Below are 72089 nucleotides of genomic sequence, written 5' to 3'. Positions count from 1 at the left end.
TAATTATAGTAAAAATATATTACGATATGAATTAGGTGAGTGGATTTATGATAGAATGAGAGAGAGAAAAGTAGAATTGATTCACTAAATGTATTGAATTTAAATGGTTGCTAGGAAAGCGTGTTGAACGAAGTAGGAGACAGGCAATTAGGTATAATTATACGCATATACGAATCAATAGCGACGTAGAAATCCCGCTATTGTGAGGTGAGTAACCTTACTATCATTTTAATTATCTAAAGTATGTTTTTATTCGGTTTTGGTGAAATTTTATGAAAAGGAGTTTAAATGGTAAATCTTTGTGTTTTACAAACAAAATGTATTTACATGAAAAGATTTTATAAATTGTCTTGAAATCGAATAATGATTTTGAAAAATAGGGTAATTGGAGACCACTTGTTATATTTTAAATTTATGATTTGAAATCAAATGGTTTATGACAATATTTGCATGAATGGCTGAATTGATATTTGTGTTGAAATGTATGAAATATGTATTTAGCCTTGAAAGGCTGTGAATTACAATAATTGCCATATCATGTTATTGAATTTTATTGTATGGTGGGTTTAGCTTGCTGCAGTGGGCGGATTCTGTGGATCAGCCTATTAGAGAGGCACAGAATTCGGATATATATCTGTACCTTGATCAGAGAGGCATGTAGGGTATCTCCTGAGGTATGGATAGAGTTCACGTCACGCCGAACCACCTCGTGATGATGAACTCAGCCAACGCTAAGGAACGGCTGTGTTTTCTCAAACTAAAAATATGTTTTTCGTGTATACGAAATTTTTAACAGCCTTGGCGGGATCGGTTAGATGCCTCTGATCAAGGTGTCACCGAGTACTATTTGATGGCATGAGCCAAATGTTTATGGAAATCATAAGCCTTAATGAGAAATTAAATGAAATACAATCATTTGCATGGGTTGGGATGAATTTTCAAATTGTGAAATACGTATTGTGATGGGATATTTTAATTGTCTCATTTTACTCGACTTAAGTTGATTTAAATGATGTCTGTTTACTCATTGGAATTTTATAATCTCACCACCCTCCTTTCCACCCATTTCAGGCTCAGAGTAGGCTGTAGATAGCTGATTCCATTGAGGGCTTCTATTGGATTAGCGTCCTCCATACAGTAGGTTCACAATTTTCCTTAATTCTAGTTATATGTGGGCACACTTGATGTTGTAAATTTAAATTAATTTAAATAGTCTGGTTTACTGCGTTACAGCATGAATGAATTTATTTTGGTTTTATGTTACAAAAAGTATTTATGTATAACTCTAAAATTACTGTTTATAAGAAAATAAAATATTTTATTGAATATTTTGTTTTATCTTCTTATTATATTCAAATAATTATAATTTCATTTTAAATAAAGGTTTAGATGCTTAAACTTATTTTTGAATGTGCATTATGCGATTAGTACTTGCTTACTACACTTTTAACTGGTTTCAAAATTTTTAATGAAAAATGACCAAAATGCCCCTGTGAGACGAAAACTTTTATTTTATCTGTTTTAAGTTGGAAATAGCTCAAAATCCTTTAGAACATAATATTTGGCAAATGTTACTCACCGGGGAAAACGAGAAACTGATATTAAGCCTTGCGAGGTTCCGGTTGGCATTCCGAGAGATGAGTGCCCATTGGGGCACCACGGTTGTTATCACAGGCTTTAGGGGAGTTTTGAATCGTGACAGGTTCAGTGTGTTGTAATTGCACAGGATATTGGGAGACAATATGATAATCTAATACAAATATGGTCCATTAGGGATAAATGAAGGAACTTGAAAAAGATAAATTTTTTATTAATAAGGATTGTGAGTATAAATGTAGTGAAAGATGAACTATTTTCGTGGTCTTTGTACTAGAAGTCAATAAACTATTAGAGTTATAAGACAAGCAAGGAGGAATCGTTTAATGCAAAAAGAAGGAAACATTACAAAGCATACTGGTGGTTCAGTTCCATTCCTTGTTCATGCAAAAAAAAAATGGTATGAATTAATATTTATTTGTTATGCTTTACATACTACTACTAAGCATGTTCTAATATGCTTTACATGTTATGTAAAATATACGCGTTATGATTGAGTTTAGTTGTAAATGAATGCAGGTAAATGAGATGAATTAAGATGTTATCTTTGTGGAAGTATTCAACCGCACCCATAGACGTTCGAAGGGTTCATGGTGATTTCATGGACAATAAGTCTAAAACTATTAGTGTACGTAAGAAATTAATTGATTTTTACTCCAAAGTTAACAATAAAATTATATATTAATTCTTTTCACTTTTTTGATTTATAGGAAACATATATTGTTGTATTATCACAAAAGTATAGTGAAGATTCATTCTCACAGCCAGAATTTGATCCTCATACTTGCACTGAAGCAATTAGAGGAATGATGACTACACACACTCATGTGTATAAGTTTGGTTCTCGGAGGCCTGTTACAACTATACTTAATGATGCAACAACATCTGAGTTAGTAGCTAGCCCTTGCACCCATCCTAACATTAAGTTGGAAGAAAAAGTGAAAAATTTATCAAAGGAAATGAGTCAGATGCGTGAGTAAATGACGCAACATTTTGGAGCTATGAATGAATTTATGGCAAGTATGGAAGCAATGATGACAAAGAAGCGTTTGAAAAAAGGCCATATGAGTACATCAAGTTCAAATTTTGACGAGTAAGGTGACATTTTATGGTAATAGCCTATTTTTCGAATTTGACTTAGATACTTCTTTTAATATGGCATACAATAGCACATTTAACTTTACTTTTATATTTGTATATTGTGTGTTTGTAATGATTTTTAATTCTACCAACTCGACTTTGAATTAAGTATTTTAATTGCATGTTAATTGTAAGCTATGTAGATTATTTTTATTAATTTGTAATTATGATTCTTTTAATAAAAAAAATTTACATTTTTGGGAATTCTTATGAAATTTTCCGTTGGTAGAGCGTTTCCAACGAAAAATTTCGTTGAAAATTACCAACAAATTTTCCAACAGAAATTTCTGTTGGTACTTATTTCCATCAATAAATTTCAAAGGAAAATATTGCAAATTCTAATGAAAAATTCCATTAGAAATTCATTAGTAATTTTCAACAGAAAATTTCGAAGGAAAATCCATTCGTAATTTCCAACAAAAAATTCCATTGGAAATCCATCGTTAATTTCCAATGAAAATTTCCGTCGAACATTCAAATGGGAACTTCTTTTGGAATTTTTGCATTTTTTGACGGATTTTGTGAAAAATAATATATTGAAATTTAGCTCTTTTCTTATAGATTTATGTATATTTCCAACGGGAATTTAATCGGAATTCTCCGACGGAGTTCTAACAAATTTTCAACGAAAAGTATTTCCGACAACACATTCAGAGATGAAATTTCCAACGAAAAATTTCATCAGAAATTTGTTGAAAAAAGCATTTCCAATGAAAACTTGACTATTTCCTACGAAAAATTTTGTCGAAAAAAGTTTGTTTTTTCTTTGTAGTGTAATTTAGTTAATTACTTATTTCCTAAAACAATTTTCCATTTCCTTAATTCCATTTGATTACTAAAATTTAATTTCATTAATTTAAATATTTGCTTAATCACTAAACTTACTTAATTACTAGATTACGGGAGTTTGCTTAATTACTAAAAAATAGAATTTAGCTTGATTATTAAACTTTGGTTAAAACAGCCAACATTTCAATTCAACCAACAAACATTTTAATCAAGCAAATTTTGCTTGATTAAAAGTCAACCAGTAAACAATAACAAATTCTAAATATTTTCAACATAAATTCAAAATATTTATCTAAAGAACAACAACATAAACTCAACCAACAACATATAGCTAAATATTTTTCCAAAATCATGCCAACAACACATTAAACCTAATATACAAACCCTAAGCTAACAAAATGCCAGAAACAAATCAACAACCAATATACCTTGAAGCAAGAAATCAGCAATAATGCTAGCAACATTCAAACAAATAATCATGGTTACATTAAATCATAAATAATTTATGAGATCCTGAAGTAAACAACAAAATTCAAGCAAGCCAAATAAAAAAATTTTCAACCCTTAAAAACGAAAACTGTACCAACTAGTATATGGTATGGACGTTGTACTACCCATTGAAGTGGAAATCCTATCATTAAGGGTGTTAATGAAACGGAATTGGAAGAAGCTGAATGGATCCACTCTCGTCATGAATAGTTGAATTTTATTGAGGAAAAATGACTTGCAGCACTTTGCCATGGCCAAATGTACTTGTGAAGAATAATGCGAGCATATAAAAAAAATCCTAACCAAAATGATTTTCATGGAAAAGGGAAACCAAATTGGGAAGGTCCATATATGGTGAAAACGGTTTTTTTCAAGAAAAGCTTTAATTTTAGCTAACATGGATGGAGGAGACTTACCTAATTTGATAAATGCAGATGTGGTAAAGAAGTACTATACTTAAAAAAAGAAGGAAAAAGGAGAGGACTCATGTTGAAAACTTGAAAAGGGCGACTTGAATTCATAGGAGGTGGCTCATGTTGAAAACCCATAAAAGGCAACTTGAGACCAAAAAATGAGAAATCTAGGATGAAAGTTTGAAAGAGTCAATCAAAATGGGATACTGAATAAGCTGAGGAGAATGCACTAAACTGAGACAATTAGTCTCACAAATCAAGGAGAAATCATGAAATCCATAACCTTCAAATTTGCTCAAGGCATCAATAAAGGATGATCTTTGAAGTTAGAAGAACAAATTGACTACTCTAAATGGTCTGAGTGTTCATTATTTGGAAGATTTAGTGATTAGTTTGTAAACCACCCATTTCTCGAATTATTTGCATTTTTGAATATGAAATTCTCTTTCCTTTCTTTTTCAAATTCTTACCTTTCGCTTTATACAATTTCGCATCATGATTGTCATAAAAAAGAATGATGACTAGTAAAGATGATCTAATTAAACAAATGACTATGTTCATCAAAAGATTTAAAGTTGAAATAAAAGATATTCTCAGCATGAGAAAATAATCAAATGCCAAAAAGAAAGACTCTCAGATTCAGCTAAAGGAGATTAAAAATGGATAATGAGGTGGAAAAGGAACTGCCAAAAGACTGAACGAGCAATAAAAAAGAAAGGTCAAGAAACCTTAATGAACCATGAGCATGAAAGCATTTCATTATTCATTACATTACCATGATTGACATTTAGAGAGCATGATACAAACACTCATGAAATTTTCTAAATCGAACTTATTCTGAAATAAGTCGAACCTAGATTAAGTCTAAGAATTTCAAATTTCTAAGTCAAATCTGTTTTGAGATAAGTCAAGCCTAGATTATGTCTATGAATTTCAAATTTTTAAATCAAACCTGTTTTAAGATAGGTCGAGCCTAAATTAAGTCTAAGAATTTTAAAATTTTAAATCAATCCATTTTTCAGATAGGTCGAGAATAGATTAAGTCTAGGAATTTCAAATTTCTAAATCAAACCTGTTTTGAGATAACTCAAACGTAGATTAAGTCTAGAAATTTCAAATTTCTAAATCAAACCTATTTAGAGATAGGTTAAACCTAGATTAAGTTTAGGATTTTCAAATTTTCAAATCAAACCTATTTTGAGATAGGTCGAGCCTAGATTAAGTCTAGAAATTTTAAACTTTTAAGTAAATTCGATTCGAAAATAAATCGAGTATGGTGTCTATGTTTTTGCACGATCATTTATTTACAAGAATGAGCAAAAAAAAGCAACTGTAGGCACCTAAAACAAAAAAAAAGAAGCCAAAATTAAAAAAAATAATGTTTTCCAAGATCCTTGATTCCAAGGCTTATGTTTTCTTAAAAAATAAAAAAAATCAAAAATCAAACAAATAAAGAAAATTAAAAAATATTCTAAAAAAAAGAAAGGAAAAAGAAAAGGTTAACCTTCCTTTTTTGCCAAATCTCTAAAATTTCTCCCCAAAATTGATCCCTAACAAAATAAAATCAAATCAAATAAAACTAATTTGAAGGGATATGCAATTAAATGGAAGATTCTAAATAACACCTATAAAAATTCTAAAAAATGCAGCAATGGAGGAAGGCATTTTTTCTAACCGCTGTTAAAATAAAAACTCTAAGAGTTGAGAAAAACAATAGCAAAAATCTTAGAAAATACTAGGTCTTAGGATTTAATAGCCTCAAAAAACCACAAAATCAAAAAAAATAAAAGAAAATACAGAAACAAAAATAGCAGCTTGTGGTTTGTTTCTTGGTTTTGGTTTTAGGAGGGGTTAGTCGAGTGATTTCACTTAAGAGATTTCGGTTCAGTGTAGGTGATTTTGGGATTAAATAAGAAAAGGTGTCACGACCCGGAACTCCCATCGAGCTAGTGACAACCGTCGCGACGTCTCGATCGACATTCATTACACGGAATGTCAACCGAAACCCCGCAAGGCTTCTCATTTCCCCTATGGGTAACTGTTTCCAAATACCACATTCTAAAAGATTTTAAACTGTTTCCAACTTAAACAAATAAAATAATAATTTTCGTCTCACAGGGGTATTTTAGTCATTTATCCCAAAAATCTCAAAATCATCTGAAAATATAGTATGTAAGTGGAAAACACATATTTCATAATCAAAAATAATTTTGGATGTCTAAAACATTCGTTTAAAATGGAATTATGACTGTTATAATACAATAAAAATATTAAATAAAATATTCAATTTTCACATAAAACGATATTTTAAGAACATTGCATAAATAATTTTTATAGCATAAAAGCAAAATAAATTCTTACATACCGTAATACAGATAACCAAAGTATATAATTTAATTTACAGTGACACGTGGGCCCACGAATAACCAAAAGTATCAAAAAAAATGAACCTACAGTTTTTGGATGTGGCAAGTTCAACTGTAATCCTCGCCGATATCAGTTATCTACAATCTATTCTGAGCCTGAAATGGGAGAAAATGAGAGTGGTGAGATTATAAAATCCCAGTGAGTAAACAAACATCACTCAAAATATCTAAAGTCAAGTAAAAGGAGACTATTAAAATATTTCATCAAATTGTAATTTATCATCTTTCAACTTATTTCAACCAAATGAAATGAATTTATTTAAAGCAAGTAATCAGTATGGCTTATGAAATTCTTAAAAAGCTTGGCTCATGCCAAAAAATATTATCATACTCTGTAAAGCCCGACCTTATAAAATACTATTCATGACATACATGTGATGATAGCATGATTGCATGCTAGGAGAGTCCCGAAAAATTTACAAAAGTCGGTATTGTACCTAGAGGTACAACAAAGTTTATTTAATCCTCGAACTATTTCAAATAGGAATTTTAAGGTGAGATTAAGAGTTTCACAGTTCATGGATGACTTAAAATGGTAATTTGGAGTTTGAGGATCAATTTGGAGTCAAATCGAAATTTTCACTAACTAGGGGTAAAATGGTCATTTACCACTTAGGGACAAAATGGGAATTTTAAAAAAGATATTTTGACCCCATTTGACTTATTGAAGTATAATTTGACCTATTGGAGTATGATTTGAGGTTTAGAAGTGAAAAATTTTAATTTCGGTATAATTTGGAGTAAAAGGGTAAAATGGTAATTTTGCCACCTCAAGGTCAAAATTGTAATTTTCCACCACCAGGATATTTTTCCAGCACATGGTCTTCCTTTATCTTCATCTTTGACCCATGACTAATCATGTGGTGGAGATAAAATGTTTAAATTTTTAAAATTTTGAAAACGGACCAATGACATGATGCCACTTGTCATGCCTTTATTAATTTATTATTTTCCTTTTTAAAAGGCACAAAAATCAGCTCATCTTCCACCCCATGGCCGGCCAAACCAGCAAGAAGAGAGAGAAAATAAAAACAAAACCCTAGAGAGAGAAAATCAAAGAAAAAGTGTGAATTTTCAAGGAAATTAAGTGAAAAATGTGAGATTTTTTCTATTAAGCTTGAGTTTTCTTATTCCCAAGCATTTCTCTTTATTTTTCATGATTAAATTACATGTTTTCATGATGAATTCAATTCTGAAAAAATGGGTTAGGAGAGAGAAAGTTGTTGGATTTATTTGATTTTAATTTATGTTAGTGTTTTTAGTTAGTTTCGCATATTTAGAAACAAAACAACAAGAAAAGAATTTATTTTCTCCCCCAACCATTAATGGCTGAATTTACCATGTAGTGAGTGAGGATGAGTTTGATTTTATTCTAGGAGAATTGATTAAGGAATAATGAATTATGAGCCTAGAAAAATAATGGGAATTTTCGGAGCAAAAATACGAATTTTTACCCACTAGGGGTATTTTTGTAATTTACTATTGAGACTGATAATTTGCACCACACTAAGGGACATTAAGTTAATTTGGGTGCAATTGAGGTATAGAAACTGAAAAGAATTAAATTGGAGTTTAAACGGACGCGTTAGGAATTTAATCGGGTGATAAGACGAATTAGGCCAATACTGAGTTTAGATAGTTACCAGTGCATTTTTGCATTCCATATCATGCATTGGTAGTCGAAATTAGTTTAATTTTGATTTAGTACCAACTTGGTGAAATTCTCGATTTTGTACTGTGTCAAGGTGGTGAGTTCTCCGATAAAGGCAAGGAAATTGTATCCGAGGACTAGTAGACAGAGTGCTTCGAAAGTCTGCATTCTAGACATTGTGAGTAAACTTACTGTCATTTTAATTATCTAGGGTGGTTTTTAGATGCTTCATGAATTCTATGGAAAAAGGAATTTAAAAAGGTAAATTTTCATGTTTTATGAATAAATGAGTTTCAATGAAATTAATTTATAAATTGTTTTGGAATTAATAATGATTTTGAAAAATAGAGTACACGGAGACTGTTAATTGTGACAATTTGATTGTTTAAATTGACTGGCTTATGATAAATCGAGCATGATTGGCTAGTTGGCAATTGTATTGAAATACGAATTGTTTGGTTGCCTTGAAAAACTGCAAATTTCAAAATTGTCATATCATGTTATTGAGTTTTATTATATGGTGGATTATATATTAATTAATCACTGCAGTAGGGGGTTTCTGTGGACCAGCCTTTTAGAGGGGCACGGTAAACCCCATTATATTCTTACCTTGAACGGAGAGGCGCGTAGGGTATCTCCTGGGGTAAAGTTTAGGGTTCACTTCACGCTAAACCATCACGTGAGGGGGAACTCAGCCAACGCCAACGAACGGCTATGTTTTCAAAACAAAAACATGATTTATGTGAAATGTGAATTTTAATAGTCTTGGCGGTCTCGGTAGGATGCATCGGCCAAGGTGTCCTCGAGAATGGATTTATGGCACAAGCCTAAATGTTTATGAGATTCATAAGCATTTTTACGTATTTTGAACGAGATGTGTTCTAATTGTATAACCCAGTTTATGATGATTTACTTTATTGTCTCCATGTACTCAACTCTAGATATTTCTGTTTACTCATTGGGATTTTATAATCTCACCACCCTCCTTTCCACCCATTTCAGGTTTAGTATAGACTGTAGATAGCTGATCTCATCGAGGACTACAATGGGATATGCATTTTCCAAACCGTAGGTTCATAGTCCTCTTTACTTTTATTTATTCGGGGGCCCTCTTATTATTGTAAATTAAATTAAATATTTTGGCTTACTATATTTAAGTATGTATAAATTTATTTAGCTTTTACACTATAAAAATTATTCACGTATAACTCTATAAATATTGTTTTATAAGAAAATAAAATATTTTACTTAATATTTCTTTTATTTTCTTATTATATTCAAATAACCATAATTTCGTTTTCAATGAAGATTTTAGACTTTTAAACTCATTTTGAATATGAATTATCTGTTTTGTACTTGTATACTACGTTTTAGCCAATTTCAAAATCTTTGAGAAAAATGACCAAAATACCCCTGTGAGATGAAAAAAATTAATATTTTATTTGTTTAAAGTTGGAAACAGCTTAAAATCTTTTAGAACACGATATTTGACAATGGTTGCTCACAAGGGAATAGAGAAACTGATAGTAAAGCCTTACGGGGTTTCGGGTTCACATTTCGGGCAATGAGTGTCTACCGGGACACCGCAGCGGTTGTCACGAGCTCGAGGGGAGTACCAGGTCATGACATACTCAGTTATCTGGGATACCTTGGCCGAGGGCTATCCCAACTGAGTCCGCCAAGGCTATTAGAAAGTCGTGTTTTTATTTTGAAAACATAGTCGTTCCTTGGCGTTGGCCGAGTTCCCGTTCACGTGGTGGTTTGGCGTGAAGTGAACTTTAAAGTTATACCTCGGGAGTTACCCTACTCGCCTCTCCAACCAAGGTAAAAATATAACAGGATTCCGTGCCCCTCTAATAGGCTAGTCCACAGAACCCAGCCCACTGCAGCAGGTCAAACCCACCATACAATAAAATTTTGACAGTATGACAGGGCTAATATATTACTATCCAACCTGCAAGGGTAAAATAAAGCAATTCATACAATTAATAAAAAACACAGCCCAGTTAGTCATGCCAATACAATAACATAAGCCATTAATTCAAATTTTAAATTTACAACATGTCAGTGGTCTCTAATTACTCTATTTTCAAAATCGTTATTTCGTTTCAAGACAATTTATAAAATATTTTCATTTAAACTCATTTTGTTTACAAAACATAAAAATTTACCATTTGAACTCATTTTCATAAAATTCACCAAAACCGAATAAAAACATACTTTAGATAATTAAAATGATGGTAAGGTTACTCACCGTGTCTAGAGTGGGAACTTTCGAAATACTCAAACTACTGGTCCTCGGGTGCAATTCCCTTGTCTTTACCGGAGGACTCACCACCTTGACACAGTACAAAATCGAGAACTTCAGCACATTAGTACTAAATTGAAATTAAACTAATTTAGACAACTAATGCTTGATATGGAATGCAAAAATGTCTAAATTTTGGCCTAAATGCGGTGTTAGCCTATTTCGGTCTTTTATCCGATAAATCGATATACGCGTCCGTTTAAACTCCAAATTAATTTTTTTCAGTTTCTATACCTCAATTGCACCCAAATTGACTTAATGTCCTTCAGTGTGGTGCAAATTATCTGTCTCGATAGCAAATTACGAAAATACCCCTAGTGGGTAAAAATTTATATTTTTGCTCCGAAAATTCTCATTATTTTTCTAGACTCATAATTCATCATTATTCATCATAATTCCTCAAATAAACATCAAGATCAGCAGCCAATATTCCCCTAGAAAATTCAGCATAATGGGTTTCAATGGGAGAAAATTATATCTCTAGCTTATTTTTGCTATATTCCAATATAACTTAACTAAAATCACTTAATTCAATTAAAATCAACCAAAAATCAAGCTCAAAACTCATCCATGGAGGTTTGGCCAGCATGGGTGTCCATACCCACTTTCTAATTTTGCATGGAAATGAGAAAAAAATGCATGGGTAGTGAAAATCACAAGGAAAATCAATGAAATTTACCTTTTCAATGCTTGATTTCTTGATTTCTCTTGATTTTCCCCAAATTTTCAGGTAGGGTTCTTATTTGTTTTTTTCCCCCTTTTCTCCCCTGGTTTGGACAGCTGAAGAAGATGAGAACTCTGGAATTTTTACCTTTTTAAAGGCTAAAATAATGTAATATTATTTTATTCATTTTTTTAATGTTTTATTAATTCCTTAAATTCTAGCCATCCATTTGTTTCTAAATTTTCACCATACACTTGTCCCACATATCCATAGATCAGATAAAATTCTCAAACTTATCCAAAGTCTTGGTGGAATAATATTTGAAATTTACACTTTTGCCCCCGTAAAAGTTAAAAATTACATTTTTGCCCCAAAAACTGAAAAATTGCCCATAGATATATTTTTCATCCCTTTTACTCATACCATTCTTCAATTTGTCAAATTTGATCTAAATTCTCTCAAAATCTCAAATTTTATCCGCGAGTGGTAAAATTACGATTTCGCCCCTACACTCTAAAAATCACCGAAATTAAACTTTTTCACTGCCAAACCCTCAAATTATACTCCAATACTAAAATCATACTCCAATAAGTCAAATGGGGCCAAAAAAATTCTTTTCTAAAAATTCCCATTATGTCCTTGGGTGGCAAATGACCATTTTGCCCCTAGATAGTAAAAATTTCGGTTTGACTCCAAATTGATCCTCGAACTCCAAATCATCATATTAAACCATTCTGGGACTTTAATATTCTTAATTTCATTTTGAATTCTCTATTTGATCTAGTTCGAGGCTTAAATTAACTTAATTGTACCATTTGGTACATCGTCGTCTTTTAACGATTTTTCTTTCGGGGCTTTCCAAGTATGCAAGCATATTGTCAATCATATGAATGACATGGAAAGTATTTTATAAGGTCGGGCTTGACAACACTACCCCCCTTAAAATAAAATTTTGACCTCAAAATTTTATGTACTGAACTTAGAGAAAATGTGGGGGTATTGTTTTCTCATCTAATGCTCGACTTCTTATGTCCTCCCCTTTATAGGGAATTTCGATTTGTTCACCTCATTTACCTCCAGTTCAACTCAAGTACTTCGCTTATGTCTATTATTATCCTTTAAAATCATATCAATAATAACCTTCACAATTATGATCTCTTATATCGAGACACCAAGCATGCTTCTGTTACTATCATTAAGTTTGAACCATAACTCCATCTCAATCATACCAATTTCGATCGCATTTTATTCTTATTTAGGTATACCAATCACTATCTTATTACTTCATTCCATATCAAACTTTTCGACTTTCATTCATTCATCCTATCCTCATACACTATTGTGTAGTTTACAATATCATTAACACGCCATACTCATTCCTGTACATATCCTCAACATTCGGGAAAATTAATGGCTTTAATTATTTCCTCATACTTCATATTTACTTTGCATTTAGGAAATTTCAATCTTCTTAATCCTATTAATCCATCTCATATGGCTTAATCGTACTATAGATTATATTCCCTTAACTATTTTTCCAAAATTCCTTAGGTCACCATAAATCGTCTTCTGATAAGATTCTTAATCGTTACATTATCTATACAACTCATCAAATATATTGAGTTCAAATCTCAAACCACTAAAACCATTATTCATTTTAGTTGAGTACATCACTACTCCACACATACATATACATGTACATTCAAATGTCTATATTCCTCATTATGTATACGAGTCTCTGTTTTCAAATGCCTTCAGACTAATTTCTCTTAATTCATTCCCATCCACAATCAAGATTCAATAGAATAATCTTCATAATTCATACAAATTCTCATCATGCCTGTGCATAGTTCCTCATCATTTATATACTTATATTCTCTTTTTATCATTTCCAATTATATGCTTAAGTTTCCTTGTACTGTATATCATTGCATCACAATGTCATCTCCATTGAATTATAATCTATTATGCGTGTATGTTTTATAATCCCATTGGTATCTCAAAAATTTATCTTGACTTGATCATTGCATCTTATGCAATACTACAATTCCTAAAAGTCATCCTTATTCCTCGATTATCCTTCATGTCTCCTATATATTGTATCCTTATTGCATTTCGATATTGATTTATCACTTAAAACTCAGATTCATTTGAATCATGTATGCCTCACGCATTTTTGAATTCCAATTCCCATAATATATTAAGAAAGTTTCATTATCTGACGTCATTATCAGGGTTAATTTCTATCATCCTTTATTCCAGTCTTTCATATGAATATAACATCATTCTTGCTTAACTAATTTACAAATTGTACTTGAAATTACAAGACTTGAAACTAAATTCTCCTCAAGTACTTTTTAATGTTAATACTTATACCACTCTCAGCTTATAGCTTCCTTTTTATAACTACATAACTTAGTGCTTGCTTTCACAAGATCCATGACAGAACTTCTCTTGAGTATTTTCTTAGGGATATTTATTTTAAATTTATGTCTCACAACATATGATCATTTAACCCATAACTTAGCCATTTGGCTCCTTAGCAAGTTTCAAAGTCACGCATCTTATGCTCATCATGTATAACTTATAATTCTTTCTCAAGGGCGTTTAAACATTCTTGAAACACTTAATAACTTATTTACTCTTTTATACACCAAGTATATCATTATTGAAATCTTTATTTACATTTTCCTCACTTGGTATTGACATCTCTTATCAGTATCTCATACATTTATCTAACCTTTCGCTCTCTTCCTTTTTAGTCTTTAACAAGACTTAATCTCTTGTCTTCTTTATTTCTTAAGATTTGACTTCAGTCATCATATTATTCATCTTAACACTCCGCATGTTAATTTATTTTTATGTAGCCATCTCAAAAATTCTCTAACTTTTCTTTCTCTTACATGCCAATATATATAAGGCAATAAAAAAAAACTTTGCAATTTCACTCATCATCTTTATCTTAATACCTCCCAATGCACTTAAGACTCCAAACAACAAAGCTTAGCATGAAAACCAATGACCATTCTTCAACTCGTGAGTTTCATCTTCATGCCACTCTCAATTTGCTCTGCTTTCTAGCCATTAGGGGTTCTTAACGTGACAGCGTTTAATAGTCAGAACTGTGGCGTTGCAACGGTTTGAATTCACTTTATCTTAGCAACTCTTCCACCTTTAAAGCTACTACCTCAATTATTCACAATCGTGTGGCTTCCCTTCGAGTCTATACCACAATTACCAAGACTAACTTTCTATCACAAGTGTGTGATCAAAACATTGATTTAACGTATTTATTTTGCCACTAGCATTCATATATCTTTACCATAACATTTAATACAAGTTTGCTTAAGCAAAAATCTCCAAATTTATTCATAGCTACATGTATCTCAAATTACTCATCACTTATCATCAGTCAATAAATCCCACTCGAAAATACCCTTTCCATATTGTATAGTGATTTCACCATATAGCATCACTGCACGATGTTCCTCCATTCTACTATCACGCATACTCCATAGAAATTAATTAAAAGATTTGCGTACCTTAAGTAATGCTAATTCCATTTAATCATATCTTAAATACTTCAAACTTGTAAATTACAACTCCAAATGTATGTCCATATATTGATAATCTTTATATAATTCATGATCATGAAAACTACAACTTACAAACTAGCTTTCTATCATATGTACTTTATTAGAGCACTAATTTCAACATATTTAATCTACCATTGGTGGTATGTCAAAATCATCCCTGTCTCGGTTGCAATCCAGAGGAATCTCTCCTCTGCTTATCCGTATGAGCTGGTGGAGATGGAGCAGTTACCGTAGCCCATCCTAACTGTGGGCAATCTCTCCTAATGTGACCCAGTTGATCACAATGAAAACATCGTGCAGGCCCTCTGCACAACCCAACATGATAATTCCCACAATTTCTGCATTTATGTGAACTTCTTGAAATAGAGGAGTCTTTGCCCCTTTTTGGTGGCTGACTAGAAGATACACTCAGATTTCTCCATTTTGCTAACTCAGCTCGTAGACTCCTATTTTCATTCGCAAGCTTCTCAGCTCTTAAAGCCATTTGCACCACCTCTTTAGCCACGGTTGCGTCTGACTCACCCATAAAAGAAACACAACTACGTTGCCTAGCCTCTTTAAGCTTCTTAGAATCAGAAACATCCAGCACTGGTGGTGGGACAGGAGGTGGGGGTGGTGGTACTGAAGGAGCAGCTAGAGGAACTGTAGGAAGAGCTTAACCAGCTTGAGCCTGGCCAGCAATAGCAGTAAAGAAGACTGCTAATGCCTGAACTACCTCAAGAGGCATAGCAAGAATACTAGTAAGTGGCAGAGGAGGTGGAGGATGTGGAGGAGTCTCGGTCTGTTCAGTAGCAGGTGCTGCCCGAATGGTGGATGTAGTCGATTCCTCCTCTATTGCACCTAACTGACGAAGTTGGAAATGACCTCTTCCCCTCCCAGCTGATCTAGTGAGAGGTGGTTTTTCGCGTCGAGGAGACATAATAAACTATAAGAGGGAACAAAGTGAGTTTAGGTAACCTAAGGCTCTATATGCTTATGCATATATTTTATTTAACCTAACCTAACTTAACTCGGGACCACACTGACACTGTAAATTTTTAAAACAACTTTAAAATAACTTTAAACCCTAAAACTCTAATCTTTAAAATCAAAAGCTCTGATACCAACTTAATTGTCACGACCCGGAACTCCCATCGAGCCCGTGACAACCACCGCGACATCTCGATCGACATTCATTACCCGAAATGTCAACCGGAACCCCGCAAGGCTTTAATATCAGCTTCTCATTTCCCCTGTGGGTAACTGTTTCCAAATACCACATTCTAAAAGATTTTAAACTGTTTCCAACTTAAACAAATAAAATAATAATTTCTATCTCACAGGGGTATTTTGGTCATTTATCCCAAAAATCTCAAAATCATCTAAAAATATAGTATGTAAGTGGAAAACACATATTTCATAATCAAAAATAATTTTGGATGTCTAAAACATTCGTTTAAAATGGAATTATGACTGTTATAATACAATAAAAATATTAAATAAAATATTCAATTTTCACATAAAACGATATTTTAAGAACATTGCATAAATAATTTTTATAGCGTAAAAGCAAAATAAATTCTTACATACCGTAATACAGATAACCAAAGTATATAATTTAATTTACAGTGACACGTGGGCCCACGAATAACCAAAAGTATCAAAAGAAATGAACCTACAGTTTTTAGATGTGGCAAGTTCAACTGTAATCCTCGCCGATATCAGTTATCTACAATCTATTCTGAGCCTGATATGGGTGGAAATGAGGGTGGTGAGATTATAAAATCCCAATGAGTAAACAAACATCACTCAAAATATCTAAAGTCGAGTAAAAGGAGACTATTAAAACATTTCATCAAATTGTAATTTATCATCTTTCAACTTATTTCAACCAAATGAAATCAATTTATTTAAAGCAAGTAATCAGTATGGCTTATGAATTTCTTAAAAAGCTTGGCTCATGCCAAAAATTATTATCATACTCAGTTATCTGGGATACCTTGGCCGAGGGCTATCCCAACTGAGTCCGCCAAGGCTATTAGAAAGTCGTGTTTTTATTTTGAAAACATAGTCGTTCCTTGGCGTTGGTCGAGTTCCCCTTCACGTGGTGGTTTGGCGTGAAGTGAACTTTAAAGTTATACCTTGGGAGTTACCTTACTCGCCTCTCCAACCGAGGTAAAAATATAACAGGATTTCGTGCCCCTCTAATAGGCTAGTCCACAGAACCCAGCCCACTGCAGCAGCTCAAACCCACCATACAATAAAATTTTAACAGTATGACAGGGCTAATATATTACTACCCAGCCTGCAAGGGTAAAATAAAGCAATTCATACAATTCATAAAAAACACAGCCCAGTTAGTCATGCCAATACAATAACATAAGCCATTAATTCAAATTTTAAATTTACAACATGTCAGTGGTCTCCAATTACTCTATTTTCAAAATCGTTATTTCGTTTCAAGACAATTTATAAAATATTTTCATTTAAACTCATTTTGTTTACAAAACATAAAAATTTACCATTTGAACTCATTTTCATAAAATTCACCAAAACCGAATAAAAACATACTTTAGATAATTAAAATGATGGTAAGGTTACTCACCGTGTCTAGAGTGGGGATTTTTGAAATACTCAGACTACTGGTCCTCGGGTGCAATTCCCTTGTCTTTATCGGAGGACTCACCACCTTGACACAGTACAAAATCGAGAAATTCACCACATTGGTACTAAATTGAAATTAAACTAATTTAGACTACTAATGCTTGATATGGAATGCAAAAATGTCTAAATTTTTGCCTAAATGCGGTGTTAGCCTATTTCGGTCTTTTACCCGATAAATCGATATACGCGTCCGTTTAAACTCCAAATTAATTTTTTTCAGTTTGTATACCTCAATTGCACCCAAATTGACTTAATGTCCCTCAGTGTGGTGCAAATTATCTGTCTCGATAGCAAATTACGAAAATACCCCTAGTGGGTAAAAATTTGTATTTTTGCTCCGAAAATTCTCATTATTTTTCTAGGCTCATAATTCATCATTATTCATCATAATTCCTCAAATAAACATCAAGATCAGCAGCCAATATTCCCCTAGAAAATTCAGCATAATGGGTTTCAATGGGAGAAAATTATATCTCTAGCTTATTTTTGCTATATTCCAATATAACTTAACTAAAATCACTTAATTCAATTAAAATCAACCAAAAATCAAGCTCAAAACTCATCCATGGAGGTTTGGCCAGCATGGGTGTCCATACCCACTTTCTAATTTTGCATGGAAATGAGAAAAAAATGCATGGGTAGTGAAAATCACAAGGAAAATCAATGAAATTTACCTTTTCAATGCTTGATTTCTTGATTTCTCTTGATTTTCCCTAAATTTTCAGGTAGGGTTCTTATTTGTTTTTTTCCCCTTTTCTCCCCTGGTTTGGACAGCTGAAGAAGATGAGAACTCTGGAATTTTTACCTTTTTAAAGGCTAAAATAATATAATATTATTTTATTCATTTTTTTAATGTTTTATTAATTCCTTAAATTCTAGCCATCCATTTGTTTCTAAATTTTCACCATACACTTGTCCCACATATCCATAGCTCAGATAAAATTTTCAAACTTATCCAAAGTCTTGGTGGAATAATATTTGAAATTTACACTTTTGCCCCCGTAAAAGTTAAAAATTACATTTTTGCCTCAAAAACTGAAAAATTGCCCATAGACATATTTTTCATCCCTTTTACTCATACCATTCTTCAATTTGTCAAATTTGATCTAAATTCTCTCAAAATCTCAAATTTTATCCGCGAGTGGTAAAATTACTATTTCGCCCCTACACTCTAAAAATCACCGAAATTAAACTTTTTCACTGCCAAACCCTCAAATTATACTCCAATACTCAAATCATACTCCAATAAGTCAAATCGGGCCAAAAAAATTCTTTTCTAAAAATTCCCATTGTATCCTTGGGTGGTGAATGACCATTTTGCCCATGGATAGTAAAAATTTTGGTTTGACTCCAAATTGATCCTCGAACTCCAAATCATCATATTAAACGATTCTGGGACTTTAATATTCTTAATTTCATTTTAAATTCTCTATTTGATCTAGTTCGAGGCTTAAATTAACTTAATTGTACCATTTGGTACATTGTCGTCTTTTAACGATTTTTCTTTCAAGGCTTTTCAAGTATGCAAGTATATTATCAATCATATGAATGACATGGAAAGTATTTTATAAGGTCGGGCTTGACAAAAGGGATGGTTTGAAGCAAGTAATGCCAGGCAAGAAATAGTAATGAAGCTCTACTACTATGAAAAGAGGGGCATGGAACAACTGTTGAGATAAGGAAAGAAAGAAGGAAATTAAGTAACCCAAAAAAAAACACGGTTTTTATAGTTTAGCTCAAATGACATCACTTTGATTGTAATAGGCTTGGATTTGGCCTGTGGGAAGAAAAAAGGAGACCGACCCTCAACCCAATTCTACCAAGCCCAAGCAGAAGGCATTGGGTCTCATATGAGTTAAGACTTTGCAAGCCCACATAAGTATAATTTCTTATGCCTTTGCTATTGTGGTTTGGATTATACTTTGTCTTATGACTTGGGCTTTGTTGTTTAGGTTATGTGCTTTATAATGTAGTTTGTGTTGGGCCTTATATTCACATAACATGTATTAGTTTTTTAGTTCAGTTAATTTTTTTTTAGGATTTATATTTGATGCACTAACAGTGAATAGAAGTTATACACTATCAGGCCACCAAAATGTGACACCTCATTAATGAGGTAAAACTAAAATTCATTAGAGACTTAAAACTAAATATTAAAAACTTTTTAAGAAATACCTAAAGGATTAAAAAAAATTATTTCCCCAACTTCATCTTAACCGTTTTTATCTTATTCTCTTCTTTTTTATCTCTCTTTTAATCTCTCTCCAACTCTATGTTTTTTTTTTCCTTGCTTTTTCTTTCATTAATATTAGATTTGTTAAAATTGTGCAATTTCAAAAACAATAGGATAATCAAAGCTTTTTACTTTCTATCTGAACTCTGCTCTAATGTTGAAAATTGTTGGAGAGAATATGTTTTTTCACTCATTTTTTCTTTGTATAAATATTTTTTACTTCCTTTTTATATAAAAGAGTTGAGACTAGTATGCTAATCATGAAATCAATCCTCACACATACAGCATTGTCTCTACTTGTTTCTAAAGATCTAGATCTAGGTTAAGGCGATTGCAAGTGCAGTATGTTAATATCCAATACTTAAGTGAGCATTTGGAATTTCAAATGGGCAAGGAACTACTCAAAATGAAAATCTTGTATGTCCCATGTTTAAACGAATCAAGATTGTTAAATCAATCCATGAGTTCTTTCATTATAGAACAGATAAAAAGGCAATACCCATTATGGTCCTAGGTAAGCATATAATTGAATCAATAACAAGAATGTAATGTGAAGACTCTCAATCTTAAATCTCACATTCTAAATTGAAAATTTCACACCCTCAATCTCAAATCTCAATCAATCACATGTGAAGTAAACTTGAACTTGAATGAATTTTGGATTCTTTGAATACCACAAGAGAAGGGTTAGGGGAAAGGGTGTGTCATGCTCGGTACTCCCCTCGAGCCCGTGACAACCGCCGCGGTGTCTCGGTAGACACTTATTGCCCGAAATGTCAACCCCAATGTCAAACCCTGCTTTTTAAAATAATTATAATATCATTCACATGCTCGATAGAATGTTTGTATATTTAGGAAGTTCGAGAAATCGTTAAAAGACGATATTGCCCCTAATGGTATCATTAAGTCGATTAAGCCTCGAACTAGTTCAAATAGGAATTTTAAGGTGAAATTAAGAGTTTCACAGCTCAGGGATGACTCAAAATGGTAATTAGGAGTTCGAGGATCAATTCGGAGTCAAATTAAAATTTTCACTATATAGGGGTAAAATTGTAATTTTTCCATCTGCGGACAAAATTTGAGATTTTGAGAGAATTTAGATCACATTTGACAAATTGGGGAATGATATGAGTATAAGGGATAAAAAATATATCTATGGGCAATTTTTCAGTTTTTGGGGTAAAAATGTAATTTTTGATTTTTACGGGGGCAAAAGTGTAAAAATCAAAAATTACTTCACCAAGACTTTGGATAAGTTTGAGAATTTTATCTAAGTTATGGATATTTTAAGGAATAATGTGTGGTGGAGATTTAAAGCTTAAAAGATAAGAATTTAAAAAATGGACCAATAATGTAGTGACATGTGGCAAGTTTAGATTATTATATTATTTAACTATAAAAATCAGCCCACACCACCATTTTCTCTTCATTATGGCCGGCCATAGCAAGAAAACAAAGGGGAAAAGAAAAACAAAAACCTTGGGGGAGAAATTCAAGGAAAATTTGGTGAAAATTCAAGGAAACAAGTGACCAAAGGTAAAATTTCTTGATTTTGACTTGTGCTTTACCTTTCCCATGCATTTCCCATCATTTTCCATGGTTGAATCATGTGATTTGAGGATGAATTCAATTCTGGAAAAATGGGTTAGGAGAGAGAAACTTGTTAGATTAATTTGATTTTAAGTTATGTTAGTGTTTTAAGTTAGTTTAGCATATTTAGGAACAAAACAACAAGAAAAGAATTTATTTTCCTCCATTACCATTATTGGCTGAATTTTCTAGGGGAATATTGGCTGATGATCTTGATGTTTATTTGAGGAATTATGATGAATTATGAGTCTAGAAAAATAATGGAAATTTTTGGAGCAAAAATATGAATTTTACCCATTAGGGGTATTTTCGTAATTTGCTATCAGGACTGATAATTTGCACCACACCGAGGGACATTAAGTCAATTTGGGTGCAATTGAGGTATAGAAACTGAAAAAAAAAATTAATTTGAGATTAAATTAGACGCGTTAGTAATTTAATCAGGTAATAGGCCGAATTAGGTCAGCACTGCATTTAAGCGGTAGTCGGATAAGTTGCATGTCATATCATGCATATATACCGAGCCTGAATTGATTTTATAATGGTCAAGCATTGATGTGGTGAATTATGTATTGTACATTGTGGATAGGTGGTGAGCAAATTACACTGGTAAAAGTACCAAAATTGTGCTTGAAGACTGGGATTAGGAGTACATCGACTCCTAGAACAGTGAGTGGACAATTTATCGTCTTAAATATCTAGAGTAATTATACTTGTTTGATGCTTTTATTGAATGGTGAATTTAAATTATAAAATATTATGTTTTCCAATTAAAATGTTTTTTAATAAAAATGAGATTTATACTGGTTTTGAAATCAAATATTGTTTTGGGAAAATTGAGTATATGGAGACTGTGTTGAAATTTATGATTTTATATGTTATTGAAATTGGGGCTTATGACACTATGGTAGCATGATGGCTAAATTTTTGGGGTTGGCATGAAATATATGAACAATTTTGGATTGGTCTCGGTAGACTGGATTACATTTTATTCGTCATATTATGCTACTGGAATTTTTATGGGTCTGGTGGTATATTAAACGGTCACTGCAGTGGTGGGGGTTTCCGTGGACTGCCTATGAGAGGGGCACGGTAACTCAATTATATACTTACCTCCGGGGGGAGATGTTGGGTGAAGTATCTCCTGAGGTATGATTTGAGTGCACCTCACGTTCGGGACACCACGTGAGAGTGAGACTCAGCCAACGCCAAGGAACGGCTGTGTGTCAGATGTGAAAATATGTTTATGGGTATGGGTCATTGAACAGCCTTGGCGGTCTCAGTGGGATACCTTGACGAAGGTACCCGCGAGCATGATATTGGCAGGGGCCAAGTTTAAAAAAATTCATAAGTCGGGGAAATTTTGATGAAAAGAAATTATTTGGTATAGATTGAAACGAATTTTATGTTATGAACATTATTGAGATATAACGTTTTTATATTGTCTCCATCTACTCGGCTTTAGATGTTTTTGATGGTAATTGTTTACTCACTGGGATTATTTAATCTCACCCCTCTTCCTATCCATTTTTCAGGCTTAGGACAGTTTGTTGATAGTTGATTAAGACGAGAATTAATCTCGGAGTTGCATCATAGGAAGTAAGGGTTCGTAGCTCTACACTTTCTTGGTTAGTTGGGGGCCCACGTGTCACTGTAAATGAAATTTTATACTTTAATTATCTTTATTACTATATAAATAAATTTATTTTACTCTTACACTACAAAAGTTATTTTAGGAAGACTTTGAAAATATTGTGTTTTAAGAAAATAGAATATTTTATTTAATATTTTTATTATATTCAAATAACTATAATTTTACTTTAAACGAATGTTTTAGACTTCAAAATTTAATTTAAATCATGAAATATGTGTTTCCACTTACATATTACATTTTTTCGGATTTCAAAATTTCAAAAAAAAAAATTGACGAAAATGCCCCAGTGAGCTAGAAAATAATTTTTTTATTGTTTTGAGTTGGAAACAACTTATGATTTCTTGAAATGCGAGATTTAATAACTGTCGCTCACCGGGGAGATGCGGAAGTTGATGCTAAGCCTTGCGGGGTTTCGATCGGCATTCGGGGTAATGAATGCTTATCGGGACATCGCGGCGGTTGTCACGGGCCCGATGGGAGTTTCGGGTCGTGACACCCAAACCCCGCAAGACTTAACTATCAGTTTTTCATTTCCCTTGTGAGCAACCATTGTCAAATATCGTGTTTTAAGAGATTTTAAACTGTTTCCAACTATAAATAAATAAAATATTTTTTTTTCTCACAGGGGTATTTTGGTCATTTTTTCCTCAAAATTTTTGAAGCTAGGTAAAACATAATATACAAGTACAAAACACATAATTCATATTCAAAATGAGTTTAAAAGTCTAAAATCTTTATTTAAAATGAAATTACGATTATTTGAATATGTCAAACCCTGTTCTATAAAATAATTACGACGTCATTTACATGCTCAATAGAATGTTTGCAGATTTAGAAAGTTCGAGGAATCGTTAAAAGATAATATTGCCCCTAATGGTACCATTGAGTCGATTAAGCCTCGAACTAGTTCAAATAGGAATTTTAAGGTGAAATTAAGAGTTTCACAATTCATGGATGACTCAAAATGGTAATTCGGAGTTCGAGGATCAATTTGGAGTCAAACCGGAATTTTCACTATCTAGGGGCAAAATGGTCATTTGCCACTTGGGGACAAAATGGGAATTTTTAGAAAGATTTTTTTGGTCCATTTGACTTATTGGAGTATGATTTGAAGTTTAGAAGTGAAAAATTTTAATTCCGGTATAATTTGGAGTATAAGGGTGAAATAATAATTTTGCCACCCCAGCGGCAAATTGGTAAATTTTCACCCCCGACACTTGTCAAGACCAAGGGATTTTATTCATCATGGAAATAGACAAACATGAGAAATATGTGGTAGAGAATTAAAGAATTAAAAGTCAAATATTTAAAATTTGAGCTAATAAGGAAATGCCATGTGTCATGTTTTTATTATTTTATTATTTCTTTATAAAAAGGCAAAAAATCAGCCAATTTCTCCCATAGTGATCAGCCAAACCAGAAGAGAAGAGAAACCAAGGAAGAACAAACCCTAGGTGGGAAAAATCAAAGAGAAAGTGTTGGAATTCAAGGATTTGATCAAGCAAAGGTAAAATTTCTTTGATTTTGCTAGTGATTTACCTTACCCATGCATTTTTCCTTAATTTTCGTGGTTAAATTACATGTTTTAATGATGAAATTATGATTGGTCAAAATGGGTATGGAGAGAGAAAGATGTTGGGATTGTTTGATTTTGAGTTATGTTGGTGTTTAGAGTTAGTTAAACATGTTTAGAAACAAAACAACAAGAAAAGAATCCATTTTCCCCATGAACCTTCAATGGACGAAAGTTCCAAGAAGAAAAGTGAAGATAAATTTGCCTAATTGTGTATTAATTAGTTGTGCTTGGTGAATTGAGGGATTGGAAAAGAAATGGAGAAAGTTGGAGTGAAATTGGACGCATTGGCCAATTTATTAGATGAAAAATCAACTTAGGTCAATACCGGGTCTAGATGGCTACCTGTGCATTTTTCATTTCATATCATGCATATATATCGAGCCTGAAATAGCTTATGACTGTTAGACACAATTTAATTGAAATATGTGCCATGGATTATGGCTAGGTGGTGAGCCATTAGATACGGGTAAAGAACTGTACCCGCGGACTGAAAATAGGAGTATATCGACTCCTAGAACAGTGAGTAAACTTACTATCGTCTTAATTATTTAGAGTAAATTTATTTAATTGTGTGATTTTATAAAAAAATTGTTTAATTGGAAAATTATTGTGTTTTATGGGAAAATGAGATTTTATAAACTAATTTTATAAAATTTTTGAAAATTTAATAATGATTTCAAAAATAGAGTAATTGGAGAACTATACTATGATTGTGTTGTTTATCCATGATTTTACATTAAATGGCTTATGATAAATGTGGGTATGACTGGTTATTTTTATGATTTAAAGAATATGTGAAATGCTTTGATTTGCCTTGAATGTGTTAAGTGAGCCATGTCATACTATTGTGATTTTATTGGTTGGTGGATTATAAAGTGGGCACTGTAGTGACGGGGGTTCCGTGGGCTAACCTAATTAGAGGGGCACGGTTCCCAATTATTGAGCTTACCTCGATTGGAGAGGCGTGTAGGTAACTCCCGAGGTAGAATTTGAGTACACTTCACGCTGGCCACCACGTGAAACTGAGACTCAGCCAACGCCGAGGAACGGCTGTGTTGTCAGAAGTGAAATGTGTTTGTGTGTGTGACAATAAACAGCCTTGGCGGTCTCGGTAAGATGCCTTTGTGGGGTATCCCCGAGAATGGATTTTTGGCAAGGGCCAAGTTTTTGAAAAGTACATAAGCCATGTTGAGTAATTTGATGAAATCCAATTATTTATATGGGTTGGGATGAATTATTTTAATTGTCTCCTATTACTCGATTTTAGATTATTTTGATGATGTTTGTCTACTCACTGGGATTTTATAATCTCACCCCTTCTTCCTATACATTTTTCAAGCTGAGGACAATTTGTTGATAGTTGATTAAGAAGAGAATTAATCTCGGAGTTGCATCTTAGAAAGTAAGGGTTCGTAGCCCTACATCTTCTTAGTCAGTTGAGGGCCAACGTGTCACTGTAAAAGTAATTCTATTCTTCAGTTATTTAATTTAAAATATGTATGAATATATTTAGCTTTTACACCATGTTTTTGGCGAGTTTCGGTATTTTTGAACAAAAATGACGAAAATATCCCTGTGAGCTAGAAAGTAATATTTTATTGTTTTGATTTAGAAATGACTTATGATTTTTTTTGAAATGTGAGATTTAATAACTGTCGCTCACTGGGGAGATGCAGAAGCTGATGCTAAGCCTTGCGGGGTTTTGATCGGCATTTGGGGTAATGAGTGTCTATCGGGACATCACGGCTGTTGTCACGGGCTCGATGGGAGTTTCGAGTCGTGACAGAATATAATAAGAAAATAAAAAAAATATTAAGTAAAATATTCTATTTTCTTATAAAACAATATTTATAGAGTTATACGTGAATAATTTTTATAGCGTAAAAGCTAAATAAATTTATACATACTGAAATACAGTAAGCCAAAATATTTAATTTAATTTACAATAACAAGAGGGCCCTCGAATAAACAAAAGTAAAGAGGACTGTGAACCTACGGTTTGAAAAATGCAGATCCAACGGTAGTCCTCGATGAGATCAGCTATCTACAGCCTATACTGAACCTGAAATGGGTGGAAAGGGGGGTGGTGAGATTATAAAATCCCAATGAGTAAACAGACATCATCATAAATATCTAGAGTTGAGTACATGGAGACAATAAAATAAATCATCGTAAACTGGGTCACAGCATAAGAATACATTTCATTTAAAATATGTAAAGAGGCTTATGAATCTCATAAAAACTAGGCTTGTGCCATAAATCCGTTCTCAGGGACACACCTTGGCCTAGGCATCCTACCGAGACCGCCAAGGCTATTAATTCTCACATTTCACATAAATCATGTTTTTGTTTTGAAAACATAGCCATTCCTTGACGTTGGTTGAGTTCCCCTCACGTGGTGGTTTGGCGTGAAGTGAACCCTCAGCTTTACCTCAAGAGATACCCTACGCACCTCTCCCGTTTGAGGTAAGAATATAATGGGGTTTACTGTGCCCCTCTAAAAGGCTGGTCCACAGAAACCCCCTACTGCAGTGATTAATTAATATACATAATCCACCATACAATAAAACTCAATAACATGATATGGCACTTTTGTAATTCACAGTCTTTCAAGGTAATCAAACAATTTGCATTTCAATACAATTGCCAACTAGCCAATCATGCCCGATTTATCATAAGCCAATCAATCTAAACAATCAAATTGCCACAATTAACAGTCTCCGTGTACTCTATTTCTCAAAATCACTATTAATTTCAAAACAATTTATAATTTAATTTCATTAAAACACATTTATTCATAAAATATGAAAATTTACCTTTTTAAATTTCTTTTTCCATAGAATTCATGAAATCATCTAAAAACCACCCTTGATAATTAAAATGACAGTAAGTTTACTCACAATGTCTAGAATGCAGACTTTTGACGTACTTTGTCTACTGGTCCTCAGATGCAATTTCCTTGCCTTTATCGGAGGACTCACCACCTTGACACAATACAAAATCGAAAAATTCACTTCATTGGTACTAAATTGAAATTAAACTAATTTAGACTATTGATGCATAATATGGAATGCAAAAATGCACTGGTAACTATCTAAACTCGGTATTGGCCTAATTCATCTTATCACCCGATTAAATTACTAACACGTCCAATTTAATCCCAAATTAATTTTTTTCAGTTTCTATACCTCAATTGCACCCAAATTGACTTAATGTCCCTCAGTGTGGTGCAAATTATCAGTCTTGATAATAAATTACGAAAATACCCCTAATGGGTAAAAATTTGTATTTTTGCTTCGAAAATTCTCATTATTTTTCTAGGCTCATAATTCGTCATTTCTTAACCAATTCTCCTAGAATAAAAATCAAATTCATCCTCACTCATACATGGTAAATTCGGCCATTAATGGTTGTGAGAGAAAATAAATTCTTTTCTTGTTGTTTTGTTTCTAAATATGTTAAACTAACTAAAAACACTAACATAACTTAAAATCAAATTAATCTAACAACTTTCTCTCTCCTAACCCATTTTGATCAGCCAACAATTCATCATAAAAACATGTAATTTAAGCATGGAAAATAAGGAGAAATGCTTAAGGAAAATAGATTTCAAGCTTAAGTTGAAAAATCCTACCTTTTTCACTTGTTTTCCTTGATTTTCCACACTTTTTCTCTTGAAATTCCTCACCTAGGGTTTGTTCTTCCTCTCTTTCACTCTCTTCCTTGCTTGGCTGAATATTTGGAGAGTAATGGGCTGATTTATACTGATTTTTTAGTTAAATAATAAAATATCCTAAGCTTGACACATGGCATTTTTTTATTGGTTTATTTTTAAATTTTTAAAAATTTAAACATTTTATCTCCACCACATGATTAGTCAAGGGTCAAAGATGAAGATAAAGGAAGACCATGTGCTGGAAAAAATGTCCTGATGGTGGAAAATTACAATTTTGCCCTTGGGGTGGCAAAATTACCATTTTACCCTTTTACTCCAAATTATACCGAAATTAAAATTGTTCACTTCTAAACCTCAAATCATACTCCAATAAGTCAAATTATACTCCAATAAGTCAAATGGGGTCAAAAAAATCTTTTCTAAAATTCTCATTTTGTCCCTAGGTGGCAAATGACCATTTTACCCCTAGATAATGAAAATTTCGATTCGACTCGAAATTGATCCTCAAACTCCGAATTACCATTTTGAGTCATCCTTGGGCTGTGACGATCTTAATCTCACCTTAAAATTCCTATTTGATCTAGTTCGAGGATTAAATCAACTTTGTTGTACTTCTAGGTACAATACCAACTTCTGTAAATTTTTCGAGACTCTCCTAGCATACAATCATGTTATCATCACATGTACGTCATGAATAGTATTTTATAAGGTCGGGCTTTACAGGGTGGATTAGAGTTTAGAAAGAAAGTGACTCTTGCCTTTTGCACCTTAAACTCGAAAGAAGAAAGACAACTTTATCGAAAAGAAGAAAAGCAATTTTTTGAGAGAAACATGGAAGATCTGCAAAAATCTCTAAGAGAAGGGTTAAAAGAAATATGGGAGAGAGTTTAGAGAGAAAGTAAAAAAGTTTTTAATGTTTACCTCATTAAAGGTTAAAAACTTTTTAATATTTAGTTTTAAGTTCTTAATAAATTTTAGTTTTACCTCATTAATTTGGTGTCACATTTTAATGGCTGATAGTGTATAGCTTCTCTACATTGTCAATACATCAAATATAAACCTTTTTTTTAAATAAAAATACATATGTAGGAAAATAACATATATAGGTATCTATATGTATATATGACAAAATTTTTAAAAAATAAAATAAAATGCTAGTAGTTTAAAGGATGAAAATATAGAATGAATGAAAAAATAATAAAATATTATATAAGATGGTTGCTTGGATTATGTCGATGATAGAATGTTTACTCATGACATGAGAAGTCGCAATCCCAAGTTAACTTTCTTAAGTGAGGGATTTGATTTAAACTACACCAACATGATGAGAGGATTTTAATCTTAAGTCACAATATTTTAATCTAAATAAATATTTCTTTAAAATATTAAAAAAGGACATGAATAAAATAAAAAAAAGCATAAAATAAAAAAGAAAATAATTTAATAAAAAAATAATAATGAAAATAGGGTATGAATAACGATTAATATTGAAATTTATAGCCTGCCACACACCATCATTGCATTATGTATATGTCATAGCATTTTGGTATATTTTGTATACAAGTCAGGGCTCCAATGATGGGGCTTTTTGAGAAAGCTTAAGAAGATGAGTTCGCTTGGGAAATTTCCTAGGTGAAAGAATATCTCTAAGTGCCACTAGTATGACAGGAGGGCTTGGAGAATGTTCTTGATAAAAGGTCTTTACTCGTACTAGGGTTTACATTCATGAAAATATTGCTTTTACTTATAAATGATTTCCTTGATGATGGGATTTGTTTGATAAGCTTGCAAATGCGAGTTTTCCTGAATAATTCCCTGAGTGAAAGAGAATCCCTGAGTCCAACCAGTATGATGGGTGGATTTGAGAAATGTTCTCAATAAAAAGTTTTCATTTGACATTTATTGAGATTTATGCCTTGCATTCCATAATTGTATCATGTGCACGTCACACCCATAAAATTAAATAATGAACTTTAGGTCGTAAACAAAATAAAAAAAGAGAATAATAAATTATAATTAAGAGAAATAGGATAAAAATAAAAAATTAAGGCTACACAAGGATAATATGTCACGACCCGAAACTTCTTTCGAGCCCGTGACAATCGTCGCGAAGTCCAGATAGACATTCATTGCCCGAAATGCCAACCGGAACCTCGCAAGGCTTTAATATCAGTTTTTGCACCTCCCCTGTGAGCAACAGTTGTTAAGTATCATGTTTTGAGAGATTATAAACTATTTCCAAATCAAAACGATAGAAAAATAATTTTTTTCTCATTGGGGCATTTTGGTCATTTTTCCTCAAAAATCTCGAAACCAGCTAAAATGTAGTATGTGAGTGGAAAACACATATTTCATAATCAAAAATAAGTTTAGATGTCTAAAACATTCATTTAAAGTGAAACTATAACTATTTGAATATAATAAAAATATTTAATAAAATATTATATTTTCTTATAAAACAATATTTATAGAGTTACCGGTAAATAATTTTTAAGCGTAAAAGCTAAATAAATTCATACATACTGTAATACAGATAACCAAAGCATAAGATTTAATTTACAGTGACACGTGGGCCCACGAACGATCAAAAGTATCAAAAGCGATAAACCTACAATTTTTGAAGATGCAAGTCCAACTGTAGCCCTCAACGAAATGAGCTATCTACCGACTATCCTGAGCCTGAAAGGGGTGGAAAAGAGGGTGGTAAGATTATATAATCCCAATGAGTGAACAAATACCATCTAAAATATCTAAAGTTGAGTAAATGGAGACAAATAAAATAGTTTAACATTTTGTGATTCATCACCTTTCAACTCATTTCAACCAAATAAAATCAATTCATATAAATCGAGTAATCAATATGGCTTATGAATTTCTTAAAACTTTGGCTCGTGCCAAAATCATTCTCATACTCAGTTATCAGGGATACCTTGACCGAGGGCTATCCCAACCGAGTCCACCAAGGCTATTTAAAAAGTCATGTACGCATAAATCATGTTTTTATTTTGAAAACATAGTCGTTCCTTGGCGTTGGTTGAGTTCACCCTCACGTGGTGGTTTGGCATGAAGTGAACTCTAAAGGTTGTACCTTAGGAGTTACCCTACGCGCCTCCCCAATCGAGGTAAGAATATAACAGGATTTCGTGCCCCTCTAATAGGCTGGTCCACAGAACCCGTCCACTGCAGCAATCTAAACCCACCATACAATAAAATCTCAACCGCATGACATGGCAATTATATCACAATCCAGCCTCTCAAGGCTAAATACACGGTTCATATATTTCAACACAAATACTAATTCAGCCATTCATGCCAATATTATCATAAGCCATTAAGTTCAAACCATGATTTATAACACAGTAAATAGTCTCCAATTACTCCATTTTCAAAACCATCATTCAATTTCAAGACAATTTATAAAGTTATTTCATTTAATCACATTTTGCTTATAAAACATAAAGATTTACCATTTAAACTCATTTTCCATAAAATCACAAAAATGAATTAAAATTCACTTCAGATAATCAAGATGATGATAAGGTTACTCACTATTTCGAGAGTCGAATTTCGAGTACTCTGATTCTTGATCCTCGGGTACTATCTTTTTACTTTTGCCAGAAAGCTCACCACCTAGATATAATGCACAATAAGCCATCTACTACATTTGTGCTAAACCGTTGTAAAACCAATTCAGGCTTTATACTAATGCATGAAATGGGATGTGAAATACTTGGGTAACTATCTAAATACGGTGTTCTACACAAATTCAATTGGGTACCTAAATAAGACGGTATTGGCCTAATTCGATCTATCACCCGATTAATTGGCCAATACGTCCAATTCAACTCCAAATAATTCCATTTTTCTTCCAATTCTCCAAATCACCAAACACAAGTCAAATAACATAAAATTTAGCAAAACCATCCTTACATTTCTTCTTGAGAATTTCGGCCATGGTGAGTGCATCAACACTATGATTTTTCCTACTTGATTTTCTCACCATAATTCATCATTTCCTAACCAATTCACTTGAAATAAAATCAAATCCACCATCCACACTCTACATGGAAAATTCGGCCAATGATGGGTGATGGGCGAAAATGAATTTTTCTTGTTGGCTTTTCATGCTACACATCACTAACTAACTAAAAACACTAAAATACATTGAAATCTAACCAAAACAACCATCAAAATCTCTCTCTAAGTGTTCAGCCAGCAAGATACCCATCATGATTTCATATGATTCAACCATGAAAAATAAGAAAAAATGCTTAAGAAAGAGAGATATCAAGCTTAATTGAAAAATCTTACCTTTTTTTCACTTGTTTCCTTGAATTTTCACACTTTTCCCTTGAATTTTTCCATCTAGGGTTTTGTTCTTCCTTTTCTTCCTTTGTTCTTGCTTTAGCCGGCCATAAGAATGCGAAATGGGCTGATTTTGTGCTAATTTATAAGGAAACTAATAAAGAAATAAAAGCTTGACACTTGTCACCTTATCATTGGTCCATTTTTAAATTCTTAACTATTAAGCTTTCTTTCTCCACCACATAAAATCCTTCAATTATCCATGATAATATTGGGTAAAATCCATGCGCTGGACAAGTGTTGGGTGTGTAAAATTACAATTTTGCCCCTGGGTGACAAAATGACTATTTTACCCTTATGCTCGAAAAAATGTCGAAATTAAAATTTTTCACTTCTCAAACTCAAATTATACTCTAAATGATCAATCTTGATCAAAAACTTCTTCCAACATTCCAATTTTAACCTCGGGTGGCAAAATGACCATTTTACCCCTAGGTCATGAAAATTCCAATTTGACTCCAAATCTATCCTCAAACTCCGAATCACCATTTTAAGTCATTTTGGGGTTTTAAAATTCTAAATTTCATCTTAAAATCTTGATTTGGTTTAGTTCGAGACTTAATTCAACTTAGTTGTACCATTCAGTACACTACCATCTTTTGACGATTTTTTGGGGCTTTCCAAGTATGCAAGCATATTGTCAATCACATGAATGACATGGCTAATATTTTATAAAGTCGGGCTTGACATAATACATGATTAATTGGTACCATTCTTTGAACAAGTGTTGCAAGAGTGTTAATACCTTCCTCGAGTGTAACCGTATTCCTGAACCTAAACATTGTTCCGTGGACAAGAGTCTATTACGTGAAAATGAACATAGGTTAAGCTTAAGGTAACATTTTAAAGAAATATATTCAAATAGATTGCCAATCGCACCTCAACAACAATGATTGATGGTGACTTTAGTTCACGTTGAGTAGTCGAATTCTTGGACCCGCATGTTATGATAGATTTCCACTAGACAAAAGCAGCTTAAAGTGTGCCAAAAGTCTAATGTTGCAAAGTGTTGGTTCAAAGGGTGGAGTTAACCTTTGGCTCTATTAAAATCTTGTGCGCCCCATAACTTTGGAAAAAAAGTACATAATTCTTTTCAAGAATACGTTTTTGAAATACTACCTCATTGAAAACCTTATCAAGAAAAAACCAATGGGAAAAGCCTTAATGAAGGAAAAGAGTACAGTGTGTATTTTACTCTCCCTAATGACTGCATTATTTAAGATCTTTAAAACGGCGTATTTCGATCTTTTGTACCTATTTTTCAAATTTTGCAGTAAGAAGGATTTTAGTGAACAAATCTGCTAGATTGTCACTTGAACAAATTTGTTAAATACTAATATAATCTTTTTCTTAGAGATCATGAGTGAAACAATTTTGACAAAATATGTTTTGTTCTATCGCGTTTAATGTATCCTTCCTTTAACTGTACTTTGTAAGCAGTATTGTCCTCATATAACGTTGTTGGATTTTCCCTTTTGATTGATAAGCCACACAATCCTCGAATATGTTGAATGACAAATTTTAACCAGACACAATCACGACTTGCCTCATGAATTGCTCCATATGTGAATAAGTAACTTGTTTGAGATCTAGCTTTATGTGGTTCAAATAAATATCTTACATCTGCATAACCAATTAAATCTAATTTGGATCCATTTGAGTAATTCCATTCCAATGTCTTCGAGTTGGAAAATAACTATATCTTGCTAATAAATTCACAACAAATGATAATAACTATATCTTTCTAATAAATTCACACCAAGATAAATAAGTGCTCCAATTGTACTAAGATATGGCACTTCAAGATCAAAAAGTTCTTCATTGTCCTCACAAGGTCAAAAAGGTTCTTTTTCACATCTAGTAACCTTACAACAATTGGTGAACTCATTGGATGTGCTTCACCCATATAGAATCGTTTTAGCATTTTTGCTATATAATTTAATTGATAAACCAAAATTTCATTTTGTCAAGTGTTCAATCTGAAAGCCCAAAACTTTGTTTTTCAAAGGTCTATCATCTCAAATTCTTTCTTTAAATAATTCATAATTTTTAATAACTCTTCAAGAGTTCCAATAATGTTTAGGTCATCAACATAAACATCAATTATCATAAATTCATATTCGAATCTTTTTATAAAAGCATATAGGCATGTAGGATCATTTTTATAACCTTCTTTTAATAAATATTCACTAAGGTGATTATACCACATGTGTTTGGATTGCTTTAATTCATATAAATATTTATTTAATTTCATCGAATAAATTTCTCGAATTGTGTACGTACTTCATGCAATTTAAAATCCTTTAGGGATTTTCATATAAGTATTTATATCAAATGAGTCATATAAATAAGTTGTAGCTACATTCATTAGACGCATTTCAATTTTTTTATTTATTGTCAAACTAGTTAATATTGTAATTGCATCCATTACAAAGAATATATCTCTTCATACTTAGTACAAGTTTTTAGGTAAAATCTTGTGCAACAAGCCATGCTTTATATCTCATAATCTCATTTTTCTCATTTCGTACTCGTACAAATACCAATTTATATCTAATTGGTTTTACGCCATTTGGTGTATGGACTACAGGTCCAAAAATTTCATGTTTTGTAAGCGTATTCCATCTTAATTATGTCTTCCCACATTGGCCAATCATTTCTATGTTTACATTTTTTAATAGATGTAAGTTCAAGATCTTCATTTTTTTTCATAATATTGAGCATTATTGATCCGGGATGGGCCAATCAATCATGCCAAACATTAAAATCATTAGTAAACTTTTGGTTTACTATAGCATGAATTTCGATAATTCTAATATTTGTATAGTACAATTCAAAAAACAAACGAGGTAATTTTTTTTAATACATACTTTTTGCTTGAGATAATAAATATAATATAGAGATATTAATTATCTTAATATGATATCCATTTAGATAAATATATTTAAAACTTAATAAATTTCTTTAAAATATTGAAAATAATACATCTTCTATTATAAACTTTGTTCCTCAAGGTAGTAAAATTTTGGCTTTTTCGAAACCTTCAATTAATCTTGTACTACCAAATATTGTATTGACATTGATTTTTTCCATTGTCAAGTGAGAAAAATATTTCTTGTCTTTAAATATAGTGTGCGTTGTAGCAATGTCTGCTACACATATATTTACTTCATTAATCTTAGATCCAACAAGATGAATGTCCATATTTTTCTTCAATAAAATATATATACATTACAAGTTAACATAAAAGAATATTAATTATAGAATTAAAACACATAATAAGAACATATCATTTAAATATAATGAAAACATATAAAAGCATCTTCATAATATAATTATACTAAAATATATCAACTACTATTAAGAAATTTCATTTTTAGATATTTCCATTACCAATCAAATGATCAATTTCTCTTTCAGGATGAACAAGAAATCAACAATGGATATTTCTATTGCTAGTCATATAATCAATTCCCTTTTCAAGGTGGACAAGAAAATCACAATTTCTCTTTCAGGGTGGACAAGAAAATCAACAATGGATATTTCTATTACTAATCATATAATCAATTCATTTTTTAAGGTGGACAAGAAAATCAACAACATATTGATGCGTTATATGAACTTGGCCATAGTTAGCTTTCAGTGATACTTAATAAAATTCAAGACGTACAATAGATATATGACCAATGGCTTTTCATGCCATATCGATGATAAGATATTTTTCATATTTTTTTATTCTATTTATTTTTGTATTTTCATTATTCATCCACTTATGGTAGGTTAAAAGTATTCATCCACTTCTTGTGGGTTAGTGGGCTAAGGTATCCATCCACTTCTAGTGGGTAAAGTTATCTATCCACTTCTAGTGGATAAAGTTATTATTAGAATTAAAATAATGATTAATGTAAATTATTATGGCAACCTCTTTCATGTTCATGACTATAATTGTTAAATGATGTCACATTTACTTCAAGGAATGGACGAATTCATGATTTTTCATTAATAGTTATATAACAGCAAATCCACTTTCCAATCAAGTAACAAAATATAAAATATAATACATGATAGTAAAATTCATATTAAAGTTGATTTTTAGAGAATGAAAACATTAAAGAGATACGAAGTCGCTTACTTGATTTGCTACAACCAATAATTAAAACCAATCATCGAAGTCCTTTTAAAAGATAGAGATGATGAAAACAAAATAATACCAACACTTACCTAATTTGCTAAAACCAAAAATCAAAACCCAGTCTTTGAAATCATTCTGAAGCTTGAAGATGAAGAAAACAAAATAATACCAAGACTTGAGAGATTAGAGAAATGTGTTGATAACGTGTTATAAATTATAACTAGAAAGAACAACTATAAGAGAAATATAAGAAAAAGTATTTAGAGAGAGTAAGAAGATCTTATTTAAGTATATGTTTACAAATGAAGTAAAGGGGTCTATTTATAGGCTAATAACCTCTTATCTAGATATAATTTACAAAATAAAGATAATATTAAAGGATTAAATGGATCGATTAAATTATAATCTTCATCCAATCTAATCTACATCCAAATCTAGATATACATAACAAAAATGGATATTTACAAAAATATTCATAACAAATAATAGATTGTAATTAAGGGAAATAGAATAAAAATCAAGAATTAAGGCTAAGCAAGGATAATACATGATTAATTGGTACCATTTTTTGAACAAGCGTCGTTGAGAGTGCTAATACCTTCCCCACCTATAACCATACTCTCGAACCCGAACACTGTTCTGTAAACCAGAGCCTATTTCGTGAAAATGTACTTAGGTTAAGTTTAATGTAACATTTTAAAGAAATAGACCTAAATAGGTGACTAATTGCATCTCAACAAAAATGGCTGATGGCAACTTCATTTCACGTCCAGCGATTAGGTTCCTAGACCTGCATGTTATGACAAATTTCCACTAGACAAAAGCAACTCAAAGTGTGCCAAAAGTCTAGAAGCAAACCATCATCCAGTGGAACACCTTAAGAGAAATAGATCCATGGTGTTAAAAAAATCCCAAGGAAACTGTATTTTCATCCTAACCAAACCATCTTCAATGTAGATAGTTATCAAGACAAAAACTTCATCTTCTTTGCATACATGTATGCTACCCACATCCTCCATAATAGAGTAAAAAAAAATCAGAAAACCATATCTACTTGTTCATTAAATAAGGTTGTCAACAATCACAAATTCATCCCATCACAACCAAATGCCTATATCCGCTTCAACTTTCCTTCGAGTGCTTATCAACCTCGTTTCAAAGTCATTTCCCCTACCACTACATCAAGCTTGCAAACTTCTCCATACCAATCTTGTCGCCATGCCAAATTTCCAAATTGACACCATAGTCAAACCAAAACAATCCCAGTTTATTGCTTCTAAGTTGTTTAAGACTATTTAAATAACTTCTTATTTTTTTATTACTGTATACTTTTGTTTTAAACTAACTAAGTTATTATATTTTTATTTTGAAAGAAATAAGTTTTTATCATTAATAGTTTACTTAATGCTTGTTTGACCTAACTTTTTTTTAACTTATTTACATCTTAAAAGCAAAAACTAGGCCAAACACGATTTTTGAAAAGCTCTTAAAAACAGTAGCATTTTTTTAAAGAACAAATTTAAAAAAAAAAAATCTTAAAGAAAAACTCCAAAGATGAGCTTTCTCTTCTTGTCTTTTAAAAACACTTCATCTTTTCAAAACATACATTTTTCCCCATCGATCTCCTTCTCCTTTCCCTCCCTTTACAAATCACCCTTTTCTATTGCAAAATTACGATCTCCCTCTCCTCTGTCTCTCTCTACAAACACTACTAGAAAAAAAAATAAAAGATTAGCAAAATCTAAGATTTTTTTATTCTTACAAAGATTAAAAGAAAAGGAAACCCAAAATTTAAAGCTGCATTCAAGTACTATTTAAAGATTTCCTCTTTTCTTCACCAAAAAATCTAGTACTGTTACTACTATTGAGAGTTGTTCCGTATCTTTATGGATTTCTTTGATTTTTTAACATCTGAAATCGTTTATAAACTAAAAACAGACTTGTTCTTCTTTGATTTATCAAGTGATTGGGGATTATATGAATACCCGTTATGGTAATTTTAATCAAAATTAAAGCTTATATAATTTATTTTGCCAAACAACTTACTAAACAATTTTAGCTTAATTTTAAAAGTTATTATTTTTCATAATAACTTTTAAGCTAAAAAAAAAAAGTTAAGCCAAACAAAGTCTTAGTCAAAATGTCACTTATCATTTTATGTCATGTGCAATTGACATGACATGTTGATACGTCATAATAGATGTTGGAGAGGCATGTTGACATGACATGACAATGTGCATTAATTTTTTAACCTCCACACCATCATTACATCAGTATCATGTGATATAAAATAACAAGTGATATTTTAAAATAAAAATATATAAACTTAATAGAAGAATAATAATTTATTGTATTTAAACTTTTTTAAGTAAACAATAAATAACAAAATGTCAACTAAAAAAATTCTAAAAATATCATATGTTTAAAAAAGAAAACAAATAGCAAAGGAAAGTTTGTCAAGTCTATGAAAGCTTTTTTTCTTTTTTTATAATTTAGGGAAAGGGGATTAGATTTAAGCTAGGAAATCATGTAACCAATTAATGAGCTAAATGCTAAGGTGCAACTAGTCTATGAAAGCTTGAAAACTGAAATCATTTCATTTTTATTTTCCTTATATTACAAGTATGACGAATTATATGAAGCAGGACACGTCCAGCAATATGAGAAGTTCTCGTCTGGAAGAAATGAAAGCAGAACAAAACAACGAAGAAGAGCTATATCACGTAGCCAACTGGTTTTGAACGAAGGACTTAACCTCCGCAATTAGCAAGGAAGATTCAGGCAACTCTGCAAACCCATAAAACCCATGAAAGGCATTCGGATACTCAATCTTGTACACTTTTTTTCCACTTTTCCTTAATCCTGCCACATATTTTCTCTGCCAATCTTGTAAAGGATCAAACCCACCGATGAAAACAAGGGTAGGTGGAAACGGTAAATGTGAAATATCAACACAATTTGGCCCAAATACATTCACCGCTTGATGATCCCGGTTGCAGCCTTGTGGCAAGAAAGCCTTCCACATCCAATCTGTGCGCTTCACTGATATTAATGGAGCCCCAACAAGCTTCATCTCCGATTCTGTCCTTTCCTCCCCTCCAAAAAAGGGCTGCAATTCTATAACTCCGACAAGGTTCAGTCGGGAAAATTCATGCTCGCAAGCCTTGAGGGCCACATGATGCGCCAGGTTGCCACCCGCACTGTCTCCAGCAATAAAGAACTGCATCTTGGTATTGGCAGAAGAAGCTGGAAACCCTTCGAACTTCGGGTTATCAATGAACTTCAAAACGTCAAAACCATCTTCATATTGCGACGGGTATCGATGTTCAGGCGAGAGCCGGTAGTTCACGGAGACAACAATAGCAGGAACTTCACGCGCAAGTCGCTTGCATAAGTCATCGTAGATCATTGAATTGGCCGCCATAAACGCAAAACCTCCGCCATGGAAGTAGACTATGATGGGAGTGGTGGCACCAGCAGCAGCGGCGGTGTTGGTGTATAGGCGGAACCAAAGTTTGTGGGTGGCGTCAAGCATGATGTCAGAAGACACGATGCCACGATCAGGTTTTGTTGAAGTTGAAGGAGAGGCTTTGGGGTCGAAAAGGTTCATAAGAGGTCGGTTGACGGCCGTGCTGTCAGAGCGGCAGAATGCATTTACAGAGAAAGAGTGAGCAGCAAGCAGAAGTCTGACTTTGAATGGAAGTTTGAGCGATGTTTTGGTTGTGGTGGACATTTTGAGTTTGCTACAGATAAGATCGGTAGGAGGAATTTAAAGGAGCGAAGAACATGTAAAGGATAGTTAGTGTTTCATAGGCCTAGCCGGCAATTATGGTAAGATATTTGCTTTGTTAGTGACAGACAGACAAGCATGGCCAATATTAGTTTGTGCATTTAATTAAGACAAAGGCAAACAACTAACAAATTTGTTGCTGTTTGTCTCGATTAATACGTCAAACGTATAAAAAGAAATACCGTTGACCCACGTAGATTCCAAGGTCGACCTAATCAAATCCTTGCATATATAAACTCTACTTCAATATATATATATAAATGATTGGAATAAATAATTGGTACTAATCTATATATCTATATATAGATTAATTTTCATTTGTGTACGGACTTTTTGGTATAAATAATTGGCCGGCATCTCTAGGAATCTCCAATTTCACAGCTCAAAAAATGAGAAAATACCTCTTTACTATTATCACTACTTTTATTGTAAATAAATATATACATTTGCATCTAAATTAATCTAATGTTAAAATTTTCTCACAATGAGCCATATAAAATTGTTTCAATTAATTTTTTTTCTCAATCAGAAGATTATTCGTATTAATAAATTTAACCTACTTATTATATTTAAAATTATTTTTATAATTTTATTAAATAAAATTAATAGTCGTGAAAATAGTAATTATTCAAGGATACTAGTTCAAAAACATATCTAAAGAGTTTTAATTTAAAAAAAAATTCGGTATTTATGAGTTTGATAATTCCCGCCGCCCACTTGAATAGGATGCTCCGCTCCTTTTTCCCTCTCAGCTCCAAATCCAGACCCAGCGGCAGCCTAACCATTTCCCTCTTCTCTACCACTACTTCAACAGCTGCTCTCCTCCAGAAATGCAAATCTCTTGTCCAAGCCAAGCTCATCCACCAACAACTCCTCATCCAAGGCCTCTCCCACCATTTCGCTACCCACCTCATTTCCGCTTACCTTACTCACCATGCCTCTTCCCATTCCATCTCCCTCCTCCAGCGCTTCACCCCATCTCCCTCTGCGGTCTTCTTCTGGAACTCTCTTATTCGGCGCTCCCTTCACCTCGGCTTTTCTCATGACGTTCTCACTCTCTTCCGCAGGATGCTAAGCCTCGGCTGTTCTCCTGACCACTACACCTTCCCTTTTGTCCTTAAGGCCTGCGGCCAGCTTCCCTCCTTCCGCCGTGGAGCAGCTGTTCATGCTGTTGTCTGTACTACTGGCTTTGAGTCCAATGTCTTTGTTTGTAACGCGCTGGTGGGTATGTACGCTCGGTGTGGTGGGTTGGACGACGCACGACAGGTTTTCGACGAAATGTGTGACCGAGGGATATGTGATGTTGTCTCCTGGAATTCCATTGTGGCCGCTTATATGCAAAGCAGGGATGCGAGGAATGCGGTAGAGTTGTTTCGCAGGATGACTTGTTATTGGGAAATCCACCCGGATGTCGTTAGCCTTGTCAACGTGCTTCCTGCTTGTGCATCTCTGGCCGCGTCTTTACATGGTAAGCAATTGCATGGTTTCGCTCTGAGGGTTGGTTTATTTGAGGACGTTTTTGTTGGTAATGCTTTGGTCGATATGTATGCTAAGTGTGGGATGATGGATGACGCAAATAAGGTTTTCGAGAGGATGAAGGTGAAGGACGTTGTTTCTTGGAATGCAATGGTTACTGGGTATTCTCAGATTGGTAGGTTTGAGGAGGCTCTGGGGTTATTTGAAAAGATGAGGGAGGAGAAAGTTGAGTTGGATGTTGTGACTTGGAGTGCTGTGATTGCGGGCTATGCTCAAAGGGATCATGGTAATGAAGCATTGGATGTGTTCAGGCAAATGCAACTCTGTGGTTGCAAACCTAATGTTGTTACACTTGTGTCTCTTCTTTCTGCTTGTGCTTTGATTGAAGCATTGGTTCAGGGGAAGGAGACTCACTGTTACGCCATCAAATGTGTTTTGAACTATGATTGGAATGATCCAGGAGAAGATCTCATGGTGATTAATGGTCTAATTGACATGTATGCTAAGTGCAAAAGCACAAATGTGGCTCATTCCATGTTTGACATAGTTGCACCAAGTAATAGGAATGTTGTGACTTGGACTGTCATGATTGGTGGATATGCACAGCATGGAGAAGCCAATGATGCATTGAAGCTTTTTTCTGAAATGTTCCAAGAAGATAAGTCTGCGAAGCCAAATACTTTTACTATATGTTGCGCCTTGATGGCTTGTGCTCATTTGGCTGCACTAAGGTTTGGTACGCAGATTCATGCTTATATACTACGCAATCAGTATGAATCTGTGCTGTTGTTTATGGAAAATTGCCTCATAGATATGTATGTGAAATCTGGTGATATACATGCTGCTAGAGTTGTATTTGACAACATGCAGCAAAGAAATTCAGTTTCTTGGACATCCCTACTTACTGGTTATGGCATGCATGGCTATGGTAAAGAAGCTATCAAGGTTTTTGATGAGATGAGGGCAGAAGGACTTGTTCCTGATGGTATTACCTTTCTTGTTGTACTCTATGCTTGCAGCCATTCAGGAATGGTTGACCAGGGAATCAGATTCTTCAATAACATGCATAGTGAGTTTGGCGTCATTCCTGGGTTGGAACATTATGCTTGCATGGTTGATCTTTTAGGCCGTGCTGGTCGATTGGGTGAAGCTTTGAAACTTATTCAGAGCATGCCCATGGAGCCAACCGCAATAATATGGGTGGCATTACTTAGTGGTTGTAGGATCCATGGAAATGTGGAACTTGGGGAATATGCTGCTAACCAGCTGCAGGAATTGGATTCAGTGAATGATGGGTCATATACACTGCTTTCAAACATATATGCCAATGCCAGGCGTTGGAGAGATGTGGCCAGGATCAGAACTTTGATGAAACATTCAGGGGTCAAAAAGAGACCAGGTTGGAGTTGGGTCCAAGGAAAGAAAGGTACTGCTACCTTTTATGTGGGTGACAGGTGTCATCCACAATTTGAACAAATATATGAACTTCTTGCTGACTTGATTCAACGCATTAAGGCAATTGGGTATGTTCCTGAGACGAACTTTGCACTTCATGATGTGGATGATGAAGAGAAAGGTGATCTTCTTTTTGAACATAGTGAGAAGTTAGCTCTAGCCTATGGCATTTTAACCTCATCTCCTGGGGTGCCTATTCGTATCACCAAGAACTTGCGCATCTGTGGTGATTGCCATAATGCCATTACTTACATATCCTTGATCATTGATCATGAAATCATAATAAGGGATTCAAGTCGCTTCCATCATTTCAAGAATGGATCTTGCTCTTGTGGAGGCTACTGGTGATACTGGATTATTGATGTCAAGGTGGGTTATTAATTTATGGTACTTGAAGAGGTCTTAGTATGATTACACAACCGTGAAGGATAGTTATACTTTTGAGTCTGCTCTTTCTTATGGAGTACAAGGGTAGCTTGTTATGTTTTAGACTCAAACAACATGATATTAATGCAACTAAGAGATAGAATTTGTTCTCACATGGTTTTAATGAAGGAATACAGGAAAAAGCAATTTATATAGCAACACAAGCTTGACATAACTAAGAGGCAGAATTCATTCTCAAATGGGTTTAATGAAGAAATACAGGAAATTGCATTTTCTGATTCATTCTATAACAGAAAGAATAACTTAGTTGAGACATGGGATGCTATTAGGCACAATCATTTCAGTTTGTTTCGAAATCAGCAGCTACTTCTGCTTTGTGCTTCCATGCTTCATGTTTGAGGCTCGCTTAACAAGCCAAATTGATTCTTAGCAGAAGGTTCCTGCATGTTTCATTTTGAGGAGATAGAAGATGTTCAACATATAAGTTTCAGTTGAACTCAACAAAGGGTGAACTGCTATTTTGAAGATGTCTAACTAGTAAACCATGAAGATATGCAACGAAGGAGGTGGATTGGGTGTGGCAGGAGGAAAACCAAACTAATTCTCAGAGATTGGCTTTATTGTGTCAAATCAACCATTTTTGATTTGAGAATGCAAGGTCCTCAAAGACTTTGAGAATGCAATTTTAGGTGAGATGATTTGCAATCGGAGAAAACCTGCATAAATGTTCATGGTTGTTTCGAAATCAAGGTTATTGCAAGGAGTAGGGCTTAATTTTATGAAATTTTGTAAAGGCAAGTGAGTGGTCACCTCTAGACTGATTGCTAATTGATTGCTAATGTGCTTTAGCAAAATGTTCAAAGGTATCAATCTGAGATTTCAACCATAAGGTAAGTTCTTATCAAAAGAAGGATTATGCAACAAGTAAAATTCTTTTATTGTTGATGTAATTTCTAATGTTTAAACTTATTTCTTATCTTTTCTCATGGCTCTGCTTATAACTAATTTTTTTTTATAATTATTGTTTCTGGTATTTAATGATCCTCTTCATTGGAGAACTGCTTAGTCATCAACTTGCAGGGTGTTGTTGCACTATCTGGGCTAACCAGCATAAATCGTAACCAGTGGATGAGGCTGGGAGATCTGAGCCAGCTGTTAGAGTAACCTCCGTGTCGAAAAAGGAAAAAATCAAGGTACATGTACAAGTATTTTTGTTTTCCTTTCTTTGAGGGTTTCATATAAGAAAGTCTTGTGTGACTGTCTAACAAGGCTTCTTATACGAAAGCTGTATATTATCAGGTTAAACTCTTGGTATTACTAGTAATAAGAATTGGTCATCAAGGATAAAGCTCACAGAGTCATCTGTTTCAACTTGGTGGTGCACGGTTAGAGCTGAGGGCGCACATATATTATGTAATTTATTATCTCTTATTTATACTGAACGGAAGCCACCGTCTATTAAAGATGATACCTTTTGATAAATATAACATTATATTTATAAATTAGAGAAAGCTCAATGGAGAAAGTTCTACACCTTATGATAAATATAACATTCACATCAATAATTTAATTTATTTTCTCAAATTTATTATAATGTATCTGTTTAGTTTTTTGACTTGCACATAAGATAAAAGAGCAAAGAACATGATACATTTTCGAATTTGGTTTCCCTTTATTGCTCATGATGATGTAGATGCATTGAAAAGAAGTGAACCAAAAGTTAATTTTATGGAGGGTGAGAAGCCAAATTTGTCCTATTCCTTGTAATGGTACCTCACTTGTTTGCAGATTGCTTTTGTATGAAATCTTTCACATCCTCCATGAACAAACCAGTCTCTGGCAATCCTGGATCACCATAAAAAGAGTGGATAGCATTTGGATACTCAATCAAATATGCCTCTTTCTCACACTTCTTCAACCCCTCATAGTACCTAATTTGCCAGTCGTGTAATGGATCAAGCCCTCCAACAAACACAATTGTTGCTGGAAACTTCAACCTGGAAATATCAACTGATTTTGGCCCGAAGATATTTGAGGCTGGATGGTCTCGGTCTGACCCTTGAGGCAAAAATGCGTTCCACAACCAGTCTGTACCCTTCACTGAAAGGACAGGGCCATCAACGAGTCTGATTTCGGATTCTGTTCTTTCTTCTCCACCAAAGAAAGGCTGTATTGCGATTAGTCCTATGAACTTCATGTTTCTCAACTCATACTCACAGGCTTTGACAGTCACATGATGCGCCAGGTTGCCCCCGGCACTGTCTCCGGCGATGAAACACTGGTTTAAATTGGCATACAAGGGAAAACCTTCCAAGTTGGTGTTGTTAATGTCGATGAACTTTAAGACATCAAAGCCATCTTCATATTGACAGGGATATCTATGCTCTGGGGACAACCGGTAGTTGACAGATATAATCACTGCTCCAGTTTGCTTAGAAAGCCTTCGACAAAGGTTATCACAGCCTACTGAACCTGCAGACATGTATGCAAAGCCTCCACCATGAAAGTAAACAATAACTGGCACGTTGGTGGTAGAGGTGGAGGCGGAGGGGACGTAAAGGCGGAACCAGAGGTTGCGGGTGGGATCAACCATGGTATCAAAGCTTTTGACGCCATCAAGGGGTTGTTTGGAAGGAGGAGCTTTGAAGTCAAAGAAGTTCATGATGCAACGGTTGATGGTGCCATCAGAGCGGCGAGAGAATTTGACCCCAAAACCGATCATGGACCTGTAAAATCGCTCTTTCCAAGACACATCTGGCAATATTGAACTTGTATTCTTGGACATTTTTGTAGAGAAATTAATACAACAAAATTCTACCTTAAATACACTTTCTGTCTGTCTCTCTCGCTATATATATATAGCTTTGAGCTTTGTATTTCTATGATGAGGTTCGGCTGAGGACAGAAACATATAAATGCAAAGAGCTTAGAGTGGAAGGTGGAGTGCTGGATCAAATTATATAAATAAGCTCCCTTCAATTATGGACTTATTATTATCATTTCCACCCCATCTTCTCGAAGACCATTTTCTGTCTTTTTCTATTTCCAGTCGAACTCGTGCATTGACAGAAGAATGCAAACAAAGGTTTTTGGTGAGTCGTCCCAATGTTCTTCTTTTGTTTTTCTCTACCTAACCAATAAACTAAACAAAACAAAGAGTGAAATTTTATATAATTTTTAAATGATCATTAGTTTAAAAGATTCAATCTCTCAATTGGTAAGCCGGTTAGATTTTAACATCATAACTCACTTTATAAAAGTGTTGATCTTAAAAATTTTAAATCATGAATCACTCGTTGAGTTACAGAATTAATCTAAAAGTTTTCAAAAGATCTTGTTTAAAAATAAAATAAAATGTTATAATGTTATCCAATAATCAAATAATCAAACTACTTACAATTGGTGCAAAGATAATACATAATAAATGAATACACATTACTTTTTTTTATTAAAATTATATGGAAGGGCTGTGTTGGTGCGGCCAAGAGATTACTTTTTTTTTTTCACTTTTTAACATTAAAATTACATTAATTTTATCATTATTTTTTAAATTTTAATGTAAATTACATTAAAATCAAAGGTTTTTTCTTTAAATTTGGTAAAAGCACATCAAGAGCAGTAGATGACATTGTGAACATTGAAGAGATAGAGTGCCAGTCATGCATATGGATAAAATGAAAACAGAGTTAAAAAGAGTGTAGTTGAAGCCTGGAATTAAACTGCTTGAAATTGTCTGGGTTTGATCGATGTACAATCAATGCAACGCAATGCATTACAGATTTTACCAGGAGAATTGAAGCAAACGATATGGAGAAAATTTTAATATATAATAAAATCACAGGGTGGGAGCCCTTTCAGCAGATCCTGCAATGACTGTGAGCAAGTTGTTGCCGAAAGGATCACTGAGATGTTTTGCAAGGTTCTCGACGGGACCTTCTCCGGTGACATAAGCTTGGAAGTAGAAACCCAGCATGGCGAACATTGCCAGTCTACCATTTTTAATCTCCTTCACCTTCAGCAGTGCAGCCTGGTCGGGATCCTTGGCAAGCCCAAGTGGGTCAAATGGACCACCAGGGTGAAGCTTGTCCTCCAAATCCTATATCATAATCAGAAGACGATCAGACTCAATTAAATTATGAAACCAATTTCCAACTTGGTGTTAATTAATCCCAAATGAGTATATACCAAGACATTAATGATTCTGTAATACTCAGCACCACCAACAAGAATGATCTCGGCAATGACAGCAACGACGAGATTGATAGGGATGTTCCTCCCGAAGTAGTTCAAGGTGTTACCGTCGAGGAGAAGAGCTCCAGTCTGCATGCAGCAGGCAGCAGGTCACCCAACAAATTACAGAACAATATTAATTATACTATATGATCAATTAACCAAACTGAAATATATGCAAATGAATTTGAAACCTTGAACCAAACGGCTTCAGGGCCGCAGTTGGCACCAAATTTGTTGAAGGCTTCAGGGATGATGAACCCAGCAGCACCAAGCATTGCCCATCTACCGTGTATCAACTCATATGCTTGATATCTGCACTCAAATCCCCAGCTCAACTTAGCAACAGTTAAACTAATACTGCATTATGTTTGGTAGGAAAGAGAAAAACATACTATACAGTGCGCGAGTATGAGCTTAAAAGGAAGAAAAACTTACTTGGCAAAGTTTTCTGGCTTTCTGCTCAGACCAAAGGGATCGTATCCATAGCTACATGAACGCGAACACATAAAAGCAGAGCAATCCATCATAACTTTAGTCATATATAAATCATACGCTACTAGTAGTAGTACTACTACTATACTACAACATTTTGCAGGAGGAGGTGGAACTCACTCTCCGGGAACTTCTCCGGTCAAGTACTCTGGGATCTCTGATCTGTCTAAGAGCCCTTCCGGCAAGAAGATCCTTCTGTCGGGACCTGATAATTAATATAAAAGTAAATGCTTGAATATTTATACATCATATACCGCAAATCAAAGCGGAGATATGAACAATTAATTTGCTTCCACTTCACTTACCGTACCACTTAGCGAGCTCTTCATCAGCTGGGGAGACAGAAGCAGTCTTTGCCTTGGGAGGTGCGGCCTTCTTCTTGGAGAAAAGCGCTACGGTCTTGAAGGATGCAGCGTTTGACGCTGTAGGAGCCGATGACCTAGCGGCAGCGGAGAAATTGAGAGGGGTTCCGAGCATTTCGGAGACGCCGAGGGAGGCAGCGGCGGTGGAAGCTGCCAACGAGGCCATCTTGGTGGTGGGTTTGGCTTACAAAGCTAGGAAGAAGTAGTGAAAGTGGTGGAGAACAATAGAGGGAGGGGAGAATGAAGATACTAGTTATAATGTAGAAGTGGTGGATGTGGACATGCCACTTAGGATTGAGGTTCACGTGTTGTGATTGGCTGGCTGTGGAACATGCGATATCTGAAGCTGGAATGTGATAGGGTGGCCTTTCTGACGTGGCAGATCATGATGCTGACGTGGAATGCTCCTGACCCCTTTGTAGATAGGCAAGTATTGTGGTTCTGGATAACATTGTCCTATCACACTGATCCTCCTGTTTGTGTGGATGTGGTGAATGGCGAAAACCAACCATATTTTGCTATTATAATCAGACTGCTTCCCTCATAAATCGAAGTCTCACTCACTCTCAATTGTTATTTTTATTATTTATTAAAAACATGCTTCCGCAATGATTTATATATATATATATATATATATATATTTTGAAATAAAATTATGGTATACACTTATATCATTCTATCCTATATCACCTTTTTAAGACTCAAATAGAAGATTTCAAATAATTCTAAATTAATATATAACTTGCAATGAAAAGGGATGAGAGAGTGAAGTTTTGAGCATAATGAGGGAATACTTCACCAAGTAAAGAAATGGACAATGCATAACAATTTGAAGCCTGATTCGATCCACTTGACTAAAGGATATTCAAACCCACTTCACTAAACCAGTAGAATTAACACCTTCTATCATGCATTTACATAAAATTATTATCCTTGTTATTATTTTTTTTTTATGTAACTCAAAAGACCCAATAGTCCTTTATGTACCCAAAATAAATATTAAATTGTTTAAAAATATGGTAAGTAAACACATAGTTTACTTATGCACCCAAAAACACATATTCAGAGAACATACACATATATAGATTGCTTATGTTCCCAAATACACATATATAGGGAACATTAAACCTTACATATACAAAAATGGTGTATAACTGTGCTAGCAGGTTAGAAGGTGAATTTCATCCATACACAATTTTATGCAACCAAAATGAGTCCTTTTAATCACTGACATCATACATCAAAGACAACTTCAATTCATCTTCTCCACTTGTCCATTTCCCTTGAAGCTGCTACGGCTAGCTTCTTGGTATTGATCACAAGCTCATCAATAAGAGCACCAATTTCATCCCTGATGATAAGAGAGAAAGGAAAATTGATAATCATGAATTCCTAAAATTCTGATTTACAAAAACTTTTGGTTTGCAAATTAAGGAGTCCTGGAATTTTATGATTAGTATCAATGAAATAATATTTATATTTCATTTGAATTTAATGTTCTTTTACTTTTACCAAAGAGATTATTATGATTTTTTAAAAAATTTTATTTTGATTACATTCTGATACATGTTTCTTTTACGTCCACACCCTCCTCACAAAGATAAAATTCCCAACTTCATCCCCAGCTCCCAATTATATCCAAACCAAAGTGAAACCTCTAAACCTGTCTTCATAACCTTCAACTCCAAACTCTTAAAATATTCAAAAACCTGTTTCACTAACAGAGATAATAAGTTTATAAATCAACATCTTGCTCTGCTAGAAAGTAAAGTAACATAGTTATTTTCCATAATCAAAAGCATGCATTTCAATCCATCCAAAAGCTTACTAGTATTGCATTTATTGACATTTTGAGGAGACTAAGAGTTATTTGATAACATGGATCCTATAGAAATGAACAACTCAGAAAGATAATACAGAAACAAAAATAAAAGGAAAATCTACTCACTGCACAGGAAGATGCCGGTGGCCAAACAGCCTTCCAACGTTAGAATATGTATGATGCTCACCATAAGCGATGCCCCTCCCAACACCATAGCCAAATCCTAAACCAATCCCACATCCAGCACCAAAACCAAAACCAACTTGCAAGCCAGGAATTCCAGGACCAAAGCCCGCACCTAATAAGAAAAACCATTCAATGCTTTGCCAAGCAATTAAAATAATCATCATACGTGACATTGAAGCAAAATAATATCAGAATAAAAAAATAAATAAAACTGCAGCTTTTGGTCCATGCAATCTATGAATAGGAAGCATAAAAGACTCATTGGAACATAATGGTCTTGACAAAATAACAGGAGAGGGAGAAATCTAGCAGTAAACCTAGTCTTCCAACCTTCCAAAAGCACAAACGAAAACCAGCATCTATGTCTATGACAAAATAATTGTAAAATATCTAACCTTTTCAAACTAATACAACTACTAGATTAATCAATAGGGATGTTTACTTAGACTACATCTTAGAGGTCTCTCCAAGACAAACTAAAACACGACAATTAAGAATCAAAGAAAATTAACACCAATTGCTTGACCTTCAGCAACAGAAATTCTTAAACAAGGGCTCTGATCAATTAGTTACACATACTATCTCAATAGCAAATCAACAAACCAATGATCACTGGATTTGTTCATCCATTTTTTTAGGGGTTTAAAGCATGCCACTTGGTGGTTGGTACTGATTTTAAACCCTGACCCCGGGCAGAAGGAGTTCATGCAGTTAAAAATTTCAGTTCAAAGTTTATTTGTGTCAAGCATCCGCTAACTGTCGCGAATTTCAAACAAATGATCTCTTTTTCTCAACAGGAAAGCAGGAAGGATTATTTAACACAACAAAAACAGCAACGAAAAACGAAATGAGGAGACAAATTTGTGGAAAGGGTTTTGGTGGGATTGAGTAAGGAAAGAGGGGAATACCTCCAATAAGGCCGAGGCCGAGGCCGAGACCACAGCCAGCGCCGAGTCCAAAAGCAGGGCCAACCTTGCCCACATCCTGGAGTTTAAGCCGCGGGAGTTTCCAAATCAAACCCCTTTCCCCATCCTGCACCGTCGCCGCTTCTCTCCTCCGCCTCCTGCCGTTGCCGTTGCTGTTCATTTCTATTCTTCACTACCTATGGTGTTGGGGAATAGGAATCTCTGCCAGCTCTGGCCCTTTTACATTGGATTTTGGCAATTGGGCGAGTCTTTTTTTCGGGTCCAGATTTATTGGATTTGGTCATTTGGGCCTTATTTCGGTATTTTTTTTTTATTTTTAAAAATTAAAATTAAATTGAATAAAATAAATTGCATCCTTAAGTGATATTCAAGTAATCTTTTATGTTATATTTTTTCTCCAAATTCTAATTTAATTGCTTGTAAATAATGTAATATCTTTTCTTTAAAAGTTTTAATTGTTTCATTTTCACATCAATTTGTTTGTCCAAGACATCTTATTACTTTTCACAGTATTTGTAATTTTTTTAATATAATATTAAAAGTAATGTTATAGACCCGGGACTCGTAACTCGGGACTGAGATTGAACGGGTCATCGTTCGACCCGGTTCTGATAACTATTCTTTATCAGCCAGAGAAATACAAATGTAAAAGGAAAATATATAATGGAAGGGAGGGTGCTACTGCTTTTTTTCCATTGGTGTGAACAATGCTTTACAAGCTATGTATATATCCCAACATCAAACATTCATTACACATTACAGGCCTCTTCACCTTGGATATAGAGGAGGAGAGCAAAAGGAAGAAGCAGGGGAGCCTCCTAAGTCTTTTTATAATTGCAGAAAGAGAGGCTTCACAACTTACATATACATTAACTCCCTAAGTTTACGTATATTTCATATGCCACCACTGACCTAATATCCCTAACTTTCTTTCATGCAAAATATTTCTCCCTCGGCTTTTTTACCTCATCAATTCGAAAGCAGATGGCACGTCATGCAACGGGTGACCCTTCTGGTTTCTTTCGATGATCCTCCGTGCAAGGGGAACCTGCTTCCCAACTACAAAGATGAATGCCTTACCTTTTCCTCCTGCTCCTCTGGCAGTTCGTCCAACACGGCGCACATATTCACTTGGATCACGAGGGAAGTCAAAGAGTACAACATGATCCACACCAGCAAAGTCTATTCCACGTGATGCTCTGCCATTAATTTTAGAAACATATTTTCATGAAATGGGAAGGAGAGAGATAGGCTTTCCCTTCATAAACAAGCACAGCTAATGAAGTAGAAAAAAAAAAAAAAAACACAGAAACACTTGATCTTTTATTTTATTTGGACAGTGGGAAACACTACCTATCAGTGCAAACCAAAATCAAAGATTCTCCTCCAGGATGAGATTGGGTGAATTCCTTCATGTTTACAATCCGTGTTTCTTGTGCTAGAGCAGCATGAAATGGTAGGACTCGCACATGAGTTCCTCTCCTATCAAAACGTTTTAATACATTCTCAACTTTTCTGCATGTGTCTATCTGTTAATGGAGAAGGAAAATGTCATAATAGGATGGCGTCTAAAATTAGCTAATCAAGAAGATGAAAGAGAGGTTTTCCTTCCATGCAAAATGATCATATCATACATACCTTGTTACAGAAAACAATGGTTTTGCAAACTGGACTTTCTTCCACAAGCTTCAGAAGGGCATTCTTCTTGTTCAAGAACGCTGTATCTGGAGTTTTTAAAGTCCCTTCTCCACTGCAATCTACAAGAACCTGGACATGCAACTTTGATTTTAATATTCATTACAGAGTACCAAACATTTATTTAGTAGTTTAGCCTAATAATAAATAAAATGATAATGATAATAAAATAAAGAAACAAACTGGGTAAAAACAAACAAGCACAGAAATGAGAACCCACCTCCTCAAGACCGGAGCTTATATGGTGCATGCCAGGTCCCATGATCATTTTAGTATCAGGAAAAACTTCAATCAGCTTGTTGTATATGTCTACAGGCAAAGTTGCAGTCACAAATAGATATTGTGTTATGATAGGTGAGGAGTCTATTAAACTTTGCAATGCAACCTTGAAATCCTCGTCATTAAAAAGTATATCCACCTCATCAAACACAGCACTGCAATACAAGCAATTAATTACAGCTTATTTTTGGCACAACTATGTGTTAAAATTAAGTTATGCTAGGTCTTTCGATAATAATAATAATAATAAAACAACTGCTTTCCCTTCTCATTATCATGGTATAGATGACGCAATTTTTAAGGAAATTCAACTTACGTTCTAAGATTTGCTAATTGCAGGAAGCCTTCTTTAATTAGGAACATGAAACGACCTGGTGTTGCTATTAAAACATCTACACCTTGCTCTAGATTTTCCAGTTGCGTTTTTTGTCGAAAACCACCTGTCACAACCATAGATCGGAATGGGACTCCAAATTTTGACATTGATCGACAACTACTCAAGACCTGCAAAAGTCAAACTTGCATTAAGCAACTGCTATATTGCCATGGAGAGGGTTCTGACAATATTGCATATACAACTTTGCATAGCTGCAAACATATTCAATTTTCAATTAAGCAAGGTGCGCTGAGCTTTCTACATGATGAATTTCTCTTCAGTCTCAAATAAGCAATTTCACTCCTTAGGTTTAACAACTTGATATCACTCCACAAGTGGAGTAACTACAGTCAAAACTAATTCAATGGTTTTGTGTAATTGCACTGATTTCCATATATGTTGAAACAGTAGAGAAGAATTATGCCATGAACAAACTAAATCCAACAAAAATTGTCGTTGGAGAAAAGCAAACCTGTCCCAACAAGTAATTTTCAATGACCACATTTACCGAAGTCACACCCAGAGCCAATAGATACATTCAAGGACATAAAGGAAACTCATCAATCATCATCACAAATCAAATATGCTTCATGTATAAAAGAAAGCATTAATCATAAACCCAGTGGGCCCGTCGTCCAAAACTCTTAAGGATCCGATGATCTAATCAACCAATTGGCAAGCATATCCGATATGTATAATGCCATTATTCAATCTTGACTTTCTGATAGCATAATAAAAGTTTCATATCCAGAAAGTACTCAACCTATATCCAGAACACATTGAGAACGTAAATACCAGACTGATAAGTGACAACATAATGCTTGGCTAATGTCATATTGTTTGAAGCAACAAAGAGAAGATGACATCAAAATGAAAATAAGAAAAAATACCATGAGACAACAATATTGAGTGGATGCAATTGAGTGGGCACAACAGAAACTGACCTGAGAAGCCAACTCAGCAGTTGGTACAATTATAACTGCTCGAGGGCTACCTGAGGAGGACTTGCTAAATCCTTGAAGTTCTTCTTCCCTAAGACGCTGAATCACAGGTATAAGGTATGCCAATGTCTTCCCTGAGCCACTTTGATCCGCTATAATGCAGCTCTGTCCCTCAAGAACAGGTCTAAAAGCCATAGCCTGCAGTGATTCAAGATTTTTATTTCCTATGCTAAATGGTTTTTGACAAAACAAAGCAATAATTTCAATAATTAATGTTGATGTGACACATCCAAAAGTAAATTAAATCTTCAGACATGAGAAAACAAACTCTCTACACTGTTTATTGGATCAGTTGTCATGAAAAATTATAAATATACCTGAATATGTGAAGGGCGCACAAAAAGCTGTTCCTTTAAAGATTTAATCATGTATTCACTGCAACCCAAATCTATAAAGGTTTTTCGACTAAAAAAGTCACCCCCAACAGACAGCTTATGATGTTTCTTTAGGAGCTCAGGTGATTTCATCTTGGGCTTATGAATGGAGCCCCCATCACCCCATCCAAGTAAGTGAGCAGCAGAACCTCCACGAAATGAACCCTCTGGTTCAGCATTTGTGGGGTAAGACTCATGAGATTTATCAAGCCCTTGAATAGAATCAGCTGATAAATCAGAGTTCTCAATGTGTTTTTCTGTATCAGTACTTTGGCAAGTCTCTCTGAGTTCTTTAGATAAGAAAACCCTTGAAACACCCCTTTGACGGCTCTGTGCAACCAATTCATCATCATTGGTGCTTATTTCTTGCTTCATCCGAAAAGTCCTCTCGACAAGGGCTTTTACTCTTTTTGCTTTAAGTTTTCCAAACCCAACAGTCAATCTCTTTGTACCTGGCTCTGCAGAACACTTGCCAGTGACTGTCGTCACAGGTTCAACATCTGTGAAATTATAAAAGTAAAATCTTAAGGTTGAGAATCAGAGAACACAGCAGTGCATGCCAAGAGCAACATTCAGCAATGAACAGTGTGGAAAGATAACATTTTAAAGTGATGGAGGCTGGTGTATATCTAGTGGGAATAAACAGGGTACCTTACCCTGCATGTTAGAGGTGAAAAAATGAGAATAATCCAATATCACTAAAAGGGAAATGCTAGATACACCTTATGAAGTTACAGTTTAATCTAAAGCAATTTCATTCTCATTGTCCACTATCAGGTCTTCGATATTCTCTGAAACAGAGATTAATTTAATCCATATTCCAAAAATAGGTCAATGAATCATCTTCAAATGGATTACTTATCTATGGGTTGAAACATGTACTCCAAATTAGCAACTATACCTCAGTGAATGATGTATAAACTGAATAAGGCTGTAACAAGTTAGGTTCAAAAGGATGGTCAGCATCACTAGGGTATCTTGAATATATGGATTCACGGCAAATCCATTTCTATCTATGTGAGCAAGTCCTTTCTTTCTAATTTTTACATATGCTTTTTGCTAACATAAGCTAGAATGCTATAAGACAATATTCGAAATGCTCCATTTCAATTTTGCATTAGAAAAGTTTCTAGTCAAATGTGATTGAACCGTTTGCTCAATCATAAAGAATTTGGAAAAGGCACGAGGAATAATGTGATTAAAGTTTAATGTTGCAGCATGTTTTAAGGAAAACAAGGAAAAGAGATAGCTAATTAATAACAATAGCGCACACCAAGTTGAAGGATAGATGAAGAGAGAGTGAGGGTGAGTAGGGCCTAGAATCAAAGACCAAAGATAGAACATTAGAAGCGGGAAAGGAACCTGGTGGATTAGGCGGGAGGCTCCAATCAGAATGAGAAGAGAGTAGGTGGTTGGGGTCAGTTCCGCCGCAAACAATGAACTGTTTGGGGTAAGCACCCGATGTTTCAATGGAGGTGCTTGTAAACCCACGTCTAACTTGCACCAAATTATGCATAGGAGGGCGCCATTTCCATCCTGATGGAGTTCCTACTGGGAACGGGATTGGGTGACCATTCGCCAACATTTCCCTCCAAATATCACACCGCTTCGCTCCTTCAGAGGATAACGGACGGAAAAGATGCTTCAATCGCTGCTAAATGTTGGGGGAATCACATCAACAACTAATCAATCCCCTCTGGCCCGGCCTACCTCGACCTGGGTTTGGGCTTCAGGCTTGTAGTCGCGACATGCGGTCCAATCTGAAAATATGCTCTTCGAATTTGGACTTTTGTTATTTTAAAAAATTTATAACATTTATACTAGGATTTTTTAGTTTAGTTTTTATTTTCTTAAAAATACGGTTTGTGATATATAGAAATAGTTTTTCAATATGTTGGAAGAGTTCCTTTAATAAAATAATTATTTACTAGTTACTAACCGGCGCTTCGTTACGATATTTTTTGTTTGACGTATAATTTTAAAATTATTTTAAATAATTAAATAATTTAATAATATATTTCATCTATGAATTGAGTAATAAAATAATTGTTAACAACAATACATAGATAAATATTGTTAGTGATATTAACAATATTTTATGAGAAAAAACAGTAACTATGAATAATATCGGAACATTTTACTATTATTCACAGGTTTTTAATAGTAGTTTAAGTGAATTGCTCGAAATAGAAAAATAGTTAAAGTGAAGAAACCAAGTTATGTAAGAATATGAAGGTAACATGTTATGTAAGACTTTATTGCGAACTTCTTTCACTGCATATCATCCTCCCAATTAATATCTTATGCATGTACAAAGATAGTTCTTCACAAAATGTACAAAAAGTGATTTTATGTTTAGTAATGAACAGCTAACACTATGTTGTCCAAAAAACAGGACAAAGTTCAATTTGTACAAGCCATTTCAAAGTATGCAACATCAATTTTTTGGACAACATTGCATAAGTAGGATGGCAATTATTAAACAACAAAAAGTGATCTCACAATAGTGATTTAAGATCTTTGACAACATTTGTCTCCTCCAAATCTAGCAATGGAACAATATTAAATAATTGTCATAAGAGTATGCAAAAAAATGATTCTATAATTCAATGAGAAGATTGGAAAAATGGGGTAATTGCTACAAAAAGAAGATTTAACTTTCTAAGTACTTTCCAAATGCCTCTTCACTTCGGCAGTGGGAAGGGAGCAAACTAAATTGTAAATTGTGGTTAACTCTAAAAAAACACAATGATAGAAAAACAACTCAGATTCTAGTCCCAGGTTAAAAACTATAAATGCCCAATTCTAGTTAACTATTATTTGTAATGTACTGTTTACAGGAAAATTACATCAGCGATGTTCCAAGCATAGAAGAGCCTAGGGGTATTCCCACCTAGGGTGTTCCAAGCATGGAAGTGCCCACGGGTATTCAAAGCTCGAAGCGCTTACGGTGTTCTAAGGTCAAAAACGCGCAGGGGTGTTCTAAACGTGGAAGCGCCTAGGGGCATTCCAAGCATAGAAGCGCCTAGGGGCGTTCCAAGTATAGAAGTGCCCAAGGGCGTTCCAAGAGCATAAGTGCCTAGGGGCATTTCAAGCGTGGAAGCGCTCAAGGGCGTTCCAAGTGCAAAAGCACCTAAGGGTGTTCCAAGCGTAAAAGCGCCCAAAGAGCATTACAAGCACAAAAACACCCAGGACCAAGCATGGAACAACCATTTGTATGGGGAAGTAAAAGTAAGTCTAAACAAGTGGCAAGGTTCATGAGTTACCTTCACATTTGGGATGTTCTAGAGAGTTTGGCTTGATGGCTCATATACAAAAATAGTTAAGAGGACTTCCTCTTAACCTTTTCTTGAAGTACATGTGTTTTACCCCTTCTTCTTTCCTTACTCCTTAAAAATACACGTGACGCACCATCAAATGCCACTACTCCATTTACCAAAAACTTACACCCACTACCCAACTACATGATCATTCTTTTAATATCTTATAAACCGTTCTTTAATTGTTCTTCAATAACAATCACGTTCTCCCATGATTAAACGTGTTCTTCTAACAACTCTTAAGAAAGTGTTCTTGTTCAGTATAAATATGAAAGCCTTGAAGGTTGGAAGAAGACAGAAGGAGAGATTATTTGACACCTAACAAAGATTACTCTAAAAGCTCTCTCTCTCTCTCTCTAGATTCCTCCAAGCATTTTTTCTCTTCAACCTTTCCCAATCGTTGTTATCTGTCGCCATTTCCACCTTTTCTTATCCCTCACCACCTGCCACCAAAACACTTACGCTTCAAGGACTGCTCCAATCTTCCTCTCTGCTACCTCTAGCTCATCTCGATTCACTCATTGCAACACGTCCTTTCTCCCTAACCAAAAGCACCCTCTACATTTTGGAGACTCCATTGGGGAAGAGTGATTTCAGTAAGTGAATACTAGCTAGAAATTTTTATTTGAAGATATAAAAAGTCCTCCCAACAATCAAGAATTTACAATTCCCACCTATGTCCAGGAGCTCATGAAAATGCTCCAATTACCTAGTATTTCTTTTACTTTTAATGCATTATTGGTCACAGCTTTATCGCTTTCATTTTGATTGTTGTGTGATATGTTAAAGTAATTCATTTTCAGTCGTAAGCTTTATCACTCTTATTTTGGTTGTAATATGCTTGTTTCACTTGGTCAAAAGTGTTATGCTCGAATCTTTCATCGTATAATTCATATTTTAGCCATCAGCTTTAACGCTCGTAATCTAGCTGTCATAATATTGCGCTATTAGCCACAAGTTTAATCGCTCACTTCTTGGCCATAGTTTGCTATTCACATATTGGCCACAAGCTTTATCGCTCACTTCTTGGCCATGGTTTGCTATTCACAAAAAGGCTGTAACATGAAACGCTCACATAATATGTCATTCTTCTTCCTATTAGGTTGAGGATTATTCTCCCTAATATAAAGTTGAGAATCCTTTTTGGCTGCAAACAACAATACTTGTGAAACACTCATATGATTGCAAAAAATGTAATACGGAACCAAGTAGCTCAATAAAACCATGAAGAAAACAAAATAAATGTTCACTTTGGAAGAATAAGTTTATAATATCAGAAAAAGGGGAACAAGGAAAAGCTAGTTAAGTATGAAATTCAGAGGGTAGGAGGATTTATCAATCTCAAAACTGGAGAGGCTATCTAATCTTTTTTGCAACTCCATCTTCCTTGCGTCAAGCTTTTTTATCTCAGCCTCTATGTTAGGCTTGTCAACCTTTGTCATAATGTATTCTTTGGCCTTAGCCATACAAGCGTCAAGGCATTTAATGTGATAACGAGAGAGGAGAACTGTCACGACCCAAATTTCAGGCTATGACCGACGCAAGGGCCCAACAGACATAGTCCATTAAGCCCAAGTAAGCCTATTAATCTAACATGTTCATTATTCCATCATATACTGCTAAGTCATATTTCATAACTTAGAATCAAAATAATGTTAAACATTGCCACCTCATACTGGCATACTGAATAAGTGTATATACATTATCTACAATATGTATCTTAATAATTTACATTAGGTTTGTCTATACATAATAAAAGAATACTCGACTTCCAGCGGAGGGACTCGGACGAATGTACAGCTACTGAATGTCGAGACACCTACCAATAGATGGATATAAGTCTAGAAGGACACCTCGTCCTAGTTACCGGCTGCCTCGTGATCTGAAAACATGAAGTTGAAAACGGTGAGTATAAACCTAGTGAATGAACAAGGAATGGAACAAGCAACAATTAGGGAGAATTTAAAATCATGATGCATTTGTTTCAAAACAATGCAATTTAGTTCCATTCATATTAAAAACCCCTCATCAAGCCCTTAAATGATTAATCATTTGAAAATCATGAACCCATACTGTCACGACCCGGAACCTCCCTCGAGCCATGACAACCGTCGCAATGTCTCAAATGATACTCATTACCCGAAATACCAATCGGAATCTCGCAAGGCTTACATATAAGTTTTAAACAATTTTCAATCGTTTTCAGCTCAAGTAAATCAAAAGACAAAAATATAGCATTTTTATATAAAACAATATTTATAGAAACACGTGTAAGTAATCTTTTGTAACTTAGAAGTAAAATAAATTCATACATACAATAATTTACAAAGTTATAATGTAAAATAATAATTACAATGACAAGTGGCCCATAAATACACCAAGTGTTGGTGATAGTAACCTACTGTTTGTGTGATAGAAGGGTCAACTGGAATCCTCGACAAAATCGGGTATCTACAAGCTACCACAGGCCTGAAATATTTGGAAAGGAAGTGGGTGAGATTTTACAATCCCAATGAGTAAACAGACATTATCATAAATATCTAAAGGCGAGTAACATGGAGACAAGTTTAAACAACAAATTACAAACCATTTCATAAGATTTTCAATTTATTTCTTAAACCATAAAATATTTGTAATTTACCAAAACAGTTGTTAAGGCTTATAACTTTTATTAAAAACAGGGCTCAAGCCAAAACTAGTCCTCGAGGATACCTTGGCCGAGGCATCTAACCGAGTCCGCCAAGGTTGTTAAGATATTTACATGTTAAACACATGTCAGTTTTGAAAACAAGCCGTTTCTTGGCGTTGGCCGAGTTACAATAATAATAGGTTTACTCACCGTTTGTACAAATTAAATGCTTTCTAGGTGCCCCGATCACTGTTTATCGGGTATGACTTCCTTGCCTTTATCGAAAGGCTCTCCTCCTAGACACATTGCAAAATTTTCACAACTTACCACATTGATGCTAAATCACTATATAATTGACTTCAATCCTATACTAATGCATGGTATGAAATGCAATAGCCTAAAATGGCTTAAACGCGGTATTAACCTATTTTTGGCACTTTACCCGATAAATTGCTAACGCGCTCTATTTTAACTATAAATTGTCTCATTTTCTCTCCAACATTTCTAACCATTAAATATCAACAAATAATCCTCTAAAATTACCAAAATCAGCTCACTTTTCTCCTTGGAAAATTCGGTCAAAAATGGGACATTTACTCTGTTAATTTTCCACTTTGTTTGTCTATCACATTTAACTATTTTTCATCATTTTCTCTTCATTTCTCTTAGAATAAAAATCAGTTATTCATCATTGAAGAATTGGCCAAGGGTGGCTATTGTGCAAATTTCATGCTTTCTTGCCCAAATTTGATTTCTATACACATTTAACTAACTACAACTATCAATTTAACTAAAAAACAAAACATAAGAATTTCAAATTCCTCCCCCTTGAAATTCGGCCAGCCCTTGGTATCACTTTTTGATCTCTCTCCTCAAGCATGTTAAATGGAAACAAAGGCATAAGAAAGGTAGAAATCAAGCTAAAGTCGAAAAATCTTACCGTTAGACGAGTAAACGGACGAAAAACGCGATTTTCCCTTTGAATTTTCTAGTTTTCCTTTGGTTTTTCTCTTTTCTTCCTTTCCTCTCTATTTTCTCTCTTGTTCTCTCCTTATGGCCGGCTATCACCTGATGTGGGGTTTAAATGGGTTGACTTTCCTTTAAAAAATATTAAATCATTAAAAAGTGCCATGTGTCACTTTCTCATTGGCTCGTTTTTAAAATTTCGTCTTTTAAACTTCAATTTTTCACTACTTAGAATACCATAGTTATTCATACCAAAAATAAATAAATCCTATGATTTTGACAAGTTTTGGGTGGTGAAAATTACGATTTTTACCCCGAGGTGACAAAATTACCGTTTTGCCCCTATGTTTCGAAAATTGCCAGAATTGAAAATTTTCATTTCCTATCATTAAATTATACTCCAAATAGTTAATCTTGGTAAACAATTTCACTCCATGATCAAATTATTATCTTAGGTGGCAAAATGACGATTTTGCCCCTAAACATCAAAATTTTCAATTTTTCCCCAAATGAACCCTCGAACTCCGAACAATCATTTTTAGTCATTCATGGACTGTAAAATATTAAATTTCATCCTACGATTCCTATTTAAACTAGTTCGAGGTTAAATCAACTCAAGTGTACCGTTAGGTACAATACCGGGTTTGTCTATTCTTAGGAACTTTCCTAGCATAATAACAGGCTACTCAGTGCATGTATGTCATGACATGTGTTTATAGGGTCAGGTTTTACCATTTGAAGAATGAAAGCTTCAATGATATGCAAGCAAATCAAATATGGCAACGAATTTTCGCTGCAGCGACGTTGGGATTAAGTTATTAGCCGAACGATGGTTTCTCAACTGGCCGAGGGTTTCTCACTAAACCTCCTCATTTTAAACTTAACTCATTTAGTCCTTAATGTTGGAAGTCCATGCTTAGATATGGTAGCAAAGAAGTGAAAAATACGGTAGCAATTGGAGAAGATAAGAGACAAAATAGAAAGTTTTTCACTACAGCGAGATTTAATCTCGCTGCAGCGAAATTGTGACCCAGAAACAGAAAGTTTCTCGCTGCAGTGAAATTATAACCCAGAAATAGAAAGTTTCTCACTGTAGCGAGAATGAATTTCGCTGTAGCGAGAAGCTACAGTGTCATTCTCGCTGTAGCGAAAATGCATTCTCGCTGCAGCTAGTTTTCGACAGTCTACCCCTCCAAACCCCGAGAGTTTCTCGCTGCAGCAAAAATGATTCTCGCTGCAGCAAGAAACAAGGCACCAATGAAAAATTTACCCTTTTTCCTAAAGAAAACCACCATGTTAAAATGTCCAAACCAACATGAAACGCATAACAATTTTCCAAAGTTTAACAGGTCAAGTTTCACATGCATTACAACCATATACCATTACTCATTAATTTCATATAACACACATATTTACATACGTATATATATATATATATACATATACCCATCCTCATCATGCACACCATCCCATCATCATCATCACTAGCTCATGCGCACTCCCTACTCGCACATGGCTGGGTCATCACCGGGTTATGCGCACTCCCTACTCGCACATAATCGGGTCATCCTCGGCTTATGCGCACTCCCTACTCGCACATAGCCGAGTCAATGTCATTACACAACAATATATTCATATTCATATATATATATATATATATATATATATATATATATATATATATATATATCAGCACAATGTGGTAGTGCATGAATCAATAATAGTCACATGTCACAACATGGAGACAACTTATCAAAAGTTTGTTCCCAAGGCACTTGTTTTTATGAAAAGCTAGATAATCCATTCAAATGTTTGACAAATACATTATATCCCTAAAACAAGTTTTGAATGCAGTTCACTCACCGGTTGATTGTAGAGCCTTTAGCTAACTTTAATTCCCTTAATGATCCAATTGGGGTGATGGGGCTTCGTTAGAACCTAGAATCACATTAGCATCAGTAATAGGTCAATTTATATACTATAAACCCTAAAAGCTATCTCTTAGTTAGCTTTCAATTGCCACTTTAAATGGCTATCTATGCTCACTATCTTAATCACTATAAAAGAAATAAACATACTCAATAATAAAACATCTCATAATCCCAATTACTAGCCATTATTCACAGCTAAAATTCAAGCTTAGTTCATCACTCACCCTAAGGCTACTTTGTAGTCAAATTATCTTTCAATGGCTTCCAAATCAATGGGGTAATTCTCTCTTTCTCTCTCTAGAATGCCCAACTAGTAAGAGAAAGTATGAAAATAAGATTTATCAAGGGTTTTGAAGTGAGAGAGTGAAAGAATACAAGAGTTCTAGTCAAAAGGGCTCAAAAGTATGAAAACTAGAGCTAGAGAGAGAAAATTATGCAAGCTCCATATCAAGCTTCCATGGAGGTTGGAAGTAATGTGAAAGAGAAGAAGAAGAAGAAGACAAGCTGCTGGAAAATGGGAGAATAAGCTATTAGAAGAAAGATATTTATAGCCAATCTTATCCATTCCCTTAAAATTACCAAATTGCCTTTCCACAAATTAGCTTATTCTCCTCCAATCTTTTATGCAATCTTTTTGCTCTTTTGACACTAGGACAAGGTCCATAATGGTCTAGATATGCTCGGGTTCATAAAAACTTAAAATTTTAACTTGAGGTGAAAAATGACCATTTTGCCCATATCGTGAAAATCATCAAAATTTTAGTTTCCTTTCCATTTTACCCCTAATTTCACCATCCATTTATACCTTAGGCCTACTTAGGCCATAATATCGTTAAAAAATCTTACTTTTATGGGCTTACTAAGAAAATAACGAAAGTACCCCTAATCAAGGATATCGCGTGTACTTCCCTTTACAAGTCTATAAAGGTCAAGGTCTCACAAGAACATCTCCCATAAGACCCACCATCTTTTGTAATTCTTCGAGAGAAATGTCTACTCATGGGGAAGAAGAAATCTCTAAAGCAGTACCCAAGCTATCCATGATGCCTTTATTCAAGAATTTGTGTTTAAAATGCCAAAATTCACCATCAACTTTATAGACATGCTCCAATAGCTACAAGTGTTGTGGCATGACTGGAATGCCATGATAGTCTTCCAAATGAGTGTCATAAGCATCATTTCTACGTTCTACCACTCAAGAAAAAAAAAGATGGCATACAGTGAGCAGAAAAAAAAAAGGAAGCATAACAATATTTAAACAAATGATATTTGAGTTATTCTAAATACCTCTAAGAGAAAAGGAAGAATTACGAGTAGAATCTAGAACACCCCCAGAAGAGGAACCATTGCAAATAGTATTCAGAACACCCCCAAGCGAAGAAGCATCCCGCCTAACATTCGGAACACCCTCAAAAGAAGAAATGTTGTGAGTAGCACCAAGAGTAGCATCGATTCCAAAGTTGTTCTGAATACTGCGAGTAACTCCAAAGATTCCCCCAACAATGATATTTGCATTGTTATGTTGAAATGTTCCAAAGCCAAACCCAAAAGCATTCTGATCATTTTGGTTAATGGCATTCACATAATCACCATCAATTCTAGTTGCAACACCCACATCGTCATCACCAACTCCAGTAGCAATATTCACATCATCACTACCAACTCTAGTAGTAGCATCCACATCACCATCACTGACTCCTGTCATGTCATTCACCTTATCTCCACCAACACTTATATAGTAGAGGGCATGAAATCGGTCATATCTATCGGACCTCCTTGTATAGCATTACAATCTACCTCTCATCCCAAACTCTGATGTTCATGTTTGGGAAACCTCTCCTTAATTGACTCATCACTAGACTCATGGTTATTCATGTGGTCACATGATTCTTCCTCACTCTCAGACTCTATGATACCTTGTCCTTCCACTTCTACACTTGGAATTGATTTTTCCTTAAAAAAAAAAACAAAAAAGAGAGTTCAAATAGTTATGTGAGAATAAAGAGAAAAAGGAGATAAAAGAAGAGCAAGAAACAAGCTTACCTAACAAGGGGTTTTGTTCCTCTTAGAGCGAATCAAACGAAGTGACACGTCATTATTACTGATGGAAGGAACATGCAATTGCACCTTAGGATCAAGTACGACAAATGAAGTCCATTCTTGAAGACAATCTCCCCAATAAGCATACTAACCAGCAGTATAGTGTAATACCCCGTACTTTGATATGGTGGCTAATAAAGCTTATCGGATGCCAAGTAAGATTAATTAGAATGTTTAAAAGTGATGAAAGATGAAAGGAATAGTTTAGAGAAAAATATTCTGCACTTGAAGAAATAACAATTGAATAATAATATTTTTATTGAGGATGAATGTGAAACCTCGACCTTCATAGACGTGTAGCGGAGGTAGACACGATGACGTAGATTAGGAGTAATCTTGTCATTTTTCTTGGTGAGCTCCTAGAAGTGGGTTTTTCAAATATTATTAAGGTCTAAGTAGGTCTAAGAAATAAATGAATAAGGTATATAATAATGAAATAAATGAAGAAAATTGAAATAATGATCATTTTCATAATAGGGGTAAAATGGTCATTTTAGGTCTCGGGTCTAAATTTTAAGTTTTCATGAACTCGAGTACCCCCGATCTATTGTGGACCTTTTCTCAGTGTTAAAAGAGTAAAAAGTCTAAACCAAAGGAAAGAAGAAGGTAAAGTCAACTATGTAATGGCATTTTTGTAAATAAGTGAAACTTTAGTCAACTTTAAGCATAAATATCTAATTCTCAAGCAGTTTCTCCTCACTTCCAACAGCTTCTTCTTATTCTTCCCATTTCTCTTCTCAATTTCACGTTTTTCATCTCCCATGGAAGCTTCCCTTGAAACCTCCATGATTTTCTCATGGTAACCCCAAATCTTATGTTTTTATATGTACCTTGTCATAGGATTTTTCATACTCTTTCACTTCTACACCTCAAGAACCCTCAAAAGTCTTTCCTCAATACTTTCTCTCACTAGTCGAACATTTTAGAGAGAGATATATATTTTTCATAATAGCTTGAAAACTCTTGAAAGGAATTCAACTATAAAACCACCAAGGTCCCAACGAGACCCCACATCTCCACTTGGAGCATTAGTGGAAGTTGGAGTCAATTAAAGAATCAGCAAAGACAAGTGAGTGAACTTGCATTAAAATGTTTTGGGATAAATGCACATGTATTTGGTTGAGTCACTTGAAATATTTTATTGAACTTTTCTCTAAATATGCATGGGAATAAGCCATTGATAAAATGTTTTTATGATGTGAAATGTGTAATGTGATGAATTCATGTGTTTCTATATTATGTTGATATGTATGTTATGCCTTGAACGATAATGTTGTGTGATAATTATAACCATGCGTATGCGGTGTCGGAGTGCACATGACGGTGCCAGTAGTGTGCGGTGTGGGAGTGCACACGCTGATGATATATGCCATGTGCGGTGTAGGAGAGCACATGATGCTGATGATGATATTGTAATGTGCAGTGTGGGAGTGCACATGATGACCTAGCTATGTACGGTGTGAGAGTGCACATGAGATGGGGGAGAGTTGAGGTGATGCCGGTAATTGTATATATGTTATATATATAGAGAAGTTATGGAAAATATATTGTGATTGTATTGAATATTGAATGTTAAAATCTGACAAATGCTTTCCAATTGATTTTCATTGCAGTAAAAATGGATTTTATTGTGACAAGAATTCTTTTAATTTTATGGCCCTATTTTTCGCTGCAACGAAATTCATTCTCGCTACAGCGAGAAACTTTGGGTGGTTGGGGTAAAATGCCAGCCCTGGTTTTTGTTGTAGTGAAATTACATTCTCGCTGCAGCGAAAAACTCTCGGGTGGTGGTTCAAAACTTTTACCCTGAATTTCGCTGCAGCGAAATTTCATTCTCGCTGTAGCGAGATTCCTTCTGCCGTGCTTGCCTTACTTGGATTCTGCTGTAGTTTTCACTCTTTTCAACTTCATGGTTGATCATAGATCCTTCAACATTAAGGGATTAAATAATTAAAGTTTGAATTGAGGGGTTTTAAAAAGGAAATTAAGCTAAATTGCATTGTTTTCAACATAAGTGTATCATGTTTTCCAAAACTTCCCGTATAGTTGCTTGTTCCCTTCCTATGTTCACTCACTAGGTTTATACTCACTCTTTTTAACTTCATGTTTTCAGATTCAAAGGCAGTTGGGACCTAGATTGAGGTGTTCACTTGTATTCGCCTTTTGGTAGGTACCATGGCATTCAGTAGTCGTACCCGTACCCAGAGTCACTCCACTGGTAATCAAGAGTCTTTTGCTTATGTATACTCACATGTGCTGTAAATCACTAAGGTTCATGTTATGAACAATATATGTATATTTGGATTGATGATTGCCATTATGAGCTAGCAATGAGTGACAATTTTTTTTTAGGTTAATATGAATGCAAGCATATGATTGTCAAAGCACACTATTAAAGTAATTATAGTTAAAAATTATGAAATATGACTTTAGGTGTACTGGATGAAATAATGTACAGGACTACAAAAAGAGGCTTGCTTGGGCTTAGTGGGCTATGCCCATTGGGCCCTTGCGCCAATCATAGCCCTAAAATTGGATTGTGACATATAGGCACCTATTTTGTCAAAGGCTGGGACAACATAATTTTTGAATTTATCCATAGTACAATTGAGCATACCAATAAAGAATACAAAAGTGCAATAGGAGAAGTTTTCAAGAAAAGGGGGTTTAGGTGGAGCTGGCTGATCATATCCAAATTGGCGCGTCACTCTATAAGGAGAATATACTTCGACAAATAATGAATCCTTATCAACACTTGAACTAGTCATCTCAATCATGGAAAGTAGTTGGCAAGAATGAACCCACATTATGAATTTCAATCAGCGTGAGCTCAGTTTCCCAGTCTCAAATGGTCATCTATCATAATAAATAGTTAGATCACCAAAATCATGGTTTGATCTTACATAAGGCTTTGTGATAAATTGATCCGCCTCATCTAACACCTTAAGAATGTTATCCCTGGAAATTTGGTCATGCCATGCCCAAGCTCTATAAGTATCTCTTAAAGCTGTATTTGTAAAAGAAGACACGGGAAGCTGATACACATTATAAGTGGGGGCACAACTACGAAATCTCTCCCATAAACACATTTGAATAAAAGATACATCCAAATAAGTCAAGACTCTGTAGTGGCCAACTGATTCAGCAGTCTTCAAATGATACAAGTCTAACCTCCTATACAAGGATCCCAAATATAATGGAGCAAGAGGAAAGCTCGTACCCTTAGCAATTTTGATTGTATAAGGAATAACTGAAGAGGAGATTCCATCATCTGGACAACCTGGGAAGACATACAGAGCCATCCACATAATCAACAAAGCTACTAACTCATGAATGTGATTTGGATACTTAAGAAGACTACTTTCAACTTTAAGGTTAAACTTCTTATAAAAGAGTCCTACCTAGTTGGAAAAACATGCCATTTTGGAAGCCTTAACTTGGCTTTTAAACAAGTCGATAAAGAACTCCTTGACTTTTTCTTCCCCTTTAGAAAGTATAATGGAACGAAAGTTGTCTCTACCAACACAAGGAAGTTCCAAAAGAATGCGCACATCTTCAAGGGTAAAAGTAAACTCTTCCCAAGTAGTAACCATGGTATGTGAAAAGGTACTCCACTGTGCAAGAATAGCATGCCATACTTCAATTCTAGATTCCTTGCGAATGTGGAGTTTTGTGGTAACTCTTACAACGTCAAGGACTCTAGCATTGTTGACAGTAGTCACTTAAGTGGAATTCTTTAAGACTTTCTCTACCCATTCATCCCAACCTTGGACCTATAATGAATTATATCCAAATTTAGTGACTGAAAGAGGGAATTCACCATGTTCAAATCTGAACTTCAGTACTGACGTTCCTGGGATGGAACACCTTCTATCTGGAGTGGCTTCATTACAAATACGATCCCAATGATAGCTAGTAGATGCACATAGATGCCTATCTACCTGTTTTGCACGCACTGCTTCCCAAAAGCAATCTTCTCCTCTTTCCCTGATGATCCTATCGTCTCAATTTTCTGCCACAATAGGTACTTCACTAGTTCTCCCTACTCGCATTTTCTTAGAAAAAGAGGTTGCAGCAGTATTATTTTTTTTCATCCTCAGATCAGCCCTACCAAGGTCACCATAGCGAACTTTCAAGGTAAAATGAGTTTTGGCCATAAGAAGAAGCAATAAAATTCTTACAAGCACAAATGACACAAAAACAACCAGATAAGTACTCATACATTACCATTCCTACTTATGCACTAATATCCCGTGTTTGTTTATTTGTTCTTATTTGTGCATCATATTTGTTTGATTATTCCTTTATGCTAAACAAAACGAAAAAATATATATGTATATAATTCACTAAACAAAAAAAAAATCCTCAAAGAGAATAGGCAATAATAAATAAATAAATACTCCTTTTATAATAAAATAAAATAAAATAAAATAAAATAACAAGTTAATATTCATTCTAACATCCAAGTCTTTCCAAACATTGAAGGTGTTCATTTTCTATGCAATCTTTCTTTATATGTAATTATCTTTATAGTCTATAATCCATATATATATGCTAAAAAAAATTAGGGAAAAAGCCTTAGAAGTTCATTGTGAGTTTTTACACAACCAATCTCTCTAGAGAAATTTATAAAATCCTTAAATCTCAAGGTTTGTCATTCATTTAAATGTTTCCACTATGCATGAAATTTTTAATAATAAAATTTTCCTATAGGGGGTAAACTATTCTAAGTAGTTTGGACGTTCTAAGTAAAAAAGCATCTAGAGCTATTCTAAATGCAAAAGCACCCTTAAAAATGTACATAAAAAAAAAAAAAAAGAGAAAGAAACAAACACAATATTGATATAAGGAAAACTTACTTGTTCAAAATTTAAAGAAGAACCTTTGAGAATTAAGGAGAGCCTTTGAGAATTGATTGTGAATTTCTATAGAACTATTCTCTCGTATTTTTAGATTTCAGAAATTATTTTCCTAGTAGGAATCTAACTCTTTAAATTTTCTTATCAAATCCTTTTCTACCTCTAATTTCTTTTCCTCATATATCTCTACTTATTTCATAATTAAGTATAAGAAAGATTTAATTAGCTAGTTTCAAATACATTTGAAAAAAAAAGGAAAGTTCGAAGAAAATTGGTGGAGGCAAGTAGACATAATACGTAAATTGTAAAGAAAATATAAATATATATATCTAGTGTGCTTGGCAAACAATTGCGTTAATCTATAAGCTATTAATATATATATTAGAAATTGAAACAACAATCCATCATAAGAAATAAAATCCTTATATTCCTTATCAGGTGTAAAAGCAAAAAAAAAAAAAAAAAAAACACTTGCATTTATCCAATACG

At 34.2% G+C, this 72089-nt stretch overlaps 4 protein-coding genes, 2 long non-coding RNA genes and 2 pseudogenes across 6 annotated transcripts; 2 read left to right on the top strand and 6 right to left on the bottom strand.

The window, feature by feature from the left end:
- Positions 1 to 16646: 16646 nt before the first annotated feature.
- LOC148761250 (uncharacterized) lies at positions 16647 to 18467 on the bottom strand. Its single transcript, XR_016027846.1, has 3 exons — positions 18390 to 18467; positions 17657 to 17740; positions 16647 to 16798 (listed from the first exon to the last, which is right to left on the bottom strand). It is a non-coding gene; the product is annotated as an uncharacterized LOC148761250 (long non-coding RNA).
- Positions 18468 to 21230: 2763 nt separating this feature from the next.
- Positions 21231 to 23138, top strand: LOC148761249 (uncharacterized). The gene is made up of 3 exons (XR_016028021.1): positions 21231 to 21484; positions 22128 to 22207; positions 23074 to 23138. It is a non-coding gene; the product is annotated as an uncharacterized LOC148761249 (long non-coding RNA).
- Positions 23139 to 39519: 16381 nt separating this feature from the next.
- LOC18592790 (putative carboxylesterase 18 pseudogene) lies at positions 39520 to 40764 on the bottom strand (annotated as a pseudogene).
- Positions 40765 to 41434: 670 nt separating this feature from the next.
- On the top strand, positions 41435 to 45035 carry LOC18592789 (Tetratricopeptide repeat (TPR)-like superfamily protein). The gene is made up of 2 exons (XM_018126258.2): positions 41435 to 44031; positions 44483 to 45035. The coding sequence occupies exon 1, from the start codon at positions 41458 to 41460 to the stop codon at positions 44008 to 44010; it is 2553 nt and encodes an 850-aa protein (XP_017981747.2). The 5' UTR covers positions 41435 to 41457; the 3' UTR covers positions 44011 to 44031; positions 44483 to 45035.
- Positions 45036 to 45590: 555 nt separating this feature from the next.
- Positions 45591 to 46834, bottom strand: LOC18592788 (putative carboxylesterase 18 pseudogene; annotated as a pseudogene).
- A 901-nt stretch (positions 46835 to 47735) lies between these two features.
- LHCB5 (light harvesting complex of photosystem II 5) lies at positions 47736 to 49375 on the bottom strand. The gene is made up of 6 exons (XM_007019678.3): positions 49080 to 49375; positions 48895 to 48979; positions 48718 to 48768; positions 48474 to 48594; positions 48235 to 48369; positions 47736 to 48145 (listed from the first exon to the last, which is right to left on the bottom strand). The coding sequence occupies exons 1-6, from the start codon at positions 49300 to 49302 to the stop codon at positions 47885 to 47887; spliced, it is 876 nt and encodes a 291-aa protein (XP_007019740.3). The 5' UTR covers positions 49303 to 49375; the 3' UTR covers positions 47736 to 47884.
- A 748-nt stretch (positions 49376 to 50123) lies between these two features.
- On the bottom strand, positions 50124 to 52302 carry LOC18592786 (glycine-rich protein). The gene is made up of 3 exons (XM_007019677.3): positions 52053 to 52302; positions 51085 to 51256; positions 50124 to 50487 (listed from the first exon to the last, which is right to left on the bottom strand). Exons 1-3 carry the CDS (start codon positions 52228 to 52230, stop codon positions 50394 to 50396), a joined length of 444 nt encoding a protein of 147 aa, XP_007019739.1. The 5' UTR covers positions 52231 to 52302; the 3' UTR covers positions 50124 to 50393.
- Positions 52303 to 52731: 429 nt separating this feature from the next.
- On the bottom strand, positions 52732 to 57459 carry LOC18592785 (DEA(D/H)-box RNA helicase family protein). The gene is made up of 8 exons (XM_007019676.3): positions 57158 to 57459; positions 55739 to 56295; positions 55365 to 55559; positions 54361 to 54548; positions 53986 to 54199; positions 53709 to 53837; positions 53424 to 53599; positions 52732 to 53269 (listed from the first exon to the last, which is right to left on the bottom strand). The coding sequence occupies exons 1-8, from the start codon at positions 57378 to 57380 to the stop codon at positions 53032 to 53034; spliced, it is 1920 nt and encodes a 639-aa protein (XP_007019738.1). The 5' UTR covers positions 57381 to 57459; the 3' UTR covers positions 52732 to 53031.
- Positions 57460 to 72089: the final 14630 nt, after the last annotated feature.

The sequence above is a fragment of the Theobroma cacao genome, chromosome 8, assembly GCF_053813885.1.
Source record: "Theobroma cacao isolate CCN51 chromosome 8, ASM5381388v1, whole genome shotgun sequence".
Lineage (NCBI taxonomy): Eukaryota > Viridiplantae > Streptophyta > Magnoliopsida > Malvales > Malvaceae > Theobroma > Theobroma cacao.
The sequence above is the reverse complement of the archived record's forward strand: the minus strand, read 5'-3'. Positions and strand labels throughout refer to the sequence as shown.

Bases quoted from the DNA above. Each gene is read 5' to 3' on its own strand.
- LOC18592789 (XM_018126258.2), top strand. From the start codon at position 41,458: ATGCTCCGCTCCTTTTTCCCTCTCAGCTCCAAATCCAGACCCAGCGGC.
- LHCB5 (XM_007019678.3), bottom strand. From the start codon at position 49,302: ATGGCCTCGTTGGCAGCTTCCACCGCCGCTGCCTCCCTCGGCGTCTCC. The intron at 48,980-49,079 runs GTAAGTGAAGTG...ATTAATTATCAG, and splicing joins AGAGCTCGCTAAGTGGTACG to GTCCCGACAGAAGGATCTTC. The intron at 48,370-48,473 runs GTTTCAAATTCA...TGCTGCATGCAG, and splicing joins CTGAAGCCGTTTGGTTCAAG to ACTGGAGCTCTTCTCCTCGA.
- LOC18592786 (XM_007019677.3), bottom strand. From the start codon at position 52,230: ATGAACAGCAACGGCAACGGCAGGAGGCGGAGGAGAGAAGCGGCGACG. The intron at 51,257-52,052 runs GTATTCCCCTCT...TTTTCTTATTAG, and splicing joins CGGCCTCGGCCTTATTGGAG to GTGCGGGCTTTGGTCCTGGA. The intron at 50,488-51,084 runs GTGAGTAGATTT...TCTTATCATCAG, and splicing joins CACCGGCATCTTCCTGTGCA to GGATGAAATTGGTGCTCTTA.
- LOC18592785 (XM_007019676.3), bottom strand. From the start codon at position 57,380: ATGTTGGCGAATGGTCACCCAATCCCGTTCCCAGTAGGAACTCCATCA. The intron at 54,200-54,360 runs GTAAGTTGAATT...CTTGTATTGCAG, and splicing joins CAATTAGCAAATCTTAGAAC to TGCTGTGTTTGATGAGGTGG. The intron at 53,838-53,985 runs GTGGGTTCTCAT...TTGCATGTCCAG, and splicing joins TAAGCTCCGGTCTTGAGGAG to GTTCTTGTAGATTGCAGTGG.